We start from the raw sequence: 65,950 nt of genomic DNA, 5'->3' as shown, positions 1-65,950 counted from the left end.
GTATGAAACGTGTTACATATTTAGAACATTGGTTTATTTAAGTTACTAGATTCGAGTCAGTTGTTGATAAGTTTTATAAAGACTAAAATTAACGTTTTTTTTCTTGGAAATCCAAAATTCAAGCTTACCATTGCCATATTTTTGAGAACTAAAAACATTCTGCACACACTTTTTTACATGAAATTGATAACTACGCAAAGAAAGTTGTGAAGAAGAGATAAAAAGGTTGAATAAATATGGCATCATATGATTGTGCCACCCAAGTAAAAAACGGAGAATTTTCAATTGTGTGATTTTCACTTTGTCAACTGTTTAACCATTTTCTTTCATATAATGATTGCCAAAGACACCATCCACATTCCATAGCATAGGTGTGGTGGATATAGACCAATTATTCGAAAATCAAACCAACCTGGAAAGCACAACACCATATTCACGTATAGACTTTCTTTTGTCCACATATGTACACACATATTCTTTTACATGGTCAGAATCTCCATTTTCCAGAAGCCTGAGGTGAAAAATTCTCAATTCCGAACCTTTGGAATTGCGCCAAGAACCTTATTCTCAGGACAGCTAGTCTAAAATTAGGAGCGTCTGCACTGTTAATACTAATATTTTTATGACAAGTTTGGTTAGTATATTACAGATGGATGTGTGATGGTGACATATACCAAATTAGCAACTATTTTTCCTTAACCGGTGCTAGAAGAATTCCATGGGGCTCGAGAAGTGGTGGTGACATGCAATAGATGCTAGCAATGGCATGGTAGAGAGCAACACCACCCAATTCACCTAAACGTGCTTTTTTGGTCCATGATTCACGTAAATGTTAAATAAGCCAGGTTTGGCGGAAGAATGCAGTTTTTGAAAAGGAGAACAAAGAAAAGGCTAGAAGTTGTGACTAGCCTTTCAGCAATGACCAAGAGACGAAAATTGCGACTGGTAGCTTCTCTCACATGCCCTTTTGTTTCCCTCTGAGAATGACTGAACCTCCAATGATTTCACACTGTGATGGAGACATTGGGAGTTGCATGGACATGCTTCATGCTTTATGGTCTTATTAACTCTGATATCGCCAAGGCATTTTGTAGAAAGTAAGGAAGTGTGTCCATGTGTTGCGGATGCTGTGGTGTCTTTCGTTCACTTACAGAAATACAAGCAAATAATGCCACCGATCCTGAAAGAGAAAGACCAAGTACACCTCAACCATTGAACATGCCACTATAAAGTTCTTTCTTCGAACAAGCCCACCAAACAAACATGCTGAATATGATGGAGAATGGACCATTATGCATCACCAGCACAACGCTACTCTTTGTGGAATAAATGCAAATTCTCAACTATGACGACAAGTACTATGTGGTTACATGATATACCAGTATGTGGGTAACCATTACTGTATAAAGGAAGTGGGGGAAAAGTACTGCATGTTTTTATAAGGAAAATATAGATTTGGCATTATGGCGAATGAGTCCAATTTCAAAAAAGCGACCGATTTTTGAAAGACAGACAGTCAACACATCTGATTAAGCATCTAATTCGAGCACACTTTATTTAGAAGCAAAGGCGATTATTGAGCACAAGTATGAATCATAGAAACGGTTTTTCTTTTTTTCTTTTTCAAATCATTTCATAGCTGGCGATGAAGGACCACCATACTCCTTACAAATGATTGACTAAAGCAATCATGAACTAGGCCCTATCCAGAGAAAAAAATAAGTTACTATTTTGGTTGAAACTGCATGATGTTTTTTACGTGCCATGATGTATACAAAGATCTAGTTTGACCGGACAAGGAAAGCGCATCACAAGTTTGACGGAAAATAAATCACAAATACAAATGGGGTACAAAAGTTCTGAAGACAACATATATTAAACAGATATGGTTTACTGGAAAATTCTTAGCTCTGAAGACAAAAATCTTCGTTATAATATATACAACAAAGTGCGGTAGAGTTGTAGCCTCTTGTGAAATGTGTCAAGGAATCTTGTTCAGTCGAGTTTTCTTCTGACTAGTCCTTTGAAAAAGTCAAAGCTGTAACACAGTACAAAACAATTTTGAATTTCAATTGATAACAATATCATGTCATGCAATCACGTAATTTGAAACGTCCATTTCATTAATAAATGTGCCCGGTGAAATCTCAAAGGCCTAAACTGTTGGGTTTTTTTTTTTTTCCAGAAGCATTTTGGTCACAATTTAATCATGCAGATAGAAGAGAATGGTATTTTGTTACATTACCTATTACCATCAGGGTGGAGCTCACACATTTGATTGTCATCACCGACAGCTAATAAATATCCAGTTGATGTCAACCCCTACAAATACAATAAAAGAAAAATTACTTTACAGCAATAATGACAACTGAGTTAAACCATCAAAATTACCATTGGAAATGGTTGACAGATAATTTTCATATATTACATTCTTCCACTTGATCTAACAATTTTGTTTCTGAAAAGTACTAGCCCTTACCACTAAATAATTAAACCATAAATTATTCATTCTCAAGGTACAAATTTTACATCAAGTGTAGTTCAGGAAGAATAGTTTTCACGTGCCAAACCTGAATAGTTACGACGTGCTCGATCACTTTGTCCCCATTCTTTTCTTGTACAACAACTCTCTGTCCACTGCACGCAACATTTTTGAATATATAAATGACTGCACACCTATAAACCGTCCCACATTCATGCATAAAAAGGTTTTTTCTCCAAATAAAAGCTTAAACAAAATGATCACTACAATATGTTTAAAACTTCATTTGAAGGTGCTAACTATAATGAATAAATGAGTTTAGTTGTTAGTGTTATTTAAAGCACAAACTTTAACACGGACACCAGGCTCAAGATTGATAAAGACATTTCAACACAACTGAAAAGAAACCAAGACATACATATATAATCTAAAAATGATAATCAAGATTTCTGTATTATGTTAAACTTCCTACATAAGTCTTCACAAAAACATAGCGAGAGACATTATTTTTTTATATTTTATAATACATTCTATGTTGACTTTTCTGATTTTCATTTTCAAAAATATAAATATTTTATTTTCTTATAGTACTAATGTTCTCAAAGTTTCCATCCCAAAGTATGTGTTGGCTGATGAGTTCAAGCTGAAAAAAAATAATATAAGTGAATCCTGGGAGTGTCAAACACATGTCATATAAGTGTTGGGGAAGTTTTGATGCAGTAATGTCTTGCGTCTCAAACAAGAAGAATGTTTCTGCTTCATGATCAGTATTATGACAAAATGTTAGGGATTCAGATTCACACCTTCATGATTAAAATTGCCACAAAGTATCAAGAGTAAAAGGAAGTAAACCTGAAGTTTATGATGGTGATTAATTGCTAGTTCTAGTGATTTGAATTTCAAAGCGAAAGGATAAGAACAAAATGATGATAAAGAGAACAAATGGAGACATTTTATTCTTTTTTTTTTCTGGGGGAGCAGGTAGCAAACAAGAATTGAAGACCAAAAGTGATGAAAAGCAGCAAATAGCATGAATGCAGAGGTCCCTCATGGTTCTATTGTGTAAAAAATAGTACTCTTGGACAAAGAATCATCAGAACTTCTGTTCAAAGCTAAGGTGCAGTGGAGTCAAGGGCACTCTTCTATGTATAAATATTAATGATAATGACTTTAAACAAATTATGCAGCCACGCACGATGGAAACTAATTCCCTGAATGCTAGGTTAGTCACTTAACGTTCTGGAAAAAACAGTCTACAGACTAACATTGATTCTTTGATTTTATCAAGGCAAAGAAACAGGGAATTCCATTACCTAGTTGTCAGCATATTTCAATTTTGCAACCCTAACCTGTCCTTCAAATCCATGCCAACAAGTATCACATTATTTGCGTCTTATGATTCAAGGCATTACCAAAAAAAGAGATTCAAAGACAATTACCAGGAAACCAGCCAATTCTCTTAAGTCTTGCAAGAATCCTTGCCAATAAAATAAAATAAATCAAAACTACAAGTTAGAATTTTAAAATTAAGTCACCTGTGCAACCATGTCTTAATATAGAGCTCCTCTAGGGTCTGAAATCCTGCATTTAACAAGATTTGTGAAGCTCAAAATTACCTAACTAGTAATCAAAATATTTGGCAATGTAGAACAATGGGTGCTTAAAATACAGTGAGTTGAAGAAAACTCTAAAGTCAGGAAACAGAGTAATGGCATTATTTTAACTTGAAAAACACTGTTTTGGTTGTTTATTTTATTTTATGTTATATTATTTTGTTTTAATTGTTAAACCAGATGTGTCTAATATAACCCAACCAAGAGGGGGGTGAATTGGTTATTTTGATTTTTCACTGTTTTTTAAAGAATCTTGAATACTATCTTTAATCTTTAAAACCCCAATCACCAGTTTTCCAAATATGTAGTTAATGAACTTATTTAATCAATTAGGAAGGCATAGAAGATGAAAGAAACAAAAGAACACAACAATTTTTATACTGGTTCAATTCAAGATGAATCTACGTCCAGTCTTCTCCTAAGCAACCCGAGCTTAGAAGGATTCCACTAAATCAATAGAGTTACCAGAATTACAAGAGCATCTATATAATTCAAGACTCTAAAAGACTAAGGAGCTTGATCTACAAATCAAGAACTCCCCCTAAATGCAATGTCTCCAGACAATTGCACCTAGATCTTCACTCACACAGCGAATCAACAGTAACCCAAAAATACAATTCAAAAGATAGAAAGGAACGAATACACTTAATGGATGTGCAGATGTGACACTCAATCCTAAAGCCAAGCTTTACCCTCCAAGATTGAATCCATCATCAATCTTCTTGAATGTCCAATTGAATAATCTCCAAGAAAACAAGAACTCTGCGAATCTCAATCTCAGAAAAATCTCTTCTTGATTCAGTTATGTGTGACCTTCAAACTCATTTTCAAATCTGTTTTTAAATCAGAGTTCTGTTGCTGAGATGAGTGGATTAGGAAATTTACTTAATTGATTATCGTGGGTGAATTTTCACTGCATCAGTGCAGTGCCCTTTGATAATCCATTAGATAAATATCCAATCCATTAGCAAGTTCTGCATATGACATATTCAATAGATTGACAACTAATCTATACAACTCAAGCTTGGTTTACATGTAATCCTAGATATGCATCACCTATACACAAGATAAGTTCAGGACTAAATCTAAGACAGTAAAATAGTGATACAAGGACTTTGGACATCATCAAAATCAGCTTTGTAGTATTTAGCGGGCTCTCCCTTTCAACATTAATAAATGCCTATTTTTTCTTCCATAGATATATGTGAGATCACATAGGAAACATTAAAGTGGTCCATCAATTAAAAGCGCCATTAGTTTTAGAAAGATCTTCACTGATGATGTTTTGTGAGTGTCTATCTCCCTTTTCATACACATCCCCAGAGACAGTCACATGAAAATCTAAGATGGAGGGATCCATTCCCATTAGTTTTGTTCTTCTAGGAACAAATTCGATGTCACTTCAATAACGAATTTGTTAGCATAAGTTGCACTGAATTTGATGCATTTGTAAATGAAAAACAAACCTTAGGATCATGTTGGGCCTAACTAGTCATGAGTACAATCCATTAAAATAAACAGTAAATCTTCAAAAAGGGAAACAAAATACCCAGACAAAAACAAAAAATAGAGGCCCACGGAGTTTTGCACTTGTAATGGTAAACCAGCAAATAATTTCAATTATATACATCACTGTTGCATCCTATTCCCTATATATTACTCTCATCTCTATTGTCTGTTTCTCTGCTTTCCCAAAATATAAATTTCCACAACTTTCTTCCCTTCATATGATATGTAGTTTGAATAATTTGGATATAGAAAGGAAAGACTTAGAAGTATATTATGATTGGTACACAAGGGTGAGAAGCATAATTCAAGAAGTTGATTTAGATTGGTTAAACTACTTTATTCATCCATGGGTTTTTCAGAGAAAGATCATGATAGAGGAAGGAAAACAGGTACAAGATATTTACATAATAACCAGAATTCAAGTATGACGTCAGAATTCAGATACGAAACCAAAAAGCAATATCAAACAAATCACTTAACTCAGTACCTTGATTCACAAATAAACCATAAAACTCTTCAAATTTGTTAAAAAAGGCTGCTAGAATATCTTCTCTTTGAAATTGGTAAGCTCCTGTAGACAACTCTTTTAGAACTGTATTTAAGGATGTTGTTGGCTTCTCATTATTCACGTTCAAGCCTATTCCTGTGAACGCATGAGATTTGTTATAATAATCTTCATGAGCCTAATTTTAAAATCATTTTACTCTTATCAAAATGAAATTAAGGAAAATCATTCTCCACAGAAAACAGGGATTTAATAGACAAATTCAACGAATTAAGTACACGGGACAGAAGTTCAATCAGTCAATATTGAATGGCATTACTACTAAAGAATAGTTTATTACCTGCACTAACGTTGAACTTCTTTGATTTATATGTCGAGGTGCAAAGAATGCCTCCAACTTTAGAGCCATTTAAGTAAAGATCATTTGGCCACTTGATTTTAACATCTATGCTGGGTAATCCCTGGAATGGAAAGCGTTGGAATAACACGTATCCAAGTGCGCACACAATCCCAAACAATTGAACGTATTAACATTGTGACAAATCATGCATGTTGATTTGGAATACTGCCAAAAACAAAGTAAACAGCAGTATTCTTATTGCTGTTATTCTCAGAATCACATAAAGCACCATCAGACATCAGTCTCCACAAAAGAATTAAACTTTTCAGTTTGTTTAGTCAATAACATCTGCACATTTGTTTGTATAAACATTAAACAAACCTACTTAAATTTGTTAACCTTGCTACAACATTCCCTTATCAAATTCACTGGCAAGCAAGTTGTCAAGTCAATACTTCAAAACAAAGCACTTACATTTTTGTAACAGATATCCTTGACTGCCTCTGTGATAGCCAGGGAAACCACATACTGAACTAAAGGAACGACTCTTCCATCCTCCATTTGCAAAGTAAAAGAAAACATAAGGCAACCCGATGGAGATTCCCAGACATTCTTAGACCGACCTGAGAGTTTAAGCGCTCAGGGCAGCTTTGACTTTAACTAAAATAGAAGTTGAAAAGGACAAATAATCACACACAACAACACTAAATATCATATAAATATCAAACCTCGTCCCTTGGTCTGAACATCAGCGACACAAACTGTACCAATGGGAAGCTCACAAAAGTTTCTGAACAAAATAAGAGTGCCAGATTTAGACAAATAAGATCATATGAATAATTAGAAAATGCGAAAAAATATGACAATACATTATTTTAGGCACAACAAAGTCATGTTTCTGCTGCCAAAGCATTGTATAAAACACGGAACAAAAGGCTAAAAGTACAAAACATACTGTGAAACGATATCTTGTGTTGAAGTCAACTGAGGGGACCAGATGAGAAGCCTGCCAAATTGATTGGTGGAAAGAGAATTCATAAAGGAGTGAATTTGAAAACACCCTTGCATAACAGTTTTATCCAGCTGCGAATGCAAAACGAGGGAGTATTCTCCATTCTCGGGGAGTTTGAGAGTGTTACTGGTTTTTATAGCTTTGGCAGTTTCATTCTCTGCCAATGATTTTCCACACAAAACCAGCAAACTGCAGTCCAAAGCTGATTAAAAAGGGAGGAACAACAATTTTACTTTCAATATTCAGGCTTTACACAATGAAATTGTTAAGTGACAAGCGAGTTAGTTAACTAATACATTAAGCCTTAAACTTAAACTAACAAAACCCTTGAAGACCGAACCTGAAGACGCCATGAACGAAGATGTAGAAAAGCGGTGGTTGTAGAGCCTTCTTGTGGCGGCTGATAGCAACGACGCTGTCCACGAAGGGTTAGGCAACAGCATCAAAGTTTCTTCTGATTTTAAAAAGCTTTACCCCAAGTCGGAAAAAACAAGGTGGTTCTTCTATGACCGGTTCCTAATACATGATTTTATTTTTTGCATTTCAGTCATCAAAAGTTACGAAAATTGCAAGAATCCAACAATTTCGCATTTCAGGCCTTTTGAAATTGTAAAAAGTTGGCTGTTACGAGCAATGGTTCCCTCTATTACTGGATAAAATTCGTCAGATTGTTCTGAATTTTATAAATATTTGTAGCTTTCTTAAGACTGTAAAAAATAATAATAAATTATATATATATATATATATATATATATATATATATATATATATATATATAACAGATAAAAGATATATTCATTTTATCAATACATAGTTTTAGCTATTCCAATTCAATATATTATAACTTTTTTTTTTTAAATAATATTCCCGTATTCCCTTATTATATTAGTAAATTAGTGAAAGATGAAAGGTAATATTAGTTGGTATCTAGTACCCTTAAATACTTTGAAATTCTTATAATCTTAATTTTTTAAGAATATTTTAAATCTATTAGTTTAAGTAATGAGGTGTGGTGATATCAAAAGAAACTAATGTTTAACTGAAATCATATGTAAATAAGTTTAGTAAACATTTTTAAAAGAGTTTCATTTTAGGAAGCAGTATAAGAGATAATTAAATTCTATAGTATGAAGTTATTCACTACATCCACAAGGTTAGTACAGAAGATAATTAAATTCTATAATATGAAGTTATTTGTTACTTCTACAAAATTTAAAGAAAATAATTGTTGTTGCTATTAAGATTGGCTTAAAAAAAAGGTTATGATAGAATAAATTGAAATTTCTTTTAGAGAATCCTATCAAATTTGCTTTACAGGAGAAAATAATAGCAAGTTTGTGTTATACTAGGAGGCAAAATTATTTATTATTTAAAATAAATTAAAACCTGAGAAATTCTTTTTCGTGTGGCCTAAGACAATGATATCATATCCCTACTTACTTAACTCTCATATATTATGCATTAACAAGGTGTTATGATACCTAAAGGGGATCTCCTTTTCGCCCATAATCTTTTTTACTATTTTGTGGAATTTTTAAAAAATAATTACTTTTAATCTGGATTACTCTGAATGACTTTAGCAATTAATTAAGTTTAAAAATTAATTTTCAAAAATCTATACTTATATGCTCAAAGGAGCTTTCTCTAGAATACACTATAAAAATAATACATGTAGGTATTTAGGTTACCAATAATTAGTCTAAAGAGTCATTGAAGTAATGTTCAAACCGGCCTAAAAAATTGAAAATGAAAATTATTGAAAGTAATATATATTGTATTTGCCTTACAAACTCTTTTATAGTATCAATCCTAGTTATGCAAACATTTTAGTTTTCAAATGTTGTTCATCGATGCATAATTAATTACTATATCTAAATTGATTAACAAAAATAATAATTTGGTAAGATAGGAAGAAGTAATAAAACTCAGACATATTGGTGGATTGAGTGCTAGAGATATTTTAAGCAATTGTTATTTCTAGGTTTGGATACCGGTTCTGTAAGATACGTTGCAGAATCCTGAAAATGCTTATGCAATATAGGGTAGTCCAAATAAAGGAAAATCTGCCAGCAAAAGATTCTCTACATTTAAATAAGTAAGAACTTAAGAATATATGTAGAGACTAAAAAAAAGTATAAAGAATGTTTTCATGCGCACTTTTTGGTCGAGCTCCTTATATGGAGCTAGGAGAATATGGACGTTGTGCTTGAGCATCTTAAAAATAATGGTGAAAAACCATCTCATTCCCAACAATTATATGTATTGAATGATTATTATTAGTGAAAACCGTTGAGTTTTAATGAACATTAAAGTCATTGTTTGGGCTCAACTAGACATGTACATTAATAAATAATTTCTCATTATTAGTAAACTAACATGAGATCTCTCTTATTGTATGTAAAAGTCACGAGTTCAGATCCCTTTCCCTTAAATTAGATGTATAAAACTAATATCATTTATCAAACATTTGTATTCCTCAAAATCAAGCAAAACACACATATACGAAAGAAAATATTTTTGAAATTTTTATTTGAACCTAACAATGTTTGAACTTGCTCCTAGATATTCTCATTAGAATGAAAAATTAGAGTTATATAATTCTTTTAAAAAATTATTTAGAAAACCTTGTTTTGATTAATATTTTTAAATTTTAATATTTTTTAATTATCAAATGAATCTTAGAGACTCAACTTGATAATTAAATTTATCAAGTAAATTCAAGATTTGACATGATAATTAAAATTTTTTAAAATCATGTGAAAACTTCAATTATCAAGTAAGTTCGAGACTTAATATGACAATAAACTTTTTATTAGAAATAAAATTTTTAATTATAAAGTAAGTCTGAAACTTAATATAAAATCAAACTTTTATTAGGAATGAAAGTTTTAATTATCAAGGACATTCGAGACTTAACATAAAAATTAAATTTTATTTAAAAGTTTAGATAGATGAAATCCTTAATTATCAAACAAGTCAAAGACTTAACATGATAATTAGTGATTACAAAAATATGTAAAAACTTTAATTATCAAGTAAGTTCGAGACTTAATATGATAATCAAATTTTATTTAAAAATTTAGATGAATGAAAAACTTAATTATCATAATATAAAAGTTGAAATGATAATTGATGATTTAAAAAATATTTAAAAACTTTAATTATCAAAACTTAATATGATAACCTATTTTTAAACGAATAAAAGAAAAGTTAAATTATAAATAATTTCGAGACTTAACATATAATTAAATAACTTTCAAAAATTTGTAATTTTTGGCATGTGTATGAAAATGTGGATATCAAATGATAAAAAAGGTAAAACTAAAAATATGACATAAAAATATAAAAAGTAATATAAAAATCCACTGAAAAAACATAAACTATATGTTTATCAAAGAAAGAAAATGTACAAATAAGAACTCACCCATTGTGCAATCCATCGCTCCACACAAGCATCAATTGTGATGTCAAATGATAACTATGAATACTAATTTTAATCACAAAATCACACGCCCCTGTACCAATTTAGTATATAAATACCTTACCATTCTAAGACAAGTTTTACAGTAAGTAAATGTAACAAGAATGAGATCAATACTTGACTATACCATATTCGAAATAAAACTCACATGTCAAATGGTCGCCAACCATCTAATCATATAAATATACTTTAAAGGTTCCAACATAAACACTTGGCTCATGGTGCTGGTATAAACATTCTCCAAAATATATATATATATATATATATATATATATATATATATATATATATATAATTTCAAACAATCTTGTTCATCTTCAAATAATTATTAAACAGTTCCAAACAAATTACATAAGTCATCAAAGAATTCATTCACAAAAAGGGTTCAAACTCCAATAAATTCAAAACTCATATGCTTCAGATCCTCTTTTTCCTGTTTCAGCTTCAACTTTACAATAAAACATCTTGCCAACTTTAAACATACCCAACCATGAATTCCAAATCCAGAAATAAACCCATAAAACTCATCATGCATGCAAAATAAGAAAACCAATAACTATGCAATAGTATGCGACAGAACAATAATAGCAACTACTTTCTCCATTCTGGTAAAAATAGCACTGATATTCGTAAAGTAAGTCCTTGAATTCAATGCTTCCCACAACAATCAGTCAATCCAAAACAACAGTACTCTTACGAGTTTTTTCCTTTTCAAACTCACCACAACAAAGTGATTCAGGAATTCCAACTTCCAATACCAAAGGAATTGGTCAAAAGCTCAAGCCAAAATCTCATTAAAAATAAACCAATTACAAGAATGAAGTCCTACTCAATCACTAACCAAGGTAGGTCTCGAGAGCCCATGACAATATCAATAGATTTGCTCAGCTACAAAATTTCAACTCACTCGTAATCAAATAACCCAAAACGTGAACATTATACCGAAAATAGATCATACACATACACTCGGTAATAAAAACAAAATCCATAACACCCCCATTCTTCTATGTTTATCAAAACTAATAATCTTAATAAAAAAATTAATGCATCAGCACGGCATAAACTCATAAACTCATTCCCAAATCCAAAGAACGCCCATACCAAAACTCAGAAACTGCATATATCTGAATTTATGTTCATTCACACATCAAAACACCAATCTAGTGTGTTTAAACCCCAAACGGAAAAATTCAATCCAAAATTATAAAGGATGCATATAGGTCTCAAACGCACGTTGGAAACTCTTAGATCTATAGAGGAGGTTTTATTGGGGAAAACCTAATTATATAAGACATTGACATCACTCTTAATCCAAAACTTTAAGACAATGAGCACATTTGGATTCCTAACAATCTCTCCCTCAAGGGTGAGTCCCTTCAACCATATTGGTACACTTTTCTATTCCCAATCATGAGTACCCCTTCACGTACTGCTGTTCATCTTAACAGGACACTCTGGAATTCTTATCAGGAAGACTTTTGATACAGGAACCTGCATTCGTCTCAACCAGTTTTAACCATAGACTCGGATGCCACTTGTTAGGTCTATAGAAAGAATTTTATTGGGGAGATACAATATCAATAAGACTTAAGCCCAATATTGACATCATTTTCAATCTAAAATCTTAAGACAATGGATTTACGGGTCTTTATTCTTATATAATGCTCTACTTTCTCATTCTTAATCAACCTAAAACTTAGACTGACACTTAAATTACTACCATACAACCAACTCCAATTCGGTCTCAACGGTCCATAATAAAATTCAATTAAATCCCGATCAGATTCTGAATGAAACCCCAAACGAAAAAAAAAAAAAAACAGAAACAGAGAAAGAAAGGGAAACTAGTTGGTACCGGCCACGAATTCGAACACCAGCGGAGCAGTGAGGAATGACCAACGGCGGTGGCTCAGAGAAGAAGATGAAGATAAATGCGATGCTGCACCCGTTACTCGCGTGACCGATACAGTGAAAGTCCACTGCTGTGCGTTCGTGAGGCAGTGGTGTTGGGGTTTTTTGATCGTCCCTCTCTGAAGAAAGAAGAAAACCGTTACCCTTCCCCTCCCCGTTTCGCGGTGATAAACAAAATATTGTTTTTGTTCTGAACTGGCAAGGGGAAAGAATATGACTTTTGCAAATAGTGTCAGAAGAAGGACTAGTTAGCAATTTTGAAGACTTAACAAAGGTTACCCGCAGAACGAGTTGCAGGTGATGAATAACCCGAACCCACTAAAACCAAAGGGAGAGGGAAACGAAGAGCGCAGAGGAACCGTCCTTCCACATAGCAATGGAGAATTTGCAAAGTGCTCTTAAAGATTATAGCTTATCAGTTTCCACCGTCCCAGAAAAGGGTCGTTCTCTCTTCGCTACAAGGGATTTCTATCCAGGTATCTCACTCTAGTTCCAACTATTTTTCTCGCTTCATTCGTTACTTGTTTGTAAGTTGAATGAGTTTAATCAATGTTAAATGCGTCTCTGATGTTGCAGGGGATGTGATTATAGGCCAAGAACCTTACGTTTGTGTTCCAAACAACTCCTCACTTTCCACCCCCAAAAGGTGCGATGGATGTTTCACTACATCTAATGTCCTTAGAAGGTGCTCACGTTGCCATGTTGCATACTATTGCGGAACCGCATGTCAGGTCTTATCTTCTCATCACCTCTTCCCCTTTCTTTGATAGATTCAGTTCCGACGAAGTTTGAGTCTAAATATTGCTAATGGGGTTAATATGTTCATTTGGTCTATCAGTGTAACTTTTGTTGTGTTTCTTAATGCTGTTCAGAGGTCAGAGTGGAAGCTACATCGTCTTGAGTGTGAGGTCCTCTCAAGGCTTGACAAGGACAAGAGAGAATCTGTCACACCATCCATACGGTTGATGGTGAGACTTTATCTACGGAGGAAGTTGCAAGATGATAAGGTATATAAAAAGTTAATGTTTGAGTAATGTATTGGTGCAGGAAAGTCAGAGCTGCTTCTTACATTATGAAATTTAAACCTTACCTCATTTTCTGGTTGTATGGAATATGTTTAGGAAGTCAATACAAACATTTATTAATGCAATGTTATAACTGTGAAGTCTTTAACTGAGCTAAATGACTTGTATGGTTCATGTAGTCAGCCTCTCCTAATGGGTCAGGCTTATGCCCTGGTTGTTATTACCAAAATGCAAATCTTATCGTTTTCAGTCAATTAAATGCTGAGAGATGCAAAACCTATTTTCTTTTGATATTTCCGAAGACCGTGAAATTTTCTGTGTGTATATATATACCTGTCATTAACTTGTATTCTGGATATATGTTTGGTGCTCTTGTATTCTCCCTGGAAATGGAGTCCTTAGTTATTGACTGTGTTATTGATTTAGCATTAGCAATCACATTAGCTAATGTTACAATCCCAGAAGATTAACGTGGATGAAGTTAGTTCAAATATGACTGAACCTTCTTTATTAGATACCAAACAGTAATTATGGACTGTTGTGCTTTATACAGAATATTGGTAGAATGTTAATATTCTTCGCTGGCTGTTCTGTTGAATACTTAACTTCCTGTTTCTTTCATAATTTCTATGTTCAGCTGCACTCACATATGACTTTTTAAACTTGCCTTTGATGACTTATCCTTAAAATTCTTTTGTGTGGCTATGAAATATTTCTCCCGTTTATTCAGAAAGATTTTTTCAACCACTATTCAACATTGACCAACTGTAAGAGAGAAATTTATTATTCGTTCTATTGCTAGGTCATCCAAAGCACTGCTATGGACAACTACAACTTGGTGGAGGCATTAGTGGCTCGTATCCTTTTTATTACTATTTTTACCGAAAATGTATTGATATGAATTTAGTATTTTCTCCATTTTCTTACTTTTCATTATGGTTGTTCTTTTTAACATTCACTTTCATGAAGACATGTCTGATATCACAGAGGAGCAGCTGGTGCTTTATGCACAGATGGCTAATCTTGTATATTCCATATTGCAATGGCCAGAAATCAATATAAAAGAGATTGCAGAAAATTTTTCTAAGGTATTATGATGCTCCCATACCTTAATCATTTGAGATAATTATTATAAATTGTTCTCATTTAAAATCACAAGCAGCACTCTCCATGACAAAAAAACAAAAGGTTATGTTCATGTGGATGTTGACCTACTTGTTTTAGACATAAGATCCTGTTTATGTGAATTTGACTCTGATGATGCCATTCTAAGCTCAGATCCTTCTAATCCTGCAGTTTGCATGTAATGCTCATACTATTTGTGACAGCGAGTTAAGACCTGTGGGAACAGGATTGTATCCCGTAATTTCCATTATCAATCATAGGTAACCACTTATTCTACTTACCCGATATATGTATCTATTATCCTATTTGTTGGTAGTGTTCTAATATTGGTTTTACCATATAGTTGTTTGCCCAATTCTGTGTTGGTTTTTGAGGGAAGGTCAGCATTGGTACGTGCTGTGCAACATATACCCGCAGGTACTGAGGTAAGTGTTTCTTTTTTAATTATAAGTCAATTATAATTTGCAATACTTAGTTCATTGGTATGTAGAGCAAGAAATGTCATTTGAGTATTATTTATAAAAACTCAAAACAAGCTTGGGCAGAAAATTGGGATTTTAAACATATTTTGTTTCACATGTCCTTTAGCCTTTTATGTATTTATATGAATATAAACTTCATTCTTAGCTTAATATATTTTCTTTGTTTCATCTCATTGTTCTTTAAGTTGTGTCCACTTTTAACTTGATTTTTTTTGGATAACTACATTTTGACTGTAGATGATGTAAATAGAAGCCAAACTATCGTTGGCACAATTGTTATTTCTAGTAATCCATTGAAAATTTAAGATATGTGGCTTTTCTATGTTAATTAATACTAAAAATCAAAACTCATGCAGCCGTTTTTTGAAGGAAAACTAGGCACCTTTAATTTAAGAGTAGTTTAGTGTTTCAAGATTTCTATGTAGGTGTTGTATCAATAAGATTGTCAGTTCAAATCAAAGATACAAATGAATGTGTGCATTTAAATAAATGGTTGATTTTAATTGTTTTGATAAATGGTAGATTCAAATGGTTAATGATGATAAATTCAACCTAAATATGGGTAAAGTCAAAATTGTTGTCAAACTTTAGGTACCACTTTTGGCCCCAAATCCCAATTGTTTGTTGAATCACCTTTGGCTTGCTTGAACATCAGACAACTTTGCCTTGACACTGCTTCCTGTTTTAATTTGTTACATTTACCACTATTTTATCTTGTGCAGAAATGGCACCTACTTAACTTCACAGTTCTTAATTGTTTCCACAGTGAAGCCGCTGTTCCATGTTTTGTACTCTCTAATTCTGCTATGTTTTCTGGACTAGAACATACATTTCTCCAATGGACTTGATTGACAATTGCACCTTTTGTTTTTATCTTAGAAACTTTTTCGATGGGGTAGATGTCATGTCATATCCACTAGATGATGATAGTATCAATTTAAAATTACTTGAAGATGTTGCATAATATCTTCATTCTTTTCCAGATCTTGTTCAATACAATTTTCTGTGTTTTTTAAGGTACTGATAAGTTATATAGAGACTGCTGGAAGCACAATAACTCGACAGAAGGCTCTCAAAGAGCAGTATCTATTCACTTGTACATGTCCCCGCTGTTCTAAAATGGTACTTGTTATATTAATCTGGGATATTTTTTTTAGGCTTTCATGGCTTATTACATTTCCATAAAATTGACATGCTTTCATTAGCTAATTCAGTCTCGTTAGTTTTGAAGGGCCAGAAAGATGATATACAAGAAAGTGCAATTTTAGAAGGATATAGATGCAAATATGAAAAATGTGGTGGTTTCTTGCTTCGAACAACCGGTAGGTAACCTGCGGCTGTAATAAATGTTCAAGTTGCTGGAGGGGAACATTATAATGTTTTACTGACTATTGATTTTGAAATCTGATGGTACATTTGTACATCCTCCCCTTTATGAACAAGATTGAGATCAAAGATAGACAACCAACCTTTCAGGTGCTTTTATGTCTTTCTTATCGATGACCTTGTTTTGTTTTTTATCTGCTAAAATTGAAGATGGGAAAGGATTTCAATGCCAAGGTTGCCAACTAGTTATGGGCAAGGAGGAGATAAAGGAAATTATAACTGAAATTGAATTGCTATCTGAAGAAGCAGCTTCTAAGTCTTCTTTCTCTTGCAGTATCCTTTAATGTTTCTATTAAAATATATATAATTGCAGTAGCTATTGCCTAAACTTTTCTCCTTTTGTATTCAAATCTTCTGTTCTTTCTCTTTCTCTCCCTTGTGGTGGTCTTGATCCATGTGCACATAAAATGGATTCCTAGTTAATGTTCACGAAGTCAAGTCCTTGACTGTATATAGGTTATCAAGAAGTTATTTCCATTTATAAAAGAATTGAGAAACTGCAAACAAAGCTCTATCATCCTTTCTCAATTAGTTTGATGCAAACTCGAGAGAAGATTTTGAAGGTAAGCTCCTCCTTGTTGTTCTTATCTACTCTACTCTTATTCCTTTATTAATATATCTTGCTCGATGATATTGATTATCAAGCTCAACTTTGCCATTCATGCTTTAATTAGCACAATTCTTATGGAGATTTCTTCAGTGAATGCTGATCTTATTTTCAACTTATCAGTAGAAACAAATTCTCTTGCTCTTTGGTGGTCATAAATTATATTACACACTAGTCAATTAATATGGATTGATATGATTTATATTCTGTTTTGGATGACGCTGCAAATAGTATACCACAGGTCTTCATGACAAAGGGAGCCTGCCTCCTTCATGTATATCCAAAGTTTGCTTGACTGATCTAATTTCTTTATATTAGTAGACTCATTTAATAATTTATTAATTAAAACCTATGCCTGTCTTCTGCTTCTTTTTTTTATCATTGCATGAGGAGCATGTTTCCACATGAAAAAATGAAGACGGGACTGAAGCTATAGTTCATTGAAGCAATACTTTATGTTTGAACTCCAAATAATAGATCTAAAATATGACAGTTTTTTGTCTGCAGTCATTAATGGAGCTGGAACACTGGACTGAAGCTTTAGCATATTGCAAATTGACCATTCCATTCTATGAAAGTATGTTATACCAAACTCGGTGGATTCACAGTAAATGACATAATAATGAGATTCTGTAGCATTGATTTTTTCAGTAGTTTTTGTCGTTTTCAAAGTTGTATACGTTGCTCTTCAGTTTTTTTTTTTTTTTTTCCATTTATTCCGGGTTGAATGAAAAGAAAAAGAATATTCTTACTTATTGTTAACAATAGTGACACATGGTACTCTGGAAGCAAAGCAAATAAAATCAAGGTTGTAATTTAGATGTTAACTAAACTCCCTAGTACATTTTAATTCCATCAAGTCATCATGTTCTGTTTGCTAATACTAATATCCATTTCCTGGTAAATTTACTTTACTGCAGAAGTGTATCCATCTGTTCACCCTCTGCTTGGATTGCAATATTATACTCGTGGGAAACTAGAATGGTAAGCATCTCTTATCTGTTCAACTAAGGTTTTTGTTAAATTCTTTTCCTTGGTGAAAACATTTGTGTAAATAGTTTTTGTGAAAATTGAAATTTTACTTAGGATGCGGATCAAAAAATTGTCATTAAATCGTAAGGCTCTACTAAAAGTGTAAAACTATACTTAAACTTATACATATTCATACAAAATGATGGAAACAAGGAAAATAACCTCTGAATCACATCAATCAATGAAATACGAAAATTCATAAGCTTATGTACACAACCCATAATTAGCCACAGTTTTTTGTAAGAAATATAAGTTCATAACAAAGCACTATAAAGTCTAATTCTGTGAAATGCTAGAAAATATCTAGTGTCCAACCCTTCCTAGACAACTAGTCTGCTATATGCTACCCCAATCAGGATGATCATCCGGGAGCTTCAAAGTACAAACCCAACATAAGAATGCACACCAAAGAGAAATTGAAGCTGCAAAGTGTCCAACTCTTGAATTACTGTATCGGGCATGAAAAATCCAAAGAAATTTCCTCTGTTGGCTTTCTTAGAGTTACACTTAATTTTACTAGCAGCCACCTTCTATCAACTTTTTGTGTTTAAATTTTCTTGTCCATTTTTAGAGGTTTTAGGGTGGAATGTTCATCGAAAAGGTTTTTTTAGAGATTTTATGTTGGAACTGTCTTGAGTGGATAACGAATCTCTAGAAAACGATTCCTTAAGTATTGATTGGATGTGATCTATATAGCCAAGGCCCAAGGATGCTTGTGAGTTTTGATTATATTCAAATCAATCTATTGCTTTTATTGAAGGAGACGTTTTAATCACTAATATTATGACTGTTGTAAATACACGTTATTTGTAATGTTGAATTGAATTTTTCATCTAGTTTGAAAGAACAGCAGGAGCTAGTTTAAATATCTATCTACAGATTTTGTTTTGAAATTTAGAACTACATTGTTTTGAAATTTAGAACTACATTGTTTTGAAATAGGTATTTGGGAGAGACAGAGGAAGCTGTTAAATCACTAACGAAGGCAGTGGATATACTACGGATTACTCATGGCACAAATACACCTTTCATGAAGGACCTTTTGATGAAGTTGGAAGAAGCCCGTGCTGAAGCCTCTTACAAGTTCTCCTCCATACACTACTAGAATAACAACTGAATCTTACCAAAGACATGGATGCCGTGCTTTCCGGTATTCCAGTATTAATATTGAGCTGGAGGAAATTTTTGCACTATTTACCTTCTAATGGAATGTTAATTTTGTATGTTGGGATAGTGATGCAATTTGGATCTAGCGCTGGAATAGGGGTTGCAACAACGGTGAAAAAATGTTTTCAATTTTCTTCTCTTATTTTGTTTATGTTAACTACGTGACCACTTGCTTGGTAGCGCTGGATTAGGGGTTGCAACAACGGTGAAAAATGTTTTCAATTTTCTTCTCTTATTTTGTTTGTTAACTACGTGACCACTTGCTTGGTAAACATCATCCTACTTGAACTTTCACACTAACGTAATCTTTGGCTTGTCACCTGATCTTTTAACAGAGCTTCTCTAACTACGATACAAAAGGCATAAAAATATGGTGAGTACCAAAATTATAAATGTATAGATATTTAAAGCCCATTTCCTGTTAGCAACAACAAATTGGAAAGGTCGTGGGAAAAATAAGATGTTTTTTTCCTTCTGAACAACCGTATTAAATCTTCCATATTTTAGGAATCCAATTTCACAAATTCCGTGTACTATTTTTTTTCCCAACGTGCATTCATCTGTAGGACCAATACAAGTTTATAACAAAATCTATACTCAATTCATTAATTTGGCGCTTCAGGAACACCTCACAAAATTTATACATGTCCTGTCCTAAATTCACTTGCTACACATTTTAACCCACTCTGAATAATAGGAAATACATACAATGCAACCTAGAACACTACCAACCCACGAAAAGTCGAAGAAAATTACATCGGAGAAAATACAAGACTTCTTCACACCTGCACTTTGGGAAGGAAGATACAAGGAAAGAGAGAAAGCAATGAATAGGGGTGTAAGGTGAGAAGAAAAGTAGAGTATGGAAAAACCGGAATTGGAGAAAAATAACGAAGAGACCAAAAGAATTAAACACCCACTGACCATCTCCCTAGCTTCCCTCATTACCTACTTGTTTCCAGTATTTTTCAAACGTTCATGCAGCTGAATACACAGATCTGACATTTGGGACAGCAGTTTTAGTTGTTGATCTCGTGAATTTTGTGAGTACGTTGTTTTGTCAACTGGATCACTTAGAAGCTGTTGGAGCTGACTACACAGTTGAGATACCTCTGGGTCATATGTACAAGTTTCAGAAATATGTTGTAGCAATTTACAGCTATTATTATCTTGGGGCAAAGATGGATGAGATGGTATAGGAGGAACAAGAAATGGATGTTCCAGTAGCTGAGGTATTCTCCACCTTTGATTGCGGTCCCATGTTAAACACCTCATCATAAGATCCAAAAGCCATGGGTTTGAAACTGGTTCATACGTAATTTCATGATTTGGATCTGTTATGACCTTGAATTTGGCCCAAAATGTCTTGTAATCAGAAAAAGGTGTTCTCCCATATACCATTTGATAAAGAATGCAACCCAGGGACCAGATATCTGATGACCGGCCACACTTTATGATGTTTCCATTGCCATCAGTCTCATTACACATAAATGCCTCAGGAGACATGTAACTTAGTGTACCCACCTATATGAATTTAACACAGTATAAGTACAAATATAATATTTATAGTTAGCTTGACACCACCTTAAAATTGGGATAAAAGTTCAAAAGAATTCGTAAAATCTGTTTTTTACATCACTTATAATGCAATAATGCACACCATTTAACAATGCAAGATAGACCTGCATAATGAAGAAAACTAAAGCCTCAAGGTATGCATCTCAACATGTCCAAGTGGATCAAAAGTAGAGAAAGAGGTGGAAATAAGCATCACCTGTGAATCCCGTTGGATGTTCGTTGTGTCATTCATTATTGCTTTGGCTATACCAAAATCAATTAATTTTAGGGATCCTTTGACAAGAAGGAAGTTGGCTGGCTTCAAGTCAGAGTGCACAATACGTTCCTCATGAATAGTGTTGACAGCTAGAAGAATTTGCTGCAAAAGGTGTCAAAAGAATAGCCTAAGCTAATTTACATCAACAGATATAAAAAAAAAAAAAAATTCCAACTTCCACGGAAGGAAATTGATGAGTAAAAGAACAAGCAGTCCATAATCATAAATGGCAAGAACAGGTAACAAGTTTGAAAGAACATCATTTCAAATCTATGATGTAAAATTTACAAGGATACATAGTAGATTTTGAAACCTGCCAATAAAATCGAAGCCAGTTCTCATCTATGGTCCGGTGGCTTCTATCCAGTTCCTTCCACTTCTGAGACAACATGTGAGCCAAATCAATTTCTCCATATTCAAGGACCATGTATATACATCCATCATCCTTGACCCGGCCATCTTTATTACTTAAAGAGCCTTTCATAACTTCCTCAAGCAATGCCTTGTCTGTCACCTAATCACAAAACTGACTGATTGAATAAAAGTAAAATACACCAGGACATAAGTAAATAAAACATTTTCCATACACTGCAAACACAAAAATCAGCTCAAAAGAAAATCATTTTATCTTTACATAACCCAAGAGCACAAAAAATGAAGAGATATGAAGCAGAAATAGCTAAAAGCTAGAACAGTAAAGTATCCTGTCAGAAAAATGTCATTGACGAAGTACCTCATAATCTATGAGTTGTATGATATTATCCTTTCCCTTCAGCCTATTGAGATACTCAATCTCTTGACAAAACCCAAATGCAGTAGCATAATCACGACCCTTGAGCTTGATCTTTTTAAGGGCATATATCCTACAGTCTGATGAAATCACTTTGTGTACCTCACTGCTTCCACCACTACCTATCTTGCCAAGACGTTGATAAAGCTTTCCATTAACTTTAAAAAACAAATCAGGGTCATAAGTCCTCTTACGGGGAGCTGATGCACCTTTACTACTTGCAATCTTCTCTCGCTTTTCTACCTTAGAAGACTCCAACTTCACATCTGAAGATGTGATTGTGGATGTGGGAAGTAGTGCCTGCGGTTGTATAGTGGCAACATCCACAGCCTCTTTCCCTTTACCATCATCCCAAGTATATTTAGAATTGCCAGATTCTTTCAAAACCCCCCCCTGTTGCTCCGTAGATCGATGGCTCTCTTTAGACGTCAAGTCTGCATCACCAACACCAAGACAAGAAGCCTGCACTTCAGCTTCTGCCCCCCGATCCACCAACATTCTGTTGGTTTCCTTTTGGAAAACATTTTCTGATTTCACAACCCCACCTTCAGTTACAGGACGAGGATTAGCATTAACCTCCCCAAAAGGCTCAGCAGTCAGATTTGAGCCACCATCTAGATGCGAATGAGAATATCGTGTTGTTGAATTTAGCATAGGTGCCGAAGCTGAATGAACTGAGGTGGTTGTAGCAAATGAAGGTCCCAAAACCGAAGACTGGGTAGCTGGCTGACTCAAAAAGCTACTGAATTGCTGCAAATGATCCTGAGTAACCACACTTCTCTTTGGCAACAGGGAACTCACTCCACTATCACATCTCAAACTTGCGTCAAAGCCAGCCTGCTGAACATCCTCCTTCTGGTTGCATCCAAGCAATGATGATGATGACGACGATGCTTCAATTTGGTTGCCTTCAACCCACTCCATTTCTGCGAATCCAAGCGAACCCATGTGAGACGATAAATTCTCCAACTCAGTGGTGGCCTTAGCATCTGTAAAAAATAAATATCGCAGCAAATAACAGTGACGTGTTCAAAATACACGAGGAGCATTATATAACAATATTTTACCCTGCGCAGTAGAATTCGTGTGAACTGAAAATTGAACTTTCTTCTGAACGTCTAGGTTTTGGGAAGGGACGACGGTGTTGAGTGAGACCTTGGAAGAAGCTTGTTCTTGAGAATTGGTGGGGTCGGAGGGAGTGTTAGATAGGTTTCGTTGTGGAAGTAGCGTGCGCCTTGGCCTTATGCTATTGGACTGCATTGAACCTGGAAAGGAGAAACCCTAGAAATGAGATTTGAAATGAGTTGAATGAGTGAGTGCGGAGTGAACGGAGATTACGAACCGAGTGGACGGTGTCGTTTCAAGGCGGCTTGAACGTGGCGGAGGAAGTCCGGGGAGGAGGAATCCGGGTTAGGCTTCCCATCCATGGAGCAGTCTCCACCGCATTTCTATTCGCTTCTCCCTTCAACTCCGAAACGACACCCATTGAATTGAAATTCAATTTTTCCTTTCGCGCTCCTCCTTCTCCTCCATGGGCCTGCTAAACCCAGCGCCTTTTTGGGCTTGTTACTGACATACAAAATTGGGCCTTCTCAAATTCCAATCACTACTGCGTAGGGTGAACGTTGGGGATTTCTCCCTGCACCGCCATTAGTTTCTCCTGTACCCAACAAATTTTTTAATTTCTACTTTGCCCTCTAAAGTAAAAGTAAATAGTAAATTTTCTCTCTCCTCTATTTAATACATCAACCACCCCTTCACCCCAATTTCAAATTTCACCTAGCGCCCTTTTGTGCGGTAGTAGTTCTCTTTTCTCCACATATGTTATTTTATCTTGTATGTTCTCTTCGCATTTTATCTTTACTCCACATCATCTCACTTTTTTCAAAAAAAGGCCATTACGGATGTTGAATCCAGTTCAGGATTTTGAATTGCAGATGTCGACATCCGATTCACGTATTTTGAAATAACGTTATGGATGTGAATTTGATAACTCAACCATTACGGATGTCGATATCCGATTCAGGATTTTGAATTACGGATGTCGACATCCGATTCACGCATTTTGATATAATGTTTATGGATGTGATTTGCTATCTCAATAATTACGGATGTCGATATCCGGGTTACTTTTGAGTTGCATAGGTTAAAATCGGTTCGAGCATTATATTATTCACTTTTATTGTGGAGGACAAAGTAGGAATTAAAAAAAATTGGGGGTACAGGATAAACCATTTGGGGTGCATGGAGAAGCCCCCTGAACTTTATATCAGGTGTCAGGTTTATTGGACAATAGTCCCAACAAATAAAAGCTTTTAGTTCCTGCACCCTCACAATTTCTTTGTGCACATCCCAAATATAAAAAATATCCTCTTTTATCGTTTATTAAATGATCTTCAAAGGTTGAAATACCTTTTTGTCCCAATTATCGTGAAGTTTTTGTCAAATTTTGTTTTTATGCTCAAATAGGTAACAATTTTCATCAATTTTTTATTTTATTTTTTTAAATCTTTTTTAAATGTCTATGTGTCTAACTCAACATATCACATGTCAAAATCAATGTTTTATATTCAATTTAATCTCTAAATTTTGTTATTTTTGTTCAATTTAGTCCCAATCCTGTTTAAAATTGAGCAAAAATTGGTGCCAAATTTAATTTTTATATAAAAGTTATAATTATGTGAATTTTAATATATTTAATAAAAATGTGAATTTTAATACAAAAATTAAATTTGGTCTTAATTTAGAGAAAGACAAAATTAATTCACATTAACAAAAAACTGACACTAAATTAAACAAAAATAATGAATATAAAGACCAAATTGAATATATAAATTTACTCTAACACATGGTACGTTGTTAGGTTGACACGTCAAAATTTTAAAAAATAAAATAAAATATAGAAAAAATAGTTGTTAATGATTTAAATAATATAAAAAAATGAAAAAATTAAACAAAATTGACGAAAATTAGAACATAAACATAAAAACAAAATTATGAGTGATTTCACATAACTTACAAAAATTAGGATCAAATAGATATTTTAATCATTTGAAAAATTACATATTTCAAAAATTTGTTGGAATAAGTTTTCGGGAATAGGATTTTCAATACAAACCTTTCTAAATGCATAGAATATTTATAGGAATGTTAAATGATTTTGAAAGAATTTTACCAAACACAAGATGTATTTTGGAAAAAAAATAAATCGGAATGAGTTTTTTTTTTTTTTCACGTTTCTCTCTACTTCCTCTCTTCTTATTCCTTTGTACCAGCATTAATAATGGAAACGGTGGTGACAACCACAATAGCGGTGATATAATGATAAAAGCTATTTTAGTTTTTTTTTTTTCGATCAGTGTAGGTATAGTTAGTAATTGTGGAGTACAAGAGACAATAGTCCGAACAGAAACATGAATCTGCTTGGTGCATGTGTAACAATTAAGAAAGTAGCTGGGATGAAGCATATTTTAAAAATCACATACATTATTTCGAGTACATATCACAAATCGTGATTTTGTTTAGTTCAAAATCATAGTTTCAAAATTATTATTTACATTCAAATCCATTGTGACAAAATATTCCATTATCGTTTTTTTTAATGAAACCATTCAGTTAAAATGTACAATGAAAAATATATCTTATCACATTCGTATCTCAAAAGAAGAAATTTTTAGAATATGGAACGTCAATTAATCTCTCTGTTTCGTTCAACATATATAACTATAACTGTTCTGATTAGGAATGTCAAAAATATTTATACAAGTGGGTATCTGTGGATAAAATCTGCAATGGATAGGAAACGGATATTAAAAATAGATATTCACTACCCGCGAATATGGATATTTTTGATATCCGCATGTTAATGGGGTGGGTACGGGTATCATAGTATCCGTACCCGTGGATATTCATACCCGCTAAAGTTTAATTCACAAAAAATACCCTTATATATATATATATATATATATATATATATATATATATATATATATATATATATATATATATATAAGCAGTGACGTTTATGGTATGCTAATTGTCAAATGTTAGAATCAAAATAAAAATACTTGACATGTGACAGTTGAGATTTATTATTTGATTACTTTTTAGGAATCGTTCGGAGAAGGTGAGTTTGTTGATCAAAACACTAATTAAAGAATTTTCATTATGTTGAACGTCATTTTATATTTATTTTTATAATTATTTTGACTTGTATGAACTTGAGTTTATTTGAACTTTATTTAAAATTTATGACAGTAATGTATTTTATTTGAATTTATGATTAAATATTTATTTTGTAAATACCTGCGGGTACCTGTGGATACCCGCGTATATGAAAAAATAGACGGATATCCGCATAACGGATACTCGATGAATATGAGTACAGGTACGGGGCAAATATTTATCCAGCGAGTAGGGTACAGGGGAGCTACTACTTGTACCCTACCCGCCCCGTTGACATCCCTAGTTCTGATTGTTCTCATCTCGCGGATTCAGATTCTGATTAAGGATGCCAAAAAAAGTTATATTTACGAGATAAAATTCACAACGGACAGGGTAGGAAATGAATATTGTGAATGATTGTCCGCTATACTTTAATTTAAATTAAAAAATTAAAAATAAATTATTAAAATATTAACATATTAATTTTGAATGGATTACTTTTTATCAATTGGTTTAAAAAATCTTCATTTATTTGTGAATTGTCATTCAATGGTTAAATGAGTTATTTGTACTTTATTTAAAATTTATAAATATTATGCATTGTATTTTTATTTGAATTTATGATTAAAATATGTTGTTAAATATTTAATTTTACTTTTATAAATATCTATGAATACTTATAGATATATGTAGATATTAAAAAATATGTTGGTACCACATAACATATACCTATAAATATAGGTATAATATAGAATAAATATTCTATTTGTCTCGCGAATGAGATTATTGTACCGTATGGTCCATTGGTCAGGCATATCAAGGTCTAATGGCCACAGGTCGCTCGCTACAAGCGGACCTTTCCGTGGGACGTTGATGTGGCAATCTCTCCCGAGTGCTTTAAGGGAGCTCGCGACCAAAACGCCCCAAGCATTCTTCGGATGAAGTCTCAACTCTGAACACGCTAAATTGGCTACCCGTCGGTCAGCCAGTTTTAGCACCCCCTACATTCAGTTCCAGTTGAACTTTGTCTCCACTCCTATGGAGATCGTCATTTATGAGGCTAGTCGACAGGCCACATGGCTTGTCGGTCGAGCGGCCAAATCAAAACCAAATCAGTATGCTGAAAGTTAATTAAAGTAAAGTAAGTGACTAATCAAGTTTAAAAAGTATTTGGGTCATGATTAAGGAACTCTAATCATAGGCCCACACCATAAACTATAAATAAAGGCCTAAGATAAGTTGGTAAGGACCTTTTAACTCGCATTTATTACAACATTTATTGCTATTTCTGATCGAACTTGAATTGACTTAAGAATCAGAGCCTTTTAGACAGGTACCCCGATCGCCCGATCAACCGAGCGGGAGGAAAAAAAGACATCGAACAAGAGAAAGGATCGAACGAGCTAACTCATGAGAATATCAGACAAAAGGACTTGAGGGTAATTTGAGTGTTGAAAGTAAGTGTTTGACCCCTACACCTGAAACATTTTGGTGCCCAACTTGGGGCCGGGCAATCAATTATAGACCTTATACCCTTATGGTGACCACAAGAAACAGGACAAGCAAAGCAGACGGAGGACGAATGGCCGACGACCAAGCCGACACAAGAGAGATGATCAAGGCCCTACAACAAAGGATGGAAGAGATGCAGAGGAATTATGAGGCACAACTGTGCGTTTTACAAGAAGAAAATGTCGCTCTTAGGCAAAAGGATGATCCCATCCCCTCAACACTGACCGTGCCAGACCTCTCCTGGATGAGCAGAGCACAACTAAGGATGGAAGAGGAACGACTTATGAGCCAACCTCCTCCGATGAGAGCGGAACATTCGCAACCACAAAGGGTAGAGAGGACTCTAGCCTCCAAAGGCAACACTTCCTATACAATTGCTGAAAGCTCGGGAGCCAACAGAGGCGGACATCCGTCTCGTCAGGCAGTACACGCGAAAGGAAATTTCCCCTTCACCCAATTCATCTTGGAAACCCTGTTGCCCGATCGATTTAAGGTGCCGACGTTTGACAAGTACAATGGCACGAAGAATCTCGATAATCATCTGCGAGTATTCATGCACCATATGATGTTCCACGTTATAAGCGACCTGATCTGGTGTCGCGTTTTCTCATCTTCCCTGACGGTGGAAGCACTCGAGTGGTTTTCCAAGATGCCGCCCAAAAACCATAGACTCCTTTGCCACATTGAAGGCCAGGTTCAACACGCAATTCGTGCCCCTACGATCGGCCATCCTAACAGTGGATAACCTGGTCAATATTCGCCAGGAAGATGGCGAATCCTTAAGAAGTTACCTCGACCGGCACAACCGCATATTGGTCAAAATCAAGGATCTTAGCAACGAGATCGCCCGACATCACTTCTCTTATGGCATGCAGCTGAGCGTCTTTGCGGACAAAATAAGCCGCAAAAAATCGAAGACGATGGAGGAGATGAGGGAGCAAGCGACGAAGTTCATACAGATGGAAGACATGCAAGACTTCCGTGTAAAGAAGAGAGAGAAGGAAGACGCGGTGGTGGAAAGGAACCCCCCGGCCAAGTAAGCCGATCGTCAAACCAGTCAAAAGGAAGGGCCCCAAGTTCACCACCTACACACCGCTCATTGTTCCACAGGCGAAGATCTTATAGGAGGCTTTCAGCGTTGAAACACTTCCCTCTCTGAGAAAGAAACCGCCTCCCTCTGACGTCGATGACAGTAAGGATTGTCAGTACCATCGGATGATCGACCACACCACTAAGGAGTGTCAAACCCTTAGGGACAAAATTGATGAGCTTATTTGGCATGGACAGTTCAGGAAGTACATCAAACAGGATTGCCTCGCTCGTAGCTCAAAAAGGAAAAGGAGTCCAGTTCGGGCACGCTCTCAGTCAAGGAGAGACGACTGACCGAGGAGAGTCATCTAGAAGGCACCACTGAAGTAGAAGCCGAAGCAGGAGCAGGGATAAGCCATTACGAGGCTACATCAACATCATTTCTGGTAGATTTGTCGGTGGAGGATCGAGCTCATCCGCCCGAAAGAGACATGTTCGAACGCTCAACTCGATCCACCTGGTAGAGAAGGAAGTACGTTCCATGCCGCCTATCACCTTCACCGACGATGAATTCAAAGCTCCCGACCCAGATCATGACGATCTGATAGTAATCTCCATCAAGGTGGCAGAGTATGGGGTCGGCAAAGTCCTGGTGAACCAAGGAAGCTTTGTCAACATTCTATACTAGAAGACGTTCCAAAGAATGAACCTGTCCGAGGATCTGATCGTCCCCTACAACGAGCAGATCGTTGACTTCTCGGGCGAGCGGGTGGACACTCGCGGTTATTTAGACCTACGCACGAGAATAGGCTCAAGGCGGGACAATCGAGAGGTAAGGGTTCAATACATTTTGGTCGAAGCTAACACCTCTTACAATGTTTTTCTAGGGAGGTCTTGCCTGAACGCCTTTGGAACGATCGTCTTACCCTCCACGTGGCGACGAAATTCCCATTTGACAAGGGAACGATCTGCACCGTGCATGCCGACCAGTAGATTGCCAGGGAGTGTATGCGGTCGGGCTTAAGGTGGTTTTCCCTACAGCCGCCCGAGGAAACAACATCGATCGAAGGACGCAATGATCGACCTCGATCCTCGAACCAACACAAAGGATTGAATGCAGCCCGAAGGTGAGACCAAGGAGCTGCTGATCGGTCAGCAACCAACACAAGTCACCAAGCTGGGAAGACAATTAACTCCGAAAGAGGAGGCACTCTTAGCCAAAGGCATTGACTGAAACAGGGACCTATTCGCCTGGACGTTTACCGACATGCCTGACATCCATCCTGATGTCATGTCTCACAAGCTGGCCACCTTCAAAGAAGCCCGACCGACCGCCCAAAAGGAAAGGAAGACGGGCGAAGATCAAAGACAAGCAGTCGAAGAAGAATTCAAGAAACTGCTAAAGGCTGAATTCGTTCGGGAGATCAAGTACACCACCTGGCTAGCCAATGTGGTAATGGTAAAGAAATCGAGCGGAAAATGGCGAATGTGCACAGACTTCATTGATCTCAACAAGGCCTGCCCAAAGGATGCCTACCCGCTGCCAAGCATCGATCGACTCGTCGACAGAGCCTCTGGGCACAACTTTCTAAGCTTTTTGGATGCTTACTCATGATACAACCAAATCTCGATGTACGACCTTGACAGATCCAAAACGACATTCATCACTGATAAGGCTAACTATTGCTACGATGTAATGCCTTTCGACCTGAAAAACCCTAAACCCTATCAGCGCCTTATGGACCGTATCTTCAAAAACCAGATCGGTCGATGCATGGAGGTCTACGTTGACGACATGGTGATAAAATCGCAGATGGCTGATGAGTACGCCCGCGACCTTAGGGAGATCTTCCATCAGGTGCAAAAGTACAACATGTGGTTGAATCCAGAGAAGTGTGTTTTCGACGTACCGATCAGTAAGTTCCTCGGGTTCATGCTGACCGCTTGAGGAATAAAGGCCAACCCTGATAAGTGCACGACCATCGTGGAGATGAGAAGCCCAAAGAACCTTAAAGAGGTACAATGATTGGTTGGTCGGTTGACTTCTCTGGCCCGTTTCCAATCACGATTGACAGAGAGGATTAAGCTGATCCTCAAGATAATGAAGAAATAGACGACCGATAAGTGGGACGATCAGTGTGAGAGTGCCTTCCAAGAAGTTAAGACCATGATTGCCAGCCCGCCTATCATGTGTCGACCGATCGACAAGCTCCCCTTGCAACTATACCTCTCGGTCTCGGAGGACACCATCATCGCAGCATTGGTACAAGAAAATCCGGAATAATGACCGGTGTACTTCATAAGTCGGGTTCTGCATGATTCAGAAACGAGGTACCAATTGGTGGAGAAAATAGCACTATCACTTTTCACAACCGCCCGACGACTCTGCCAGTATTTCTAGAGTCACCAGATAATCGTCTGCACCGATCATCGATCGTCAAGATCCTCAGGAAGCCTGACTTAGTCGACAGAATGATAGTCTGATCGGTCGAGCTATCCGAGTTCAACCTAAAATACGAACAGCACGAGTCCATAAAGGGTCAACACTTAGCAGACTTTGTCGTGGAACTACAAGATTCAGCCAACCGACCGGAGCATGTGTTGACTCTCTTTGTTGACGAATCGTCAAACAAACATGATGGAGGAGTAGGAATCGTGATAGAAGGACCACACGGTTTCTTAGTGGACCATTCATTGTTGTTTAAATTCAAGGCATCCAACAATCAAGTGGAGTACGAAGAGCTGATCGTCGGCTTAAAGCTAACAAAGGATTTAGGAGCGAGGAAGCTGAGATGCAACACAGACTCGCAGTTGGTGGTGGAACAAGTTCGGGGGGAGTACCAAGTGAAGGACGATCTGCTGCTCCAATACTACCACCGGGTGACAAAGGCCATGAAGGACTTTGAAGGGGTGACTTTGCACCATATCCTCCAAGTGGAAAATACCCGAGCTGATCGACTGTCGAAGTTGGCACAAGGAAATGAAAAAGGGTAGCTCAAAACAATAATCATGCAGACTCTAGTCAGATCGTCGATAAGAGAATGCGCAGCTATTGACCGGACGATCGACTAGAGAAATGAAATAAAAGAACTCCTGAGGAAGAATGACGAGGGAGAAGAAATCAAGTCTGGCGAGCGCAGGCGAGCGCAGGCGCGCGCTCAGATGCGTAATAATTGGAGAAGACCTGTACAAGAGGGGGTTCACTGCCCCGCTCCTAAAATGCCTATCGGAGGAAGAGGCCTCTTATGTTATGAATGAAGTCCACAACGGGGTTTACGGCATGCATACCGACCAACGAACGATGAAAGTTCGAATACTCCGAGCGGGGTACTACTGGTCGACTATGAAGCAAGACTGTGAAATGGTGATCTGTAAATGCGAAGGCTGCCATGCGCACATAAATGATGTTAAGAGGGCACCGACGAAGCTACATAGTTTGACAACTCCTTGGTTGTTTGCCCAGTGAGGGATGCATTATAGGTCCCTTCCCTGTTGGTTGGACACAGAAGAAGTTCATCTTAGTCGCAATTGACTACTTCACCAAGTGGGTCGAGACAGAGGCTCTTGCCAACATCACCGCTCGACAAGTCCATTCGTTTGTGTGGAAAAATATCATATGCCGATTTGGTCTACCTCACACCATCATCATAGACAACGACCGACAGTTCATCGATAAGAAGCTAAGGGACTTCTACATACACGTTGGGACTTCTACTGGATTAAGGGCCTTGGTGGAATCTTGTCAGGAAGACCCTTAAGGACGCCAAGGTCTGCCCGCTCGACCGAAGTCATTCAATATTCAAACTAGGGGTCAACGGGCGACGACATTTGCTTCCAATAAAGAGGGAACTTCGGTCGATCCTCCTCATTAGGGATGGCAACGGTTCGGGTCGGGCACGGATAGTATGATACCCGTACCCGACCCGCTGAAAAAAAATCCGCCCTTTACCCGCCCGTTCACCCGCCGGGTATCCTCTTAAAAAATATCGCGAATATTTTTAAAACCCGTGGGTACCCGTGGATACCCGATACCCGCAAATATTTAAAAAAATATATATTTTATAATTTTTTTAATATAAGATTATAAAAATAAAATATAAATTAAATTAAATTAAATTATAATTATAATTATAATTAAATTTGACATAATAAAATATACTGTTACTTCTAATTTTAATTAAATTTAACTTAATAAAATATAAATTAAATTTTAATTTTAATTTTTTGCGGGTAACGGGTACCCGCGGGTACGGATAGTATGATACCCGTACCCGACTCGTTTATAACCGGATATTAAAATACCCGCTACCTGCTATCCGCAGGTAATAAATACCCGCAGATAGTAACTATCCGTCGTGGATTTTATCCGTGAATATCTACGGGCACGAGTATTTTTGCCATCCCTACTCCTCATCAAAACTGAACTTCCTCCCACGAAGTGGAATTGAGACCTTAAAAAAACCGGTTTTGAAGCCCTTGTAGGAGGCGAGGTAGAGGTCGATCAAGCTCTTGTTAGCTCCGAGGAACGACACCCACCCCTTGGTTAAAGTGGGGCGGGTTTTGTAGAAATGAAGGAAGAAGGGCATGGTCGCCGTGAGACCACCCACCCGGCAAAGCACATCGAACGCCTGCATAGACGCCCAAGCGTTCAGATGAATTTAAGTAGGAACGCCTCTGACCTCCCGAAGCACCGCCATCTGCCAGTCGGCGAACGACACTGTCAAATATAAGTCTTAGAAGAAGAAAGCGTAGACATAGAAGAAGTCTAGCTTTGCCTCTTCCCGACCGTGGCACACCCTCTCGTTGTCGGCACACACCTTCACGCGGAGGAACCCGTCCTCAACGTCGTCCCCAAAAATTTCTGTTTTCTCGACCAAGTATGCCAAATCATTCCCCATCAGAACCTCGTCGTATAGGTCCCAGGCTCGTGAGGTGACCACTCATAGCCCGAAATGGGAGGAAGGTCAAGCTGATCCCCTTCATTGGCAACGTCGATGCTGACGAGACCCCTATCCTCGCTGCTAGAACCATCAACTCCCTCTAGCTGACCGACTGATCACCCAAGCTCGTCTTCGTTATTACTATTTATAGGAGAGCTTGAATCGGATGACCCCCGACCGAGCGACCCCTTAGTCTCTGACAAGCTGAGCGGGAAAGAAGAAACCGACCCACCGTCCCTAGGGACTTCGACACCTTGACTAGAGGACCCATCCGAGCTTGACCAACTAGAAGAAGCCATTATTACATGTAGACATAGAGAAACGATCGGCGCGTCAAGTAGAGAGAAGTTAGAAAGCGTGAAAATAACGAGAACCACACATCACTATTTATAGACAATCCAGAGGCCACGTGGCAGCCCTAGAGTCATACGATCACAGGAAGATCACGACCCAGGCATTGTGACTGTTCGCCTCCCATCTGATAGGCGCGACCCACGAAGCGACATAACCGTCGAGGGGTCCCACCCTTCCATTGTTCCCCGATCGAGGCTTGGTCAACCCTTTTCGCTTAGTCTCCAACATCGCTCAAGGCTTGGGAGGCTTGTGTACTGTATGGCCCATCGGTCAGGCGGACCAAAGTCAAGCGGCTGCAGGCCGCCCGCTACAAGTGAACCTTTCCGTGGGACGTTGATGTGACAATCTCTCCCGAGTGCTTTAAGGGAGCTCACGACCAAAATGCCCCCCACATTCTCTGGATGAAGTTTTAGCTCTGAACACGCTAAATCGGCTACCCGTCAATCAACCGGTTTAAGCACCCCCTGCGTTCAATTCCTGTTGAACTTTGTCTCCACTCCTATAGAGACCCTTATTTATGAGGCCAGTCAACAGGCCGCACGACCCGCCGGTCGGGCGGCCAAACCAAAACGAAATCAGTAAGCTAAAAGTTAATTAAAGTAAAGTAAGTCAATAATCAAGTTTAAAAAACAATTGGGTCATGATTAAGGAACTCTAATCATAGACCCAAACCATAAACTATAAATAGAGGCCCAAGGTAAGTTGGTAAGGACCTTTAACTCGCATTTATTACTATCACCGATCGGACTTGAACTGACTTAAGCATCAGAGTCTTTTAGATAAGTACCCCGATTGCCCGATCAATCGAGCGGGAGGAGAAAAAGACATCGAATAGAAGAAAGGATCGAACAAGCTAACTCAAGATAATATTAAACAAAAAGACTTGAAGGTAATTTGAGTGTTGAAAGTAAGTGTTTGACCCTACACTCGAAAGAATTATGTTGCGTGTTGACATCCTAGTTGTGTCTATTCATGGAGCCTATTTTAAATGACATAAATATATGGTTTTTTTATTAATACTTGTGAGAATAGAAGCAGGCTGACACCATTGCATGATTTGCAATTCGAGTCCTGGAAACCAAAGAGAATCTTTTGAGCTTCACCCCCATGAACTCCTGCACTGAAATATTTACCAATTTCCTCTGACAACTTTGTAGGGCGACTTTATTTGAAGCGGAAAGAATCGAAATTCAAAAAAGATATACAACTACTGCTTCAACCATTACTCAGATTTGGAGCCAATTTTTTCACTCAAAATCTAAACTTTTGCACCATTATAACTCAAAATTTGTTGCGCTAAAATCCCCTTTAGCAGCAACGTTAACAACAATCAAAACAATATGACTATTACGCCACTATCACCATCAATAGGTTATAAGGTATAACAATAGTAAATATATACTTCATCGTGAGATAAGGGGGTGAGCATGTCCAAGTTGAACCACAATTATCTATTTTACTAGATTTTATTTTTCTCTCTTTGTTAAATTCAATCCGATCGTATTTTTGAACTTTGAATTACTGGGTGGGCATCAATCAAATATCCTACTACTTAGTTTGCTATATTTGGTGGTTCAATTGTGTTTGGAGAGGACAAAAACAATCAAATCGCTGCTTCCACAGATTTATGATCTATCTGTTTTTCAAGGTCCTTTTCTTGTCCTTCTCTGTTCATCGCATCAAATTTCGTGCTCTCTTCTTCTGCATTAGAAAAGTTATGGCATGGAGTAGGAGTCACACTATTCTTACTCCACCACACTTCTCAACCATTAATTTCTCTTTCCCCTTTTCTCATTTCTTTAATCAATGGATGTGATGTGCTGCTCCAGAGTAAGCACTTTCTCTGATGACCAAATACCTTTTTAAATTAGACATTTTTTTGTACTAACATGTCTTGCCCTTCTCCATTCAGTTTTTAGTTTTCCGTTTAAAAAATGTTAGAATACTTTAACTGACATATTCATGTCACGTGGGTGATTTAAAATTTAAAACACACTTGGTGCCTCGCTGCTACTATCTCTGTAATTTGTAATTTGTGTTCTTACGCAAGACCTAAGTTACACATGAGAAAGTTCTTATCACAATGTCTTACAAAAAGAAGCAAAAATTAAACCATGTACTGACATGCTACCATCACAATCTAAGTACATAGTAAACTATTTCAAGGTTGGTAGCTAAATTTTTACAATTTTCACAGCATAAGAACGTCTCTAGTAGAAATTTTTTTCTTTTGAGAATTTCTTAGTAGTAAAAATACTATTTTAACATGAATTTTACAAACATGATTTTTTTTAAATTGGAAAAGCTATAAGAAAAAATCTGTATAATTCAAAAAAACATATATATTTGTAAAGCTCACATTAAAGTAGTGATGCTATTGATAAAGAACCGTTGTATGAGATTTTCATATTCAAACCATACAATCATAAACTTTACACACCAATGGGTATGTATGTTTTTGTGGCAAGACGCTTTTTGCCATACATTAGGAACTATTAGTATGTTTCATGTTTATACATGTCCAAGTTGTAGTTGGACTGGTAGAATTGGGGTTAAAAGAATCATTTTTTCAAAGTTTTTGGGGGAAATTACTGATTTTTATGTTGGTTAAAGTAACAGACTTTATTCCATTGCATATGGGGCTGCATGATTTTGAGGCAGAAAGGGAATCAAAAGAGCAGCTTTTCCCTATATAAGAGGTGCCATTATGGGGTAATTAGTGGAATACCTTGCGAATGGTGCAATGCGTTTAGCCCGAAAAAGTCCACCTTCTTGGGCTTAGAATAACGACAAACCCTAATTAATTATCAACTCTCTCCCCATAAACTTGTGCTGGGTTGGGGGTACGGAAGGAACCAGTTGCTACTCTTGAATGCATTTTCTAGCTGTGATGCGTAAATGATTTTTGTCCTATTCAGTGGTATTAATCAGTTATCTATTAGTAGATCTGTTGAGATATGGTCTGTGTCAGCGGTTATGGGAGATTGATTCAGCCAAGGTTTCTGTCTCAAAGCCTAAACTAACATTTTCCGAGGTCAAAATCTTCACTCAATTATATTCCAATCATGTTGAGAAAGGGTTTCAGAAAGCTCATAAACCATGAGTTTCAACTTCCAAATACCGATGTGTTAGTCCTACTCACAAATGAGTGATGGAAGAAATGTCTAGGTTAGAAAATTGGAAAGTGATAGACAGATCTCAATGGAGGGCAAAGACAACCTAGTTTTTTCACCAACTTCAATGATTCATTGCATTATTATCTTAATTTTAGAACCAACATGATCTACTTTCTATTGAAACATGATGTTCTGCTGGACAAAATAATGGAATGGAATGGTTTTTTTTTTTTTTTATATTAGCCGATTGCTGAGTACCTCCACCAAACAACAGAAGAATTGAAATGTTATTTGAAGTTTTTTTGGGGGGTTTAGTTTTCAAGGGGGGACCATTATATTTGCCAATAATACAAACGTAAATTTCCTAGAATTTTCATCTGATGAATGATTTGTGTTTCGTATCTTTGCATTCATGACTCGAGCAAAGTCATAACTACACAGCAGGGACAATGGAAGCTGATAGCCCGAAACAGAAATGTGGTCCATTTGCTTCTGAAGAGTATAAAGGTTAATTAAACTCAATTTTGGTGGCAGCAATTTAAGGTATTCATTAAAGACTAAACTCTCAATTTTACATAAAGCATGAAATCCAGGTAGTTTAGTGAGTGTAGAAATTAGGCAATAAAGATGGTGAGTTATGATATTCACAAAATGTTTGCACAGAGAGAAGACAGGGCACAACATAAAAAGGCGGGGGGGACCCGTTGGCCAATAAACCCTTTACTTTCCCACTATTTAGAAATAAAAAAAGAACTCTTCAATCTAGAAAAATCAATGGTGAGAGATGCTCATCATAAAGTCATATATCTCCCCCACGGGAAGAGAGCCACTTAACACTTTCAACTCCTAAATGACTCAAATTCAGAATCCTCTTCTAGTTCCAACCTTGTTCTAAAAGCCATCATTTCTAAGCTGAAGAAACTTCTATCTTTTCTACAATGAGCAAACCCAAAACCCAAAGGAAACCAACCATTACCAAACATGTCAGCCAAAACCAAAACCAAAACCAAGAGCTGCAGAAAACAGAAAAACAACCTTCATGGGTGGTAAGAGGCCTGTTGGCTTGTAGGAATGTTCAAATCCAGCAACATCAGCATCAGCAGCAGCAGAAGGAAGCAAAACCACCACCAGAAGCAAAAGATCATCAACAAAGGAAAAAACAAGAACAGAGAAAGCTGCAAGAGGAACGAGTCCCGGAAGATAACAGCAAGAAGAGCAAGAAGATGAAGTGCTCAGGTTCGCTTTGTAACAACACCAAGATCACGGCAAAGCCGGACACATCAACCCCAGATATCCACAAGAAAAGGTTGTTTCTAAATGGATGCAACAGCAACAACGATGCTTCCAGCAGATCCATGAAAGCACCTCTTACTGAACACAATGGACCCGTCTCAGCTTCTTCCTCCTCATTGTCAGCATCTTCCAATTCTTCTGGCGCTGGCTCTTTCAGGGGAATGCCATTCAGGAGACTTTCCGGCTGTTATGAGTGTAGAATGGTGGTAGACCCTGTTCTAGGATTCACTAGAGACCCTTCTCTCAGGAGTAGCATTTGTTCTTGCCCCGACTGTGGCGAGATCATGAAAGCTGAAAGCTTGGAGCATCACCAGGCTGTTAAACATGCAGGTATCGTATCATGTGATGCTTTCAAGTTTAATTGGAACAAAATAAGCTTTTCTCTTCGTTTTTATTTAAGTTTTCAGTGTGTTTGGTCTCACATGTATATGATTTTAAGAAGCTAACAGGTATAGTTTCTACATTGTAAGCATTATATACATCTCTGATATGATGTGTGCTTATTTTATATAAACATCATAATTGACATGTTGATGTGTTTGTCACTTCATCATCTATGGTTTTAATGATGATACCAATGTACCAATTTCAGTTTCTGAACTGGGTCCAGAAGACACCAGCAAGAACATAGTTGAAATAATATTCCACTCAAGCTGGCTGAAGAAGCAATCTCCAGTGTGCAAAATAGACCGCATCCTCAAGGTCCACAACACCCAGAAAACCATTACCAGATTCGAAGAGTACAGAGACTCCATAAAAGCAAAGGCCACGAAACTCCCCAAGAAACACCCACGTTGCATAGCAGATGGCAACGAGCTACTCAGGTTTCACTGCACCTCCTTCGCGTGTTCTCTAGGCCTAAACGGGTCCTCCAACTTGTGCAACTCCATTCCACAGTGCAACGTTTGCAGCATAATCAAGCACGGGTTCAAGGTTGCCGGAGGAACCGGAATCTTGACAACGGCAACGAGTGGGAAGGCACACGACAAGGCGTGTGTGGACGAGAGTGAAGAGAAGAGAGCAATGCTGGTTTGTCGGGTTATAGCAGGAAGGGTGAAGAAGAATGCAGAAGGGGGCATGGAGGAGTATGATTCGGTTGCAGGGGCTGTTGGGGCTTATTCCAATTTGGATGAGTTGGTTGTGTTCAACCCAAGAGCTATTTTGCCTTGCTTTGTTGTAATCTATAGTGGCTTTTGATGATAACTTCCTTTCATATATCAGTTCCTTTGCTTTGTTAGCTCTTTTTAAGTTCTAGCATCATCTAGTTGATTATTTCGCTCGTGCTTTTTGGGGAGAGTATAGATCAGTCTCAGATCATTTTTGTATGTGTTGGTTGGTATCACTGACTCTCGCATCCATGGCAGATTTAATCAACGACTGTATATTACTATAACAATTATATATTAACCGCATGATAAGCTTTTATTGTCTGTACATTTAGCTAAGGTAAGACTTTTGTCTCATTTATTGTTTTTATATTTCAGATGACTGTTAAAGAAGTGGCTTTCCTTTATCCATTCAATGCATATACTGACAGAACCTATAAATCCTACATGCGCCATCGAGTTTGCTTTATTTATCAGCTTAATAATTTGACTCCATCAAAACTAATCTTCTATAGCCTCAACGCTCAATTTATCCAACGATATAAAACAAACGGTCTGAAAATTGAGAGAAAAGAATACTTGATAGACAATATGCTTGAAAGTCCCGAATTATTCTTGCGCACTTTACATAAACGGTCTCAGCATTCGTCTATCTTTATATATTTTTGTGAACTTTACATAAAGGTAAGCAAGTGGAAAGCATTTTATAATCTAACCCGTTACTTCAAAAAGTTTCTTACATCTACTACTCTCATATCTCACTTAGTGGAAGCTCATAAACCCTTTCAGTGCGGAAAAATAATGGTCAGGGTCAAAGGCCAGGTCTCCACCAGGAAAAAACAGGTCAATGCAACAATGAACACACTCCAGAGACAAAGGGCATTTCTAAATTAATATAACATAAAGACTTCAGCACTTGTTCCAATCGCTTCTAAAATAAGAGGAGTAGAAACTCCCATGACATCAGCTAAGAACAAGTAAGTCCTTCACGCGTATGATCTAGATTTGTGTTTTGTTTTTTTTTTTTTAATTAGAGATGTAGATTTGTGTGTAGTGCGTTTCCATCGAATCCGGGACAAGTTGACTCCTGTTTTGTACTCATTGTATTATGATTAAGTTCGCATTGGCCATTGTTACTCAAATCTAAGCAACCCGGCGTGGTCTTAACAATCACCTCACCACCAATGTCAAGATAATTGTGAATATTATAACACAGATCACTAAAAACTGTTTTCTACGGCGCACTAAGCCTTGACAATTATCATATACCACGTTATGATGTACCCACCTGGTCCCTGTAATGCTTGTAGCTAAAGAAGTCTGATTGAGTTTGGTTTACTGACGATTGCAGAGTGAGCAGTGACAACTCAGCTTTTTTTGATAGCAAACAAAATATGGCGCGAAAAGTGTGGGCAGGAAAGCATTTGGGCGTGGTAGGTTCGCGGTAATTTTTGCAGTTATTGGAAACAGTGAAGGAATCAGAACTTGACATGCCTTGCTAAGATCGAAACAAAAATAAAAGCTAGTAGTAGGAAGTCAGAAAAAAGTAAGAGTCGGGAGACAAAAGTGGGTGCAATGATTGAGAAAGAAATAAACATGGCACGAGAATAAATTCCTTAGAAGACTTCAAAAATTAAAATCCATGTAAGAATGTCACAATGTCACTGCCACTAGCATGCAATGACTCGGCCGTATGCAGGAAGCTTACAGTGAGTGATGATGAGGAGGTGGGGTTCACCATTTAATCTTCTCTTCTTCTAATGGGACCTACCCATGTCCCTAGTGTTAGCTACTAGTAATGATGGGTCAAGTTCATATGATTTGGACTGCATTGCAGTTGTTGACTGGATTCCCAAGAACACTGCCCTCCAAATTTAGGTGCCCCAACTTCTGTTCAAACTTGCAACTCATATCAAGTCAACTCATCTCGGAGGCTTGGAAAAACAAAATTGATCCATGACACAGTTCCAATTAGAGCCAAGCCTAATACATAACATGAAACATGAATGATGTTCAAGACATCAAACATTGAGCAGCATTTTATTTTTGTTTCCCTCGGACCAGGTAGTTAGAATTCGCTCTCCCTCTGATCATATAATCCATAAAGTGAAAGACGTAGCTTGAGAGGTTCTTGTCCACCTCCAACATATTACTGCTGCTGCTTAGAGGTGTCTCAATCTGTCCTCACTCGGGCAATAGGACAGAATGAGAAAAGACAAAAAAAAAGAAAATGAGAAAGTGATGATGTTAGTCCCCCGTGGCATTTCCAAATTACAGAACGATTCATTCAAGATAAGTCAACTCCCAGCCAAATATATCTTCAACTTACTGTTCGGAGAGACAACCTAAAAGCTTAAAAATTGTCATTAAAATCTAGGAGTTATTATACAGCATACCGCATTTATTTTTATCTATCTACTTGGAAGATAATGCATATAATAAAATTTGTAATTACTATTTATCTTATTTTTAACTTACTATATAAGACAGAGTTTCATTTCAGAAGTGGACAAATGAAAAGAAAAAGAAGTACACCTAAACCAATAGTCATGCCAAACCATTTTTTTATTAATCCTTTCTCTTAATTACAATACCAGTGTACAAAATGTTATGTAAAATTAAAAATTACGTAAAAGGTACTAATTTAACTATTAGAACTACAACAAATTTTCAGACACACTCACAATTCAAGTGTCATGGATGACTCTGATACCTCTAATTTTAACCAAATTTGAGTTCCTTAAATGAATGCTTATTATCAAATGCAAGTGGTCGATTGAATTAGTATATGGTATACAAACTAAATATAATTAAAATTATAACGTATTAATGCTATTGAAAGTTCACTTTGTATTTACCTTTTTAGTTTGTACCTTTGTTGGGAAAGGCAAACATTGAATGTGTGAAACCTCATGGCAATAGCAAGTATGCAAAGGCTTATCGGATTGAACTGCTGCGCACGTTATACTTAATTTGTATTCTTCGTTGTAGTATTTCTAGTATCTTCCATCCAAATGTCCTTTAAAATGACACTTCCGTGCTTTTACCTTCTAATTGAAGTCAACAAACCGTAAAGACTGTCTTTCACCGTACAAACTCCAGTCCCATAACATTCTTTTTAAGTTAGAACAATCATTGAGTTGTCTGGAAATATATTACGAATGATTAGTTGAACCAAGTCATTCACATAACCGGTTTTCTCAACTCAAGATCTCGATCCAGCTTTTTCCAACTCCTTTTATACCTACTTTTTTTACAGCTTCTCGTACTCTGCTTAAATTATCCCACATTCCAAGTGATGCATAAACATTTGATAGCATTATATACACAGAAGCATCTACAGGTGAGGTAGCAAGAAGATGCTCAGCAACAATATTTGCAAGATATCGATTCTTGTAAGTTGCACAGGCACCAAGCAAGGAACACCATATGGTTTTGTCAGGCTTAAACGGCATGTCATTAATCAAGTTTCTTGCTTCTTTAAACCGTCCAGCTTGAGCAAATATATCAACCATACAATTGTAATGTTCAGGGCATGGTGTCAATCCATGCTTTGTTTCAATAGACTTAAATATAGTCCATGCCTCTTCTACTAGGCCTGCATGTCTACATGCAGAAAGAACACCTATAATGGTGATTTCGTTTGGCTTTGTACCTGATTCAATCATCTTATGCAGAAGACTAATTGCCTTGTCTGCTCTTCCATTTTGTGCACATCCCACAATAATCCCAGTCCAACTCAAGATATCTACATTGGAAAGACAATTAAATAAAGTTAAGGCATCCTCAATCTCACCACATTTTGCATACATATCAGTAAGAGCAGTTGTAATAACTCGCTCTGATTCATATCCCTTCTTAAGACAAACAGAATGAATTTGCCTGCCACTTGGAAGCGATGCCAAACTTGAAGAAACTTTTAGAACAATTGAAAGGACAAAATGATCAATCTCAAGATCCAAATGAACCATATCCATGAAGAAGGAAAGAGCCAGTGTATCTAGACCAAATCTAGCACAACCAACAATCAAACTAGACCAAGCCACAACATCTTTATCTGGCAACCTTTCAAAGAATCTTAATGCATTGTTAATATTGCCTTGTTTTACATATAGATCAATAAAAATGCTTCCAATAACATAGTCTAACTCATAGCCAGCAGTGATGACCAATCCATGCACTTGAGATGTCAACCTCAAGTTTTCAAACTGGATGCAGACCTTTAAAGCAACACTAAAGGTATAGGGATCAAACTGTGCACCAGAATGATGCATATGAGCAATCATACTGAGAGCCTTCCACCAATCTCCATTGGCAACAAAACCTGAAAGCATGGAATTCCACACTGCCAAGCTTTCAGCAAGAGGAGAGTTCTTATGAAATATATTCATTGCGTCATCCAATAGCTTGCAATTCGAATACATATCAATCAATGCTGATGTACAGTAATAGCTACTCTCAAACCCTGACTTGATAATACAACAATGAATCTGTCTCCCAACAGTTAACTTGCCAAGCAGACTACAAGCTTTGAGGGCACATGGAAATGTGAATGCATCAAGTTTAAGGCCCTTCAGGTGCATCATAGAAACGAATTGTAATGCATGAAAGCTAGAAGTATCTGCAAGACCAGCAATGATGCTGTTCCAAGACACAATGTCTGGTTCTGGCATTTGATCAAACAGATCCAACGCATCCTTCACAAAGCCCTGCTTGGCATGCCCGAGAATGAGGGTATTCCACGAAGTAGAATTTTTACACGGCATGTCGTAGAAAACTCGTTTTGCATCACCCAAGCTTCTACATTTGACGTACATGTCCAAGAGGGCATTCATCAGAACAGTGTCATACTCTAACTTAGCCTGATATACACGTCCATGAACCAACTTGCCCGATTCAACATCACCGGCGACTCCACATGCCTTGAGAACCGCTGAGTACAAGAACTGATTGGGTTGCACTGTTTTAGATTCCAGCATGTGGTTATAGAGTGTGAGAGCATCTTGGGGTCTCCCGGAATTGGTGAGTGCAGAGACCATTGTTGTGTAAGAAATTACGTTCCTGTGAGGCATATCGTCGAAAAGGGTTCGTGCATCGTCAAAATGGGAGCATTTTGCGTAGACAGAGATCATGTTGTTGAGGAGAAAAACGTGATTGAAAAGGCCAAGTTTTATTACGTGGGAATGAAGTGATTTAGCATGTTTGATAGCTTGAAGCCGCCCACAACAGCGTAAAGCTAATATAGAATGTGACACAAACACATACAAAAATAATTAACCAAAATAAACAGTACTTTCTGAACCCAAAAACAGGTCCAACTGGGGCAAAGTTTTGTAATTCCCCAAAGGCTGAAACAGCTATAAGGAAGGAAAAGCAATTATCAAAAGGAATCTGCCATGTATTCAATTTTTCACTTTTGCACAACCAAAGCATGATTTTCATTTCGCATGAAACGCTAAATATCCTAAAACTGGAAACATCGACATCACTGACTAATAAAAAAAATCGATCTGACACAAGATAATTAATTACCGTTGGTGATGACAGCGCTGGTCTGGGGCGGGACTTTGAATTCTTCCGCGGCAAATTTGAGAAGTGTAGTAAATGGTGCAGCCTCAGGAACGCTAAACCTGAAAGAAAGAAAGAAAATCATAATTAGGGAAACAGGAAATTTGGGGAAAATGTTGAGAATTAAGAATTGAATGAGACATAGATACATACACTTTGAAGAGTAGCTTTGGATCGAAGGTCAGTGTGACTTTGAAGGAAACCTTTCCACTGCCCGCCATTTTCCCACTTCCGATAAAGTCCCCTGTACCAACAACACCCTCCTTCACCCTTTTGAATTGAAATTATTCAGCGTTGTTTTCACGCACTTTAACAATAGTTGCAGCTACTTTCTCCATTCCAGTAAAAATAGCACTAATATTCGTAAAGTAAGCCCATGATGCTTCCCACAACAATCAGACAATCCAGAACAACAGTATTCTTACAAGTTTTTTTCTTTTCAAACTTGCCACAACAAAGTGACTCAGGAATTCCAACTTCCAATACCAAAGGGATTGCACAAAAAGCTCAAGCCAAAATCTCATTGAAAATAAACCAATTACAATCAATGAACTCCTACTCAATCACTAACCAAAATAGGTCTCGAGAGCCCACGACAGTATCAATAGATTTACTCAGCTAAAAAATTTCAACTCACTCTTAATCAAATAACCCAGAACGTGAACATTATACTGAAAATAGACCATACACATACACTCCGTAATAAAAATAAGGATTAAATATGTTTTTGATCCTCAACTTTTAGTGAAAATTGGAATTAGTCCCTTTTCGAAACTTTGACCTAATTTAATCTCCAAGCTTCAGAACTGCATGAATTTAGTCTTTTCAAACAAACTTTATTAAGTTTATTTAACTTTCCAAACGCATCTCATGATACCATTTGAGATGTTTACCCTGTTCGACACATTTTTGCTTCAATATTAGTTAAGAAACGATCCCACATTTGAAAATTTGGTTAAAAAGACTAAATTCACGCAATTTTGAAATTGAGAAACTAAATTAGACCAAAGTTTCGAAGAGGGACTAATTAAATTTTTATTGAAAGTTGAGAAACACCATAAACTCAATCTCATTCCCTAAAATCCAAAGAACTCAGAGAATGCCCATACCAAAACTCAGAAACTGCATCTATCTGAATTCATGTTCAATCTAGTGCGTTTAAACCTCAGAGAGAAAATTTTAGTCCCAAAATGATAAAGGATGCATATATAGTTTCTCAAACAAAGCGACTCAAATGCACATTCGAAGCCGTAGCCACTCTTAAGCAACTCCAATTCGGTCTCAACAGTCCATGATAAAATTCAATTAAAATCCCAACCAGTTTCTGAATGAAACCCCAAGAAAAAAAAAGAAACAGAGAAAGAAAGGGAAACTAATAGTAGCAGCTACTTTCTCCATCCCAGTAAAAATAGCACTAATATTCGTAAAGTAAGCCCATGATGCCTCCTACAACAATCAGACAATCCAGAACAACAGTACTCTTACAAGTTTTTTTCTTTTCAAACTTGCCACAACAAAGTGACTCAGGAATTCCAACTTCCAATACCAAAGGGATTGCACAAAAAGCTCAAGCCAAAATCTCATTGAAAATAAACCAATTACAATCAATGAACTCCTACTCAATCAGTAACCAAAATAGGTCTCGAGAGCCCACGACAATATCAATAGATTTACTCAGCTAAAAAATTTCAACTCACTCTTAATCAAATAACCCAGAACGTGAACATTATACTGAAAATAGACCATACACATACACTCCGTAATAAAAATAAGGATTAAATATGTTTTTGATCCCTCAACTTTAAATGAAGATTGGAATTAGTCCATTTTCGAAACTTTGACCCAATTTAGTCCCCAAACTTCATAACTGCGTGAATTTAATCCTTTCAAACAAATTTTGTTAAGTTTATTTAACTTTCCAAACGCATCTCATGACACCATTTGAGATGTTTACCCTGTTCGACACATTTTTGCTTCGATATTAGTTAAGAAACGATCCCACATTTGAAAATTTGGTTAAAAAGACTAAATTCACGCAATTTTGAAATTGAGGGACTAAATTAGACCAAAGTTTCGAAGAAGGACTAATTAAATTTTTATTGAAAGTTGAGAAACACCATAAACTCAATCTCATTCCCTAAAATCCAAAGAACTCAGAGAATGCCCATACCAAAACTCAGAAACTGCATCTATCTGAATTCATGTTCAATCTAGTGCGTTTAAACCCCAGAGATAAAATTTTAGTCCCAAAATGATAAAGGATGCATATATAGTTTCTCAAACAAAGCGACTCAAATGCACATTCGAAGCCGTAGCCACTCTTAAGCAACTCCAATTCGGTCTCAACAGTCCATGATAAAATTCAATTAAATCCCAACCAGTTTCTGAATGAAACTTCAAGAAAAAATTATTGAAAATTGAGCGACACCATAAACTCAATCTCATTCCCTAAAATCCAAAGAACTCAGAGAATGCCCATACCAAAACTCAGAAACTGCATCTATCTGAATTCATGTTCAATCTAGTGCGTTTAAACCCCAGAGATAAAATTTTAGTCCCAAAATGATAAAGGATGCATATATAGTTTCTCAAACAAAGCGACTCAAATGCACATTCGAAGCCGTAGCCACTCTTAAGCAACTCTAATTCGGTCTCAACAGTCCATGATAAAATTCAATTAAATCCCAACCAATTTCTGAATGAAACCCCAAGAAAAAAAAAAAAGAAACAGAAAGAAAGGGAAACTAGTTGGTACCGGCCACGACAACCTCGCCGGATTTGCGAGGAGATGAGGATAATGAGTCTACGCTGCGACGCTATGAAAAGATGCGAGTTCCAAGGACGATGAACGCGCGGCGAATTCGAACACCAGTGAAGCAGTGAGGAATGACCAACGGCGGTGGCTCAGGAAGCGTGAGCGTTAGGGTGTCTGTGGTGAGGTCCCCGTGGGCTCTGCCGGAGTGAGTGTTTCGCAGTGCTAGTCGAGTGACCGTTGTTTGTTGAGGTTTGAGTGTTTTCCCTTCATCTTATATCGCAACTCTTATGTACAAATATTATCATTTAATTTATATTGTTATTCACATAAGTGACCGTTGTTTGTTGAGTATAATATTGACGTTACTGCTAAGAGATTATGTACAAATATGTATCTTACTTGATAAGATTTATATTGGTACTGCTATTCGTAATTTGAATTCACATATATTGTTATCGTTCAAAAAAGTTATATATTCACTTACGATCTTTAACTGGTTTATTTATTAATATATATATATATATATATATATATATATATATATATATATATTTTCGTAATTTGAATTCACAGATATTGTTATCGTTCAAAAGAGTTATATATTCACTTACGATCTTTAACTGGGTTATTTATTAATATATATATATATATATATATATATATATATAAATATATATATAAAGGATTCTTTTTTGTGTTTATTTTTTATTTTTTAATTTTACCTTTGGTTATTATTTTAAAAATTAATTATTTTATAATTAGTTTTTTTTAACTGTTTTTTTTATCTTTTTATTTTGATCGTTATTTTAAAAACCTTTTTTTAATAGTTATTTTATTTAACGACTATTTTAAAATTTGTTATATATGTTTTAAAAATAAATATTATTGATCTTATAAAAATTAAAAAATGTGGATATTTGTGTGTTCGTTAGTATATATTATGATAATAATCATCGTATTGGTAGAAAATTATGATACATAAATATAATATGTATATCGCATATGACACGTATTTGATATATTAATATATTTATTTTAAAAATAATAAGATATGATATGTTATATATGAATATTTAAAAGTGGACAATAATTATTAAAAACATAATAAATATATAATTGTTTGTGTGAATTCAAATTAAGTGTAGTTAATAAAAGTGACTTTTAAGCCTAATTCAACCCCACAAAATCTGTTTGTAAAGTGAGGTTTGCACCTCAATTTTGTGGGATTGAATTAGGCTTAAAACTCACTTCTAACATGATATCAGAGTCAAGTTAGAGCATATCCTAACGAGCTTTCTTGGACATTCTGTTCCACCTGATATTGGGCCGCTAAAGGACCACCCATTTTTAGACCTACCCACGATATGTATATACCCTGACATGAGGGATGTGTGTTGAAATTCCCACATTGATTATAGATAAGATTATTTCATAGTATATAAGTGAGGTGCAAACCTCACCTTACAAGCAAGTTTTGTGGGGTTGAGTTAGGCTTAAAACTCATTTCTAACTGTACTAAAACACCACTACAATAAAATTCTTAAGTAATGACTTGTAGTCAAAACCTTATCAGTAGGGATGGCAACGAGTTTCGCTATCTCATACACATCTTTGTACCCATATTTGTTTTTTTATTACTTCAATATTAATTTTAATTAATTTTTATAAAATAATAAAAAATTACGATAAAGGAAACGTAATATTATCAAATATTCAATATTAGGAAGAGAATTGTTTCATCAATATCAAATACTTTGAAATAGATTATAATTATTTACATTTTAGATTAGAATACCAAATAAAATTTCATGAGAACCAAAACATTTTAAATGTTTGTTTACTTCAATTTTTTAAATTCTAATTAATCTCTTTTTTATAAACTAATAAAAGTTATAATACATCAATTGATCAAAATGCCGCAAACAAATAATAAACAAAATAATAAAATTTTTGACATAGATATTATATCTTTTGAAGTCCAATATATGTTGGATGTTGATAAAAAAATATTTATGACAATTACGTTCAATTTTTATATTGTAGTAAATAAAAGTTATTTATACAATGATAGTGAAAAAATTACACTATGATTGATAATGAGTTAGAAAGTAAGAAATAATTAGATAAAATATATTGAAATAATATTCTACTATGATGAAAATAAACAACAGATAAAAATATGAAAAATTAACAAATGTGTGTTTTAGAAACAATTTGAGAGACTAGTGAAAGAAATCGCACAAAGAAAAACAAATGTATAATTAAGGATATGATAAGATAAAAAATACTTTAGAGATTTAAGCAAACTTTTTAAATATCAACATATAATGGTTAACAAATAATGAAAATTGTTTTAGCGAAACAAAAGAGTTCTTCAAATGAAACAAAAATGAATAATAATAAGTAAATAATATATTTTTATATTACCTAGTAAATGAAAGGTTTGTGTTATTAAACCTTTAAATCGAGAGTATTAAACATTCTCATGTGAAAGGAAAATATATAATAAATAAAAATATTAAAAAATAATAGAAATATTTAAATGTGAGACATAATTTTTTTTAATTGACATACATCATTCTAACATAATTACATAAAGGTTATGATAAGATGAAAAATATATTGAAGATGCGAATGAGTTTCATGACAAACCAAATAATTAGAAGAAATAAAAAATAAAAAGTATATACATACATATATATGTATATATATATATATATATATATATGGTTACTTAATTAATTGTAAATATTTTAATAACTTAAATGGGGACGGAGATTTGGCGGGAACGGGTATTATGACGGGAATATGTACATCTTCATACTCAATTGAAAAAGTCGGGAATTCTCCATACTCATACCCATACCTAGTCAATGTGGGATGAGTTCTGACAATACCCACGAAAGCGAGTTTATTTGCCATGTCTACTTGTTAACTAATGTTACTGATCAATTTAGAAATTAATTTATAATAAAACTATTTTAGTATCAAGTTAGGGATCAATTATAATTTTTTTAACTATTTTAGTTGTCAATAATGTTTAGTTTATAAATTGGTTACTATAATGACTAATAATTTTTTGTTACTAAAATTGTTCATCATTCAAATATTTTCGTATAGTCTACTATGCCTTTATAAATTAGATACTTCATTATTCATTGATATGTATCAAGAAAAGTATAAATATTGAATACATATAATATCGGATACGGATACGTGACCCAAATTAAAATATCGATATATCATAAGTTGAAGATAATGAACTATGCATCATCTTATTGTCAGTGGCCATGCGTTGCCACACATATGTGACACTTTTATCTTGTGATTACAACAATAAAGTTTAATTATTTTAATTTGTATTAAAGTAAAAATTGTTATTAAATCTATAAAAAATATATATTCTTAAAATAATTATAAAAAATAGATGTAAAATTTAAAAAATAAATAATTTACATTAATAAAAATAAATTCAGTAATAAAATATGTAAAAAAAAAGTTATGGAGCAGTTAGTAAAAGTAATTTATTTATATTTAGGTATAGATTATATTCATAGAACATGTGAATTGTATTTAGTAAACCTTCATATAATTTCACTCTAATTGCATAACCATAATAAAAAAATGTTTAGACTTACTCATATATCTCTTTTTGTTATACTAAATGTTAAAAGAATATGAATAAACCATGATACAATAAAAACAGTGAGAAAAGTCATTCTTAAGAAAACAAAATCTATTTTTTAATATAATTGTTACATTTTCAATTACCCCAATTTGAGAATAATTCTCGTATATTTCTTAAGAAAATATTTTTTTTTGGTATTTTAGAAATATTCGTGAAAATATATATATAACACATGAATAACTTTATTTTCAATAAAGAAAGATACATAGTAGTTCCTTTCGCTTTTTTATGGAGTGTGAGGTAAGATTTGATGGGATGTAAGATGCTTTATAGTCAAATATGAAATATGCATAAAAATCGTCATTCAGTGACAGTTCTAGGATGAAAAATAATATTTTAACCCACTATTTCAATCATCATTAAATCATCTTTTCTTACCTTTAATGATATGATGATCAAATAATATTTAAAATGGTAGATTAAAAATAAAAAAAAAAAATAGATTAAAGTATCATTGTTTTTCTTCAATTTTCTATTAAGGAGTAATAAAACTTGACGATCGCAGCACCTGTACGAAAGAAAACGACAAGTCCTCCCTTTCTGATAAGGAATCTTAGATTGTGACAAGGCCGTAGACAGCTACATTTTGGTACGAGGTACACATAGACATAGATCTCATGTTAATTTTTCAAAATCTGGGTACCATGATTCCTTTGCAGTCACTCTCACTGGGCATAGCTTCATCATACAATATGATATGAATACCAAGTAAAAGGAAATTTCAAAACCCCTACACTGCAAAGCGTGGCTATTCAACAGTAGTACAACGACAACTGAGTAATGGATCATCATTGTGTGTGTTTCAAAATCATCATTTAATAACCATGTTTTACTAGTCTGCATTCCCAGAATAAAATAATTCAAAATATCTTCAACTTGATCAATGCTGAGGGTCTCCTCATCAGTACTCTTTCCTTAATATAGATTTATTTACGAAACCCATCTCTAAAACATCACAATCAGCGACTGACACGCACTACCACGAGATACAAAATCGATGGAATTGCACGACATGGACATGATTTATCTCAATTTTAACATCTTTGCTATGCTTCTTTCATCGGGGAAACTATAGAAGATGACATCATTTCCTCAAAATTATATCATCACATAAAAAAGAAAAAACTTGATGAAGACACCTCTGGTCTCAAGTTATAGAATCAGTAACAACGGTATTTATTGATTACTATGAAGCTACAACAGTTCATGTATTTAGCGAGAAGGATAAATATCCACTCACATCCCGTAACATCAGGCACCCACCCTATCACGCGGAATCAGACGCAATTCTGAACCATGCTTAAGGAAGACATTGCCTGAAGAGATGAATATATAAGCAAGTCAATCAAAGATACCAACTACCATAAACCTATATATAATATAACTTCATTCAATGTTATAAGTGTAAACTTTCTACAGGAACCAGTGATTGCAACTACAAAAAATGTGAATTAAGAAACCGCAACATAACCATTTCATGTATATAATTAAATTTAACCACAATAATTGTAAAAAGTACTTTATTTTTAAATGACTGTTACATAGTAACAAAAAAGTACTTTTTAATTAAAAGTAAATAAGTCCGCTTTTTCAAATAAGTTCATCCAAATATGTTAAAAATCATAATAAGTGATTACTTTATTAAAAAAACACTTTTTTCTAAAAACAAGTTTTAACAACCGACCCATTGTTTTATTTATCCTCGTGCAGTCACTTTTTAAGGAGAAAATTTTAGCGGTAAAACATTTCTAGGAAAATGCGAAGATTCTTCAAAAACAGTGGTAAGTTAAAGACAGATGATAAAGTATTTGCTTTACCTGCGCTCTGCTGGGGATTTATGCCAACACCATCTGCATGCATTCAAAGGAAGGAATATGAGTGGCAAATTTAAGATGAATATTACAAAAATACGATAGGCTATCAAAGTGAAAGGTTGACAGCCAATAATATAACAAAAAATACTCTTAAATTCGTAGTTCTTCTGTCCTTTTATTAATGTAACTAGTTAAAAAAATATACTTAATGAACACTATTACACTCTTACTAATGCAACAGCAAACGGCAACAAATTCACAACATATGATGGGCTCACCAAGTCAACTCAAATAACTAATTTGTCAACAAGCCCAATTAAATCTCAATCAATTGAACTTCTTATTTTTTTAGAAGGGGAAAGATCGCATTTGCACTGCAGTTCAAGATCTAAGAGGACAAACAGCTGAGTTGATCGAAGATAATAAGATCAGATATCTTGTCAATATGTTGCCAATGTGAATTACGTTAAAATTGAATTTGTTTATGCCAACTTAAGTAGTTGAGGATATGATAAAACCTAAAGACTACAATTTTCAATAAATTCAAATTGAAATAAACAACAACAAAAATATCAAGGGGGTACTAATCAAATTACAACACCAAAAGTTAAATTATTACACAGATTATAAATTACCTCGTAAGATCACAAATTTCAAAGGATTTATTAGTTACAAAATGCCCTAAATAACTGTAATTAGTCTACATGAAACTATAATCCAGACACTACTTAGCCCGCGAAGGAGACAACACCTTCAAGAGTGAAGAAAACAAGGTAAGGAATGTGGACAATATTTTGGAGCTGAGATGTAGAAAATTTTCATTAATCTAATAGTTATAATAGCATTTTCAGCTGCATTCAAAGTGATGTCTCATTCAGTAAATACATAATTCACAATGTCTGGTTCTGGCCTTTGATCAAACAGATCCAACGCATCCTTCATAAAGCCCCGCTTGGCATGCCCGAGAATGAGGGTATTCCACGAAGTAGAATTTTTACACGGCATGTCGTAGAAAACTCGTTTTGCATCACCCAAGCTTATACATTTGACGTACATGACCAAGAGGGCATTCATCAGAACAGTGTCACACTCTAACCTCGCCTGATATACACGTCGGCGAACCAACTTGCCCGATTCACACTCCACATGCCTTGAGAACCGCTGAGTACAAGAAGAACCGATTGGGTTCGTGCGTCGTCAAAATGGGAGCATTTTGCGTAGACAGAGATCATGTTGTTGAGGAGAAAAACGTTATTGAAAAGGCTAAGTTTTATTACATGGGAATGAAGTGATTTAGCATGTTTGATAGCTTGAAGCCGCCCACAAAATCATAAAGCTAACATAGAATGTGACACAAACACATACAAAAATAGTTAACCAAAACAAACAGTACTTTCTTAACCCAAAAACAGGTGCAGCTGTGGCAAAGTTTTGTAATTCCCCAAAGGCTGAAACAGCTATAAGGAAGGAAAAGCAATTATCAAAAGGAATCTGCCATGTATTCAATTTTTCATTTTTGCACAACCAAAGCATGATTTTCAATTCGCATGAAACGCTAAATATCCTAAAACTGGAAACATCGACATCACTGACTAATAAAAAAAAATCGATCTGACACAAGATAATTAATTACCGTTGGTGATGATAGCGCTGGTCTGGGGCGGGACTTTGAATTCTTCCGCGGCAAATTTGAGAACTGCAGTAAAAGGTGCAGCCTCAGGAACGCTAAACCTGAAAGAAACAAAGAAAATCGTAATTAGGGAAATAGGAAATTTGGGGAAAATGTTGAGAATTGAGAATTGAATGAGACATAGATACATACACTTTGAAGGGTAGCTTTGGATCGGAGGTCAGTGTGACTTTGAAGGAAACCTTTCCACCGCCCGCCATTTTCCCACTTCCGATAAATTCCCCTGTACCAACAACACCCTCCTTCACTCTTTTGATTGTATTCAGCGTAGTTTTCACGCACTTGTCGTTTCGTTCAGAACGACGTACCTGAGAGAAGCCATTCTTAAAAAGAAAAACGTTTTTTATTTTTATTTTTTGACACAGTTATTGCATTTTCAATTACCCCAATTTGAGAATAATTTTCATATATTTTGAAAATAATTTATTGCGTTTTTTGAATATTCTTAAAGAGAGACAGAAAAAGATATATGAATTACTTTATTTTCAATAAAGATACAAGGTAGTTCCTTTTGTTTCTCGTTATAATCAAATAGGTTTTCCTTTTTTTTTCCTTAAATTAACAATTTTGTAATAATTAGTGATCAATACTTAGTTCAATATTTACATATTTAAAATATAAATAAAATATTTTCTATTCGTAGGACATAAATATTAGCAATTAAATAAATACTAAGAATAACGATACTTTCTTTAAAATAAACAGTAACAAGTCATCATCTAAGATGTGTAAATTTATACAGTAATTATAATTTAATTTTCAATATAACATTTTAAGTCATTTGGCAACTTTATACAGTGATTATATTGTGCTTTTCAATTATTTTCGTATTAATATATTCACACAATTTTTAAAATCAAATAAATTACATAATTTATATATTATTTTATTAATAAAATACATGTATTTTATATTTTAGAAAAAATCTAATCACTAAAAAAAATTAGTAGCAATTTGCAAGTACCTATTCGTTTACCAATATGCATATTATTGACTGTTGATTAAAAGAAGTAGCTTATTGAGAAAAATAAAAAATATTTTAATATAATAATTAATTGAAATGAAAAAAAAAACGTATACAAATTATATTACTCTTGATAACAAAGAATATAATTGTTATTTTATTATGGACCAAGTTAAGGGCCCAAACCCAATTAGCCAAGTCGCAATGCGGTAAGTTCTGATTTTACTACACACACCTATGCATAACTACGTACTTGCCAAAGCCACAAACACATGAAGGGGGATACGTCTACAAAAAAAAAGACGTGTTTATTTATTTATTTTATTAGGAAATAACCTTTTTACATTTACCCTTTGTTTAGATATGAAAAGAAAAAGAAAAGTACATACATACAAAATAAATAAATGAGAAAACATTAAGTAAAAATTTGTACCGTTTAAATTGAATTAAAAAAAACATTTTCATTTATTTGGATAAATTGAATGGTAAAGAAAAAGGATAATGATTTATTGACTACTGCAATTTGACTGCTACATTACTCAGGTGCCACTCTTTCCACTCTCTAATTTCCCCTTTCACTAACTTTTTCCCTTTCTCAAAAGTGCTATTCCCACTTTTGCAAATAAAAAAAATAATAAAATTGAATTTCCACGCCAAAAAATAATGTAGTAGTCAAATTGCAGTAGTCAATGAATCCTTCTCCAAAGAACAAATGACTTGGGCAAATACAAAAAAAAAGTTTTTTATTTGTAGATTAAATTTTGACATCTAAAAGAGAGTCCTCTACCATGCAAAATGCCAGGTATACAGTAAATTATACAATAATAAAGAAAAAGATACAAAAGAAAAAAAATTAACTAGTAATATATATATATATATATATATCATTATTATGTAAAATATTGGACAAATAATAACACAAAAAAAAATCTATTATTACGTAGATCCACAAAAATATGATCCTCTTTCAGTTGGTTTTATTTCCTTTTTATTTTCTCTTTTCTATTGTAATAATTACTAGAAATGTTAATACTATAATGTAGTATTTTTCAGTTCTTAGTAATAGGGTGCAAACTTTAGTTAGTGAATCAGAAAACAAATACAAATACATAATGATTAGTGAATAAAAAAACGGAATGGAGAATGATTTGAGAAAACAAATATCCAACAGAAAAAGAGAAAGTCATAATCGAATTAACATCTTTTTGTCGAAAAGCACGGTTATATTATTAATAGACTAACATTTCTTATCATGTAGTTCTTAACTTATTATAGGTTTTTTTATTAAACATGTCAGTTAGTTAATGACGTTGTTGGACAATTTAGATGTTCATCCTTTTTTTTTTATCTAGTGTTTGATCTCTCAACTCAGTTATTCGTCTTCAATGTACGTTGTTTTCTCTCTTCAATTATCTATCTCATGTTTCTTTATAGAGGTGTAATTTTATATGTAAATTATTAAGATAGATAATAAGATGGACAAAAAATTTAAATTGTGAAATTCAATTCACAGTAATCTAAAATAGGTTTATTTCAATAAATTTATAACAAATCTAAATCTATATATTTGGAATTTTAAGTTCAATTCACTTAATTTGATTAGGATTAGATATTTTTTAGATTTTGAAAACTCAAAATCTAGATGCGTCTAAGTCTAGGCAAGACGGTTAAGGATAAAGTCAAGTCAAGTTGGTTTGTATTCAAAGTCGAATAAAATCAGTTTGGACCGAAGGTTTAGTCAGGTTGACCTAAGACGAAAGTTTAGCCAAATCCGTTTAATAGAGTCGAGTCAGCTTAGATCGAAAGGTCAAACAAAGTTAGCTTGAGTTGAAGAATTGAGTTAAGTTAGGCTGGGCTAAAAAATCAAGCTAAGTCGGCACAAATTGAAGGTTGAGATAAGTCTGCATAAGCTTAAGGTCGAGTCGAGTTATTTCGAAGGTTGAGCCGAGTTTGTGCAAATCAAAAATTTATGCCAAGTTGGCTTGATTGAAAAATCAAATGAAGTCAATGCAGGTTGAAAAATCAAGTTGAGTTATCCCGTATCGAAGGTTGAGCCTAGAGATTGAAACGAACCAAGTGAGCTAAAGGTCAAAATGAGTTAGTTCAAGCCAAGATTGAGCAGAGTTGGTTGTGCCAAGTTGGCCCAAGCCTAATTGGCACAAGACTATATTAAATCAAGTTAATTTGGATAAAAGTTCAAATTAGTTGTGACCAATGTTGAAGTGAGACAATCCAAATCCACGTTAAACTGAGTGAACTAGACTTGGATCAACACGAGTTAGCCTGAATCTAAGTTGAGCTAAATCAATCCAATATTTGTTTAATAAACTTAATAGTCATGTATATTATATCAATTGCACTAGACAAAATAAATTCAATCTAATTAAATTTGATTGAAAAAAATTCAAATTTAATTGATCTAAGATGAATTATATTTTATTAAATAGATTGAATCCATTACCATAGATAAGTTTTAAACTTTTTACCATTATTTACTTGACAGGTAAACTTTGACCACTATGGTATAAAACACATTTTTGTTTAGGCCATCCTTTGCTTGATTGTTCCCGGTTGGATTCTAGCATAGTTATTCTTTTTACCTTCAAAAACTTATATCCCTTCTCCTTTTCATAATAGCACTCACTTCCAGTTCATTCTAGTGTCTCAACCTCAATCCCTCGTAGGTGATAATTACAAGACAAAATTAAATCTTTTCTTGAAATTAAATCTAAAACACTCAAATTAATAAATTAAGACACAAATAATTTATTAAAAAACATAATTAGTATATTACCATTGTTTACAGTAAAATATATCTGCTTAAAACATTTTTTATACAAGAACTACTTTATATCGCACTTATGAACAATTTATATAACTAATTAACGGTGAATTCATATAAAAAATCAATATTATATTCAATTTAAAATCTTAAATTCATGAATTTATGATTTTTTTGTATATTATTAATTTTTTATTTTTACCTGATATTATTGTGCACGTGTTTGTGGTATAAATATATTTATACGTTAAATTATTATAAATGAAAGAAACTAATATCTTCTTTTAAAGATGTTGATTAAATAAAAAAAGTATGGACAATATCTTTGAACAAATCTCTCGTTCAGTTGTATCGGTGAATTCCCGTACACGCACTTCTTCTCTTTGGATCTGACAACAACGCTGCATGCTGTACTCAGCAATGTCCATGTCTTAACTAACACTGAGAATCGATGAACCCATGCAACACTTTTCTGATCTCAATGCTTAGCATAAAGATAATCCGGTTTAACAGTTCAACACAGTAATTAATGTTATCATTGAGTACTTAGTGGCACCAGGCACGGCTTTTTTTCCCACGTCCTATGAAGAGAAAGCAAAAAAGAAAATGAAAATGTGATTGATGATGATGATAATGATAACATAAAATTTAGAAAAGGGGAAAAGTTGATGTGTGTAGAGCAAGTAGCAAAGTCAAAGAGGGTGTTTGGTTCCCAGGCTTTTGAAGCTTTTGGTTTGTTTATTGGTCCCTCATCGTGCAATCGATGTAATCCGAGTCAGAAAATAAAGAAACAGTGTGCAGTGACCTTCTCCTCATGCAAGGTGGGGTTAACAACCTAACTATTTATTTCCTCTCTTTAAAGTAATCATCAATGTCATCACCGTCACCATCACCATCACCACCATCAAAATCAAGTTTCACTCTCTGCAAATTAACCACCTTCCCCAATCTTTTATCATTGCTTCATTTTATATAATCCTAAATAAACATCATTCTTTTAACTTTATTCCTTACCATCAAGCGTAAGCGTATCAAACAAAGTGTGACTCATGGTTTTCATGATCAAAGGCACTGGCAACCATTTCCTCATAAAATTCAATCATTGCCAATGTAGGCTGGGAAACTTACTGTCACTGCATTATGAGCTACTAAAGCTTTTTGCTGAATAGTTTATTCTGAACTCACTTTTTTATTTTTCGGTTTATTTAGCAGTTATGGCCTTAATATGCAACCGACAAGTCCATTGAACTACTCCAAGCCTCCAACTTGCCATCTAAAACCCTAATTTTTACTATTATTATTAAGCATTACAAAATTATAAATCAAATTTATTATTTTAGATCGATACCCTAAACTCTAAACCTTAAATCTTAAATGTTAACATTGACCGTATATTATTTTAATTTTTTGCTTCTATACTTGCAACTTATGTATCATGGACATCGGACACTACACGAACATTTACACTTCGACACGAGTAGTCTCCAAAATATGAGATACAGGGACACAAATTTATATAGTAAATTATTATGTATTTATATCCTCAAAATCATCTATAAAAAAATTAGTCAAATATAATAATCTAAATACATTGTCACCTAATACAAAAGTAAATTTAATCTATCTACCTAATATAAAAAAATAGAAAATATTAAAGATAACTCAAGAGTTAGTTGATTTTGTTGTATAAACTCTTGCTTAGTTAGTTCTGTTGTAAAAACAGTTGCACTATTACACGTTTTCTTTTTCTTTTTCTTTTGCTTTACAAACTTAGCCTTTATATGCTAAGTTCTTATTCATTGTAAAACTGAGTTGATCAATGAAGAATTGCATTCTATTATCAGAAACTCTAATATTGTATTAGATTGCTAAAATCCCTCTTCTCTTTCGCACATTTGTTTTCTTCGTTTTTTTTTTGTTGATCGACCATGGCTAACCCCAGTCAAAACAACCCAACACTGAATCACCTCATTAATCCGACTAATCTTCTGTATCTTCATTCCCACGCTCGTTCTCATCTCTCCTCAATAGAAAAGTACTGATTATATAAGATTTGTTCCTTATTTCTATAATCATAATAGAAACTTATATCATAAATTTACAAGTTTATGAGTTTTTTAAAAAATATTAGATTTTTACTTATTAACATTTTATTAGAGTCAAAAAATGTCGTTCAAATCAAACACTTTACTTATACATGTATGTTTTCTACACATATCATATATGTGTCGGTATGTTTTCTACACATATCATATATGTGTCGGTGTCTGATTCCGTTTATAAAATAAAATGTGTCTAGTCTTCATAGTTTGCATATAATTCGCCTAACTTTTTTATGAAATAAATCAATGACTAACATTTTATTTTGATGACACCTGTTAACTTTTCCTGCCATGGAAATATCACTGGCAAAATCTTTGACATAAATCATTGCCGGAAATAAAGTTAATTAACCCACTTCGAGAAATCATGTACGTTTCCAACTTTTAACAATGAGAAGAAAGAAAAGAAAAAAGGTCCGAGTTTTTAGTTCATCCAATAATAATCCAACAGTTCTCTGGTACTGGGCCTAATGGGTTGGTAGGTGTTGGGCCATCCTGGAAACTATATATTAATCAAATCTGATATAACGCCCATCTCAAGATACTTTCCTCTTTTCATTTTCCTTTTTTGCACCACTTTTTGACTAGAAGATAAGGATGTCATACCAAATACCTCAAAATTAGAAGCATATCTTACTCATTAATGAACTAAAACCTTGATGTAAATAAATGTCAAAACTTCATAGTGATGCACCTAAAGTAAAACCTGATATTCATTGGGAACTCTATTGTCGAAGTACTCAAAATTAACAATGGAAAATTTTGAATAGAGAGAATTTTGATCTATGCAAATGCAAGATACTAGGAAGATATGGGTCTTGCAATGGCCCAAGTGTGCATAACATTTATAAAATCTAGCATAGCTGATGAGTAACGAAAAAAGTGAAAATGAAAAGGAGAGGTGGGGTTATAATGATAGAATTTTCTTTTGGTAAAGCCAACTGGAACACGTGTGGTACTAATCATGATTAGCACTAAGCCCCTCGAGAGAGTAATGATTCATTCCATCTTCAACACTCACCCAGTAGAAACTTTTGTAATCCCCTTCTGCATCTTTTTATTGCTTTTATCTCTACACTCATGATGAACGAATGTGCATGGGCTAGCCGATCTCTGAGATTAGAGAAAAGAATAGAGCAACGGTGGGCCAGCCGCTCGTGCACTGCAGCTAGCCATGGCCCATCAGAGCCTACAAAAACTGATGATGAAGTTGAACCTTCATAAAGGCAATTGGTGAGAGAGAATTATTAAGGGAAAAGGGTGATTACATGTGAACTAAGCAAGGTCCCCACCAAAGTTCATTCACATTCAGTACCTTGCTGACGAAAAAGTTTATATAAGGAAAGGGAAGCCACACAAGAATGTGAAAGAGTGAATTAGAACAACAAGAACTTCTCTTCCCCACAACACTTGAAGGGAGATAACAATGGCTTCTGAGAAGGTTGAGACTGTTGTTGCAGGGAATTACCTAGAAATGGAGAGGGAAGAGGAAGGTTCTAAGTCCACAACTGGAAAACTATCTAAGCTCTTTTGGCACGGTGGCTCTGTCTATGATGCATGGTTTAGCTGTGCTTCTAATCAGGCACTTTCTCTCAAAATCATTCACCACTTGTGTTTTTCCTATTCATCACCAGAATCTCATCATTTTCATGTTTTTTTGGATTTCATTTAGGTTGCACAAGTACTACTCACACTACCATATTCCTTTTCACAACTGGGGATGCTATCTGGAATCATATTTCAGCTTTTCTATGGACTCATGGGAAGCTGGACTGCTTACCTTATCAGTGTCCTTTATGTTGAGTACCGAACCAGAAAGGAGAGAGAAAAAGTTGATTTCAGAAACCATGTTATTCAGGTTATTATACTCTCTATATCCCTTTTAATGAATCAATTTAGTAGTTTACTTTAGATTCTTCTAATCTTTGATTCTTTTGATCGTTTCCAGTGGTTTGAAGTGCTAGATGGACTTCTGGGAAAACACTGGAGGAATCTTGGTCTTTTTTTCAACTGCACTTTCCTTCTGTTTGGATCAGTGATTCAACTAATTGCTTGCGCAAGGTAGGAATAGATCATGGTTTTGAATATATATGATCTTCATGTGTACATTATCAACTCAAAAATTACATATATACATAAAATTTTTCAGCAACATATACTACATAAACGACAATCTGGACAAGAGAACTTGGACTTACATCTTTGGCGCATGCTGTGCAACAACTGTGTTCATCCCTTCTTTCCACAATTACAGAATCTGGTCATTCTTAGGCCTCATGATGACCACTTATACTGCATGGTATATGACCATAGCTTCCCTTACCAACGGTCAGGTAAAGGACTCTATTTATAGCATCATCACCAGCATAAAACAAATTATATAATGAATGCATGTCATATATTATTGTTGTCAGATATCTGTGTTCTTCGATTAATATTATGTATATATAATGTTTCTGAAGATCGAGGGGGTGACACACTCGGGGCCAACCAAATTGGTTCTCTACTTCACTGGGGCTACCAACATTCTCTATACTTTCGGTGGACATGCTGTTACAGTGTAAGGACTCGAAAACTAAATCAAATTTTTTGTTATGATTTAAGGGTTTCTTCTAGTAAAAAGTAGCATGATGTTAGTGAATAAACCTTGTCCTTGCTTTTAACTTTTAACTCGTATTGGGATTTAAAATGAGTATATTGTCAGAAAAAAAATTGTATAACTTCATGGGATATGTGTATATGTGCATATGATTCTGACAAACATTTATATATTGTAGGGAAATTATGCATGCAATGTGGAAGCCACAGAAGTTTAAGATGATATATCTGATCGCAACCCTATATGTGCTGACCCTAACATTGCCATCAGCAGCTGCAGTTTACTGGGCATTTGGGGATCAGCTTCTTACCCATTCTAATGCCCTCTCATTGCTCCCAAAGACAGGTTTCAGAGACACTGCTGTCATTCTCATGCTCATTCATCAGGTTATACTTGTTTAACATCTTTCAATTCCAAACTTAAAAACATTTATAAGAGCTTATTTTACCTCAAAAAGTTGTGTTGTTTCAGTAAGTTTTGCACAGAGTGATTATGCTTGATTTACTCTTGCAGTTCATAACTTTTGGATTTGCTTGCACTCCTTTATACTTTGTGTGGGAGAAATTCATTGGGGTGCATGAGACCAAGAGTTTGTTCAAAAGGGCGTTGGCTAGACTTCCTGTAGTGATTCCAATATGGTTCCTGGCAATCATATTCCCTTTCTTTGGTCCCATTAACTCAACTGTTGGATCTCTTCTTGTCAGCTTCACTGTTTACATAATTCCTGCCTTGGCTCACATGATGACCTTTGCTTCAGCACCAGCTAGGGAGGTTAGACATTCACTCACTCACCTATAAGTCATTACTTCTTAAATTCATATATATGCTGCATCATCCAATGTTTTACTTTGTTATAAATCTCGTATCGATCAGAGATCAGTTCAAGTAAATGAATAAAACCTTTTTCCAGTTTTGTAAGATTAAGTCAGATTTAAAGTTTACTTCTTAACCTGATTAGACTAATTATGTATAAAGTAATGATTTTTGTTTGAATTTGTTTGTTAACAGAATGCTGTGGAGAGACCACCATCAAGGTTAGGAGGTTGGGTAGGATCGTACTCCATGAATGTGTTTGTGGTGGTGTGGGTTTTGGTGGTAGGATTTGGGTTGGGAGGATGGGCGAGCATGATTAACTTCGTACACCAGATTGACACGTTTGGGCTATTTGCAAAGTGCTATCAGTGTCCCTCTCACAAGGCTTAATAAGTATAAGTAGTTCCTCTAGTTTCTTGTGATACTTTGAGAGATGATACATGCGTGTAAAGAGATTGGCTTTTAATTTGTACCTTTTTTTCTTTTATTCCAATTATTCCCCTTTATTTTATTTTTTTATTGTAAGAAGCCAAGTCTTTTGATTGTGTCAGCTAAAGGTGCGATGGCACATCACGGCCACCCCCTATACGAACTTACAGATAGAATTTCGTGTGCTGATTAATCATTTCTTGTTCTGCAACTACCGTCCCATATGCTACACTTCATTTGTGTCCCTATCTACGTAGCTACAATGAACTAAAACAAATAAACCACTCCAAACCAACTTTTCCTGTTTTCGTTTTCAAAGGAAAAGATTGATGGGAAAAATGTGAAGTTTACTTTTTTCATTTAAAACCTGTTAGATTCAGTTTATACATCACAAGCAATCAATCCATAGCCATGGCTATCTATCAGAACCTACCTGTTTGATATATTTCACAAGTATTTCTTATCTATTAATGAAAAAAAAGACACCTACTTTGAGGTTTTGTTAAGGATCCAGAAGGACAAGACATAAATGGAAATTGCATGCATATATGATGAGGTGATTACGGTGCGAATGTATCATCTCATCTCATCCTATAATCTCGGAATAGCTTTTGTGAAACCCTTTGCTTGCAAAATGGAAAAGGTGCTTTATCTTGGAATTTTGATTGGGTAGGTAGCTAGTGTCGTGAAAGGTGAAATGAGAGAAAAATATTAGGCATCTAAAATGCAAAATCTTGTAAATAGTACATGATGGACCACAAACTATTCCATCATACCTATCATTATGCATCAACAGTATTATTAGGGCACCTATCACTTAAACTCAAATTGGATTTTGCCTAATTTGATGTATATGTTCTTTGTGTGCTATGCCAAATGACAAACATAATGACCAAAGAGCAGTTTCTAAGTTTACCAACTAGTTATTGTC

General features: G+C 35.1%; 7 protein-coding genes across 14 annotated transcripts; 3 read left to right on the top strand and 4 right to left on the bottom strand.

The window, feature by feature from the left end:
• Positions 1-1,705: 1,705 nt before the first annotated feature.
• On the bottom strand, positions 1,706-12,995 carry LOC114162520 (biotin--protein ligase 2-like). Of its 5 annotated transcripts, none has more exons than XM_028046440.1 (11): positions 12,798-12,995; positions 7,802-7,977; positions 7,405-7,663; positions 7,178-7,239; positions 6,924-7,072; positions 6,450-6,570; positions 6,092-6,247; positions 4,018-4,063; positions 2,571-2,637; positions 2,246-2,322; positions 1,706-2,038 (listed from the first exon to the last, which is right to left on the bottom strand). In XM_028046440.1, the coding sequence occupies exons 2-11, from the start codon at positions 7,902-7,904 to the stop codon at positions 1,996-1,998; spliced, it is 1,083 nt and encodes a 360-aa protein (XP_027902241.1). In that variant the 5' UTR covers positions 7,905-7,977; positions 12,798-12,995; the 3' UTR covers positions 1,706-1,995. The 5 variants fall into 5 exon arrangements, 3 of the variants coding, with proteins under 3 accessions (XP_027902241.1, XP_027902243.1, XP_027902242.1); XR_003599218.1 differs by lacking the exon at positions 1,706-2,038 and adding an exon at positions 3,796-3,831 and having other exon boundaries at positions 2,307-2,322; XR_003599219.1 differs by lacking the exon at positions 4,018-4,063.
• Positions 12,996-13,128: 133 nt separating this feature from the next.
• On the top strand, positions 13,129-19,899 carry LOC114162519 (histone-lysine N-methyltransferase ASHR1). The gene is made up of 14 exons (XM_028046439.1): positions 13,129-13,329; positions 13,430-13,584; positions 13,726-13,860; positions 14,681-14,735; positions 14,848-14,966; positions 15,175-15,263; positions 15,347-15,428; positions 16,503-16,607; positions 16,717-16,807; positions 17,022-17,144; positions 17,328-17,434; positions 17,986-18,055; positions 18,399-18,462; positions 19,453-19,899. The coding sequence occupies exons 1-14, from the start codon at positions 13,230-13,232 to the stop codon at positions 19,613-19,615; spliced, it is 1,458 nt and encodes a 485-aa protein (XP_027902240.1). The 5' UTR covers positions 13,129-13,229; the 3' UTR covers positions 19,616-19,899.
• Positions 19,900-20,249: 350 nt separating this feature from the next.
• Positions 20,250-23,791, bottom strand: LOC114164023 (probable serine/threonine-protein kinase mps1). Of its 2 annotated transcripts, none has more exons than XM_028048479.1 (6): positions 23,644-23,791; positions 23,369-23,566; positions 22,245-23,290; positions 21,825-22,025; positions 21,452-21,613; positions 20,250-21,201 (listed from the first exon to the last, which is right to left on the bottom strand). In XM_028048479.1, the coding sequence occupies exons 1-6, from the start codon at positions 23,726-23,728 to the stop codon at positions 20,626-20,628; spliced, it is 2,268 nt and encodes a 755-aa protein (XP_027904280.1). In that variant the 5' UTR covers positions 23,729-23,791; the 3' UTR covers positions 20,250-20,625. The 2 variants fall into 2 exon arrangements, with proteins under 2 accessions (XP_027904280.1, XP_027904281.1); XM_028048480.1 differs by having other exon boundaries at positions 22,245-23,227.
• A 14,218-nt stretch (positions 23,792-38,009) lies between these two features.
• LOC114163773 lies at positions 38,010-40,143 on the top strand. Its single transcript, XM_028048085.1, has 2 exons — positions 38,010-39,039; positions 39,302-40,143. Exons 1-2 carry the CDS (start codon positions 38,355-38,357, stop codon positions 39,904-39,906), a joined length of 1,290 nt encoding a protein of 429 aa, XP_027903886.1. The 5' UTR covers positions 38,010-38,354; the 3' UTR covers positions 39,907-40,143.
• On the bottom strand, positions 38,852-48,407 carry LOC114163772 (pentatricopeptide repeat-containing protein At4g08210). 3 transcript variants are annotated; one of them, XM_028048084.1, is made up of 5 exons: positions 48,139-48,407; positions 45,537-45,627; positions 45,348-45,445; positions 42,674-45,051; positions 38,852-39,024 (listed from the first exon to the last, which is right to left on the bottom strand). In XM_028048084.1, exons 2-4 carry the CDS (start codon positions 45,602-45,604, stop codon positions 43,016-43,018), a joined length of 2,202 nt encoding a protein of 733 aa, XP_027903885.1. In that variant the 5' UTR covers positions 45,605-45,627; positions 48,139-48,407; the 3' UTR covers positions 38,852-39,024; positions 42,674-43,015. The 3 variants fall into 3 exon arrangements, with proteins under 3 accessions (XP_027903885.1, XP_027903883.1, XP_027903884.1); XM_028048082.1 differs by lacking the exon at positions 38,852-39,024 and adding an exon at positions 41,426-42,160; XM_028048083.1 differs by lacking the exon at positions 38,852-39,024 and adding an exon at positions 41,426-41,993.
• Positions 48,408-52,848: 4,441 nt separating this feature from the next.
• Positions 52,849-55,669, bottom strand: LOC114196169 (ubiquitin-fold modifier 1). The gene is made up of 4 exons (XM_028086721.1): positions 55,463-55,669; positions 55,274-55,371; positions 53,644-53,676; positions 52,849-53,142 (listed from the first exon to the last, which is right to left on the bottom strand). The coding sequence occupies exons 1-4, from the start codon at positions 55,528-55,530 to the stop codon at positions 53,078-53,080; spliced, it is 264 nt and encodes an 87-aa protein (XP_027942522.1). The 5' UTR covers positions 55,531-55,669; the 3' UTR covers positions 52,849-53,077.
• A 6,790-nt stretch (positions 55,670-62,459) lies between these two features.
• Positions 62,460-65,230, top strand: LOC114195943 (auxin transporter-like protein 3). Its single transcript, XM_028086395.1, has 8 exons — positions 62,460-62,760; positions 62,851-63,036; positions 63,127-63,239; positions 63,328-63,511; positions 63,641-63,738; positions 63,956-64,163; positions 64,291-64,548; positions 64,786-65,230. Exons 1-8 carry the CDS (start codon positions 62,605-62,607, stop codon positions 64,978-64,980), a joined length of 1,398 nt encoding a protein of 465 aa, XP_027942196.1. The 5' UTR covers positions 62,460-62,604; the 3' UTR covers positions 64,981-65,230.
• Positions 65,231-65,950: the final 720 nt, after the last annotated feature.

The sequence above is a fragment of the Vigna unguiculata genome, chromosome 9 (assembly GCF_004118075.2).
Source record: "Vigna unguiculata cultivar IT97K-499-35 chromosome 9, ASM411807v1, whole genome shotgun sequence".
Lineage (NCBI taxonomy): Eukaryota > Viridiplantae > Streptophyta > Magnoliopsida > Fabales > Fabaceae > Vigna > Vigna unguiculata.
Note: the sequence above shows the minus strand (reverse complement) of the source record. Positions and strands in the feature narration are given on the sequence as shown.

What these genes read in the sequence shown, in the direction of transcription:
- LOC114162520 (XM_028046440.1), bottom strand. Translation starts at nt 7,904, where the DNA reads ATGCTGTTGCCTAACCCTTCGTGGACAGCGTCGTTGCTATCAGCCGCC. An exon ending in ACACAAGATATCGTTTCACA is followed by an intron (nt 7,240 to 7,404) that starts GTATGTTTTGTA and finishes TATTTTGTTCAG; the next exon opens with AAACTTTTGTGAGCTTCCCA. An exon ending in TGGTTTATTTGTGAATCAAG is followed by an intron (nt 4,064 to 6,091) that starts GTACTGAGTTAA and finishes TGTTAAATGCAG; the next exon opens with GATTTCAGACCCTAGAGGAG.
- LOC114162519 (XM_028046439.1), top strand. Translation starts at nt 13,230, where the DNA reads ATGGAGAATTTGCAAAGTGCTCTTAAAGATTATAGCTTATCAGTTTCC. An exon ending in TTGCAGAAAATTTTTCTAAG is followed by an intron (nt 14,967 to 15,174) that starts GTATTATGATGC and finishes CTAATCCTGCAG; the next exon opens with TTTGCATGTAATGCTCATAC. An exon ending in ACTCGTGGGAAACTAGAATG is followed by an intron (nt 18,463 to 19,452) that starts GTAAGCATCTCT and finishes GTTTTGAAATAG; the next exon opens with GTATTTGGGAGAGACAGAGG.
- LOC114164023 (XM_028048479.1), bottom strand. Translation starts at nt 23,728, where the DNA reads ATGGATGGGAAGCCTAACCCGGATTCCTCCTCCCCGGACTTCCTCCGC. An exon ending in CACGAATTCTACTGCGCAGG is followed by an intron (nt 23,291 to 23,368) that starts GTAAAATATTGT and finishes TATTTTTTACAG; the next exon opens with ATGCTAAGGCCACCACTGAG. An exon ending in GGCTTCGATTTTATTGGCAG is followed by an intron (nt 21,614 to 21,824) that starts GTTTCAAAATCT and finishes CACCTTTTGCAG; the next exon opens with CAAATTCTTCTAGCTGTCAA.
- LOC114163773 (XM_028048085.1), top strand. Translation starts at nt 38,355, where the DNA reads ATGAGCAAACCCAAAACCCAAAGGAAACCAACCATTACCAAACATGTC. An exon ending in CCAGGCTGTTAAACATGCAG is followed by an intron (nt 39,040 to 39,301) that starts GTATCGTATCAT and finishes TACCAATTTCAG; the next exon opens with TTTCTGAACTGGGTCCAGAA.
- LOC114163772 (XM_028048084.1), bottom strand. Translation starts at nt 45,604, where the DNA reads ATGGCGGGCAGTGGAAAGGTTTCCTTCAAAGTCACACTGACCTTCGAT. An exon ending in CCAAAGCTACTCTTCAAAGT is followed by an intron (nt 45,446 to 45,536) that starts GTATGTATCTAT and finishes TCTTTCTTTCAG; the next exon opens with GTTTAGCGTTCCTGAGGCTG. An exon ending in CAGCGCTGTCATCACCAACG is followed by an intron (nt 45,052 to 45,347) that starts GTAATTAATTAT and finishes ATTCTATATTAG; the next exon opens with CTTTACGCTGTTGTGGGCGG.
- LOC114196169 (XM_028086721.1), bottom strand. Translation starts at nt 55,530, where the DNA reads ATGGCGGGCGGTGGAAAGGTTTCCTTCAAAGTCACACTGACCTCCGAT. An exon ending in CCAAAGCTACCCTTCAAAGT is followed by an intron (nt 55,372 to 55,462) that starts GTATGTATCTAT and finishes TGTTTCTTTCAG; the next exon opens with GTTTAGCGTTCCTGAGGCTG. An exon ending in AAATCCCCAGCAGAGCGCAG is followed by an intron (nt 53,143 to 53,643) that starts GTAAAGCAAATA and finishes TCATCTCTTCAG; the next exon opens with GCAATGTCTTCCTTAAGCAT.
- LOC114195943 (XM_028086395.1), top strand. Translation starts at nt 62,605, where the DNA reads ATGGCTTCTGAGAAGGTTGAGACTGTTGTTGCAGGGAATTACCTAGAA. An exon ending in TCAGAAACCATGTTATTCAG is followed by an intron (nt 63,037 to 63,126) that starts GTTATTATACTC and finishes GATCGTTTCCAG; the next exon opens with TGGTTTGAAGTGCTAGATGG. An exon ending in CTTCCCTTACCAACGGTCAG is followed by an intron (nt 63,512 to 63,640) that starts GTAAAGGACTCT and finishes ATGTTTCTGAAG; the next exon opens with ATCGAGGGGGTGACACACTC.